This window comes from Hyalella azteca, unplaced genomic scaffold (assembly GCF_000764305.2).
Source record: "Hyalella azteca isolate HAZT.00-mixed unplaced genomic scaffold, Hazt_2.0.2 contig3384, whole genome shotgun sequence".
NCBI lineage: Eukaryota > Metazoa > Arthropoda > Malacostraca > Amphipoda > Hyalellidae > Hyalella > Hyalella azteca.
In genome coordinates this window covers 2,208-64,669 of record NW_025933634.1, presented here as the reverse complement: position 1 = coordinate 64,669, position 62,462 = coordinate 2,208, and the positions used below count along the sequence as shown (strand labels likewise).

Below are 62,462 nucleotides of genomic sequence, written 5' to 3'. Positions count from 1 at the left end.
CTCCGCCCACGCCATGCGAACAATGGCTCTGTATCCGTACAGGGAAATTACTTACATTACGGGATCGTTGTTATTAAATGAGGAATAATTTAGAAGAAATTCTGTTGTAATATTATGTTATAATATTCGTAAATCTCACTGTCTCATATGAAATTTATAATTTTAAAATTGGTATTTTGAAAACTTCCTGTACGCTTTCTTTTTATCGTCTACAAATGACGGCTGAAAACGTCATTCAAGCGTACATATATCAAACTCACTGGGAATCAACCTTTAATTTTTCTACGTGCTCAAACGCTTAAAGGTCTATGCCGAGTTCACTGTTCATGTCTATGTTAACGGGCAAAGCTTTCCGTTGTAATATCATCTTGAAATGCTCCATCATTTTGCAGCGTGATCCTCAATACGCCAGTCCCGTTGTGGTGACCTCAGAAAGGAAATGACAAGTGTAAGCTGTGCTCTCACGACCTCTGCTGCATGAACGCATTGAAGGAATTCATAAATTTGATTGAAACCTCGTCAGGCCTCAACCTGTTGTATTCGCGGCTTCTAGTGCTGTTTTCGATGAAGCTTAAAGTATTCAAGGTTCATTCGGTTCATTAATTATCATTCAACGCAAGGAGTCAGTGTAATCAAAGTGACCTTCAAATCAGCTTTAAAGGTCATGCACCTCCAAATAACCACAAAGAAATTCATCCTCATTCGACGCATGAAGTAAATGTGATCAAAGTGACCTTCAAATCAGCTTATAAGGTCGTGCACCTCCCAATAACCAGCTTTACTGACAACATCCTGTAATGCATAATTTGTGGAGAGTACATAAAAAGATGACGAATTAATGCCATTAACTTGACACGAAAATGATTTTGTTGCCTTTCTTTCTGTGCGAATTTGCCGATTTATTCAAATAAACTACAATTGTTATAGCATCTCATCTAATATTATGCCAGTGAAGAAAGAACAATTTAATTCGAATACTCGTTTTAAAGACACATTTGAACAGAACCGTTTTATTCCTGTGTCCAAATGCTACTTGTGCAGAGTAAACCTTCTTCCATCAATAACCTAAATCAATAGGATGCAAACAAGTTTGAGCACATTTATGTAGCTTGACAGTGCATCATGTCAATAGTGCAATATGAAAAATATCAGAGCGTGCGGCTGTCAACGTCTCGCTTTGAGCGAAAGATTTGAGCTATTACTCCGAAGACATAATAATTATTTAGTAGCAAGCAATAGCAGTTGACTCACATACAATATAGATTTTTCGACGGCTAAATCAGACCTGCCTGTTCCTCCGTGGGTACCAGAGCGATCCTCCGACACGCAGGACGACAACATGTGCGGTTAGCCGGCGTTCCGAGAACGGTGCGACTGCTAGCGCAGCTTCTGGGTCATTGGGCGAGCGACGCTCGAGCGAAGTGGTAGTCGCGCGTGCTGTTGTACAATGTACAAGCTGTCGGTTGTAGACATTTCCTAATTATTGTATAAGTTGTCATTTCTTTGTCATGTAGTCTATTGTTTTCGTTTGCTGATTGAATGAATACGACGATGAGTTCTGTATTGTAATTATTGAATAAGAATCTTCTGTTTATTATTTTAGGATTTAAAGCCTGTCGTTGGTTTTTTCGTGGCCTTGACCTACAAAATAGGGGAATGATGCTCGATCAGGATTTTTCCCATCTATGAGCAGTAGGTGTCTGTGTATAAGGAGGGTATATCCGAAATTTGTCTCCGAACGTTTTACTACCGGACGACAAAGTTTACATGATATGATGTAAACGGAAAGTTATACTCCATCAATTGGACAAAGTCAATGATCAAGATTTAATTAGTTAGAATTTTAGTATTTATATTCGTGGAAATGAATTGCTAATTATCTGAGCTTATTCTCTAAGCTTTATTTCAACATTTTACCAAAATCTTTGGCATGGTGGGCAAACACACCGAGCTCATTCAATCATGGTCTTAGCTGTGCATGCGTTTGTTCATAATTCGAACATAAAAGAAAGAAATCACCGTTCATCATGTTTTTTCTTACGTTCTTCAGAATATAGAATTTAGTAGAGGCTTGGTCTCTTTTATTCATAAGATGGGAATGAACGCCGCTGTCGTCGCGGCACTGCTGAGTCTGGCTGTGATGCGGCCGGCGGCAGCAGAATCTACAGCAGGTAAATGAAGTTATAAACTTTCGACTCACGGTACTTGAAAGTAATGAGTTGTCTTTAAATAAATCCTTCAAAATCCAAACAATCATTGTTCTGTTCTATCTGTTTTGAATTTGATCTGTTGTATATTAAATTATCTTCATTCTAGTCGTATTGTATGTAAAGATATTTTGGTGCTCAAAACTAAAATCATCACCGATCCAAGTTTATATTCATTAAAAAGAAAAGTTTTAACGGAATATTGTTCTTGCGAGCAATACCCCATGCAATCTTCCTTTTAGTCTAACTAACAGATGCATTTCCTTCCGCAGATTTTACGTGTATAAAGATGGCTAGTAATATATGACCCCCGCAACGTGTTTCGAGTCACAATGAATAACATCCGCGCGAATTACATGAGATTCTTTTCAGCGGCAAACTGTTCGAGGTGTTACACATTCTCAGAATTTTAATTTCTGGAGGGCTACTAATTTCAAAATTAACAATACCGCTTTTGACATCGATCTAGTCAGTAGTCAAATTCTCTTTTCATTTACCAATGTAAAGCTAATTACAGATAAAACTTCACAACTGGCTCCGTATACAGTACGACAATACCCTGCCCTAACCCAATCCGTGCACCCGGCTCAACCCGCTCGTAAAAAAGCGTGTAGAAAGCGGTACATATTCATGCCTTCTGCGAAGCCGCATATTCTTACTGCTTATTTTCCTTGTGTGATGCATTGCTCTCTCTTCCTTTACACATCAATCAAGCGGAGCTTGGAAGAACTTGCAGGCAGTCATTATTGATTTCTATTTCGCCGTCACCTATCATTTGATTTCTCCTATGTATATGCGGCGATGGACGTTTCTAGAAAGTTTCCAATGTACAATATTACTGACGTTAGGTGGCTTATTAGTGTTTTTGCCCTGTGTTAAATCCATTTATAACAAAAACCGGGCCACTGAGCGAGCTTTGGTTTCACCAACGCAGGCTGGGCGAACGCGTCGAATTTTGAGCTGCGATGCGTGAACGTTGAACTGTGTTAAATTTATTTTTTAACTTGAATTCCGATGATTTATTGTAAACTAAGTTTTCATGGAAGATCATAATAGCGGCAGCATATAATTTTACTGATATTTCATGAAATGTTCTGGAGACCATATTTCTGAGCCCTTAATATAATAATATTTTAACAATTATTTTAATTTGAGTCAGAAATAACTTTACAATAATTCCTTAATAAGTTCCTGTACAAATATAGCAAGACGAACATATAACTTTTAACAGTATTTCACCGGATCCTTGTGACGACTTTCAGAAATCTTCGGTCGATCAACAGCCTGTGCCTTGCACTGCTCCGCGCCCTCGACTTTCCAATACACGAAAGGTGAGAGAACTTTCACAAGAGAGACAATTGGGTCGCTCGTTGGTGGGAACTGAATCCAGGGCACACTAAAGTTCTTCATTAGTAAGATTTATTAACCTGTCGGTAAACTCGTTTTCCGCCTTTTTTGTTCATTCCCCAACACATTCAAATCACAAACACAAATTGTCTCCATATAGTCGACCAACTTTTGTTCAAGTGTTCATACCCGTATCGATTTTAATTCGTAAATTCGAAGAGATTATTTGAGTTTTGCCAACTTTGTTGCCTTTCCCGTGCGAAGACGAGTTGTTATTTTCTATACATAAGTATTTTAATCCTTTTGCCAATTCATTTATTGGAGAAAAAAAAATTATTCCATCGAAACAGGTATTAAATTTAAAGTTGTACCGTAAAAATTACTGTATTAGATTATGTCGTAACACATAATATTTTTTGCAATGCATAGAATACGCTATAGGATCAAATAGAAAGACATGAGTTTTTTACTTTGACTAGAGTGCGATATAGTATCAAACTAAAATGTTTATTTATACTTTCTTCTATTGCATAGATAATTTACAGCAAACTCGACATTTTTCTATGACCCCCACACAGGCATGGTTCACGTATTCGACTACCACGCGTCTGCCAAGTTCCTGAGCAACGGCCGGGAGCCGCAGCTCGGGGTGTCCGCGCGGGCACACATCACAATAGCCGGACCCTGTGAGATGATTCTCGCGGTCAGACCAATTGCCTGGAACTTTGTTCCAGTGTTGTGTTATGATATCCTTCTGTAACGAATGATCTCTCAAGTCGTGCATTTTCTATTACTGATATTTTCTGTAACTGCATTGGTTGCACAATTCAATTCAAGCTGTTATTGATTCATGTAGATGTCGAGAAGTTACTTTTCATTTCTTAAAGCATGACATAATTTTTATCTCTTTTACTCATAAGGCCCTTCATTCAGTGCTATTTATAGACACACTGGGTTTGATATATTGTACAGATATTACGGCCAATACCTCTAGTCCATTTTGTAGCGACAGTGTTCGATTTTTTAAAGGTACGAACGCATCTTGTGCGACGATTAATTGAAAAATGGGCCATGGCGCTTTACGCATTTGACCAATCGCATAGTTGATTATATCCCCTCTAATTTCTATCGATATCCCCATGATGTTTTTTGCATTTGATCAGACACACAATTCAGTGTACTCCTTTTAAACTTTGTCGACACATTCTTGACGCTTTACGCCCTCAACTAACCGCATAGTTCATTGTATTCTCTCTCAAGTTTACCAACATCCTCATGACGCCATACGTGATCCCTGCAGCTGAGTCACGTGCGACTGACGGACTCGTCGGAGCCGCACCCCGAGTTCGCGGCGGCGCTCACCGACAAGCCCCTGCGCTTCGGCTTCGACGACGGCCGAGTCTCGGCCGTGTGTCCCGCCACCGACGAGCCGCTCTGGGTGCTCAACTTCAAGCGCGCGCTGCTCTCCACCTTCCAGAACTCCATGAAGGACTTCGAAAAAACTAGAGTGAGGGATGAATATTTAGGGAGTGAACCGTGAGAGAGTGGTGAATATTTGAGGAATGAACCCCGAGTTGGTGATGAATATCAAGGGGGTAAACCCTGATAGAGTGCTGAATATTTGAGAAGTGAACCCCGATGAATATTTGAGAAGTTGGTAATGAATATTTTGGGGTAAACCCTGAAAGAGTGATGAATATTTAAGGAATGAACCCCGAGTTGGTGATGAATATTTAAGGGGTAAACCCTGATAGGGTGATGAATATTAGAGGAGTGAACTCTTTGTGAATATAGGTCTAATATTATAGGTGTGAACCATGAGTAGGTGATAAACCGAGCTTGTGGCAACAATCATTCAATTATGTGACACAAAAAGTTTTCGTAGTTTAGTTTACAAAATGACTTTGTGTGACACTAACTTTTGTGTGACACTGAAAAGATTGACCCGGACTGAAATTTCGCTTGCGTGAGAATTTACTAATGAGTTTTCTGTTCGTAGCCCGTGATATCCGAGGAGATTGACGTGAGCGGCAAATGCGTCAGTAACTACACTGCTGTCATCGATTCCAGTGGTAAAATTTCATTCATTTTTACAAAGTAGTTTTAATTTAATCATGGAATTATCAACCAGAGCCAAAATGTTGTTCGGGCCAGTATAATCTTTGAAAAGTCTGATTAGCGCGCAAAACAGGCAATTGGTCCTTTTAAAATTAGAATGCAAACCTCAAGTCCCATTTAAAATGTGCTGTACTTTGGAATAGCAGTCAATGATCTTTCAGGTGGAAAAGTTAGAATAAAGTATTATTGTGATTGAATTATACAAATAAAATTGTCTTTAAGTGAGTTAAAATAAAAGTTCAGCAACTTCAGTTGGAATTGAACTTTCATGTTGTTGCTTGAATTAGATTTATTGGATTAGTATTGGATTGTTTTGATTGGTAGATTTTTTTGGAAAAAAGTACAAATTCTGATTCCGTTTAAACTTCGAGACTAAAGGCTAACGAGGATTCTATTCTGATCATCGCGCACGATCACACTGGATAGCTGTTAGCATACGGAACAAAACCAAAGGAAATTCAACACCCAAAGCAAGGGAAAGAAACTATTTAATTTTCATCGAATGTAGTTCAAATTTTGGCTAATGATTGATTTTTGCTGAGGAAGCTGCGGCGGCAGACGGCATGAAATTATCCGCGCAACCCTCAACCTCCCATGAGCAGGTGTGATCGCGACCTGTGTTAATGCAAACTCTTTTTAGTCTGAAGCTCATTTTCGACCAAACTACCCAAATATTTGACATCATATTTAAACTGGACTAGATCTTACCACGAAAATCTTACTCTAGTTGAATAACATAATTAAAAATCGAGAGATTAATTATGGGGAATTTCTCACGCGCGTGCGCCTGCGAGTCGAAGCTATGGAACGTTTGTAAATTGATTAGAACTTCACACATGTAAATCCTATTTAATAATCGTAGGATTATTCTAAATTTTTATGATTGGAGATTTTTACTGTCATTACATTGGATGAACAATTTTCTTGCAGATAATTTCCAGCGGCTCTCTGAAAGAAGCCATCTGCAGAGAGAACATTAGGTACCCGAGATTCTTTGGGGGAGACGACGACCAACCAATTGCCAGCCTGACGACCAGACTCAAACTATCATACCAGTTCAAGGCAGACTTCGTCGTGGTGCCCAGTCAGTCAACACGTCATATTTGTTTGCATTCTGATGAGCGTAAAATGTGGCAACACAAAATGTATACTCTCTTCTGAGATATAGGGTACCGTATACTATGGAATAATATTTCCCATTTAATTTCCTCGGGATGTATTTACATCGGCCAATTTCAGCGACTTATACAGTTTTCTTGGCTCAGTAACCCCGTAGCCCCTATAGGTGAGCAATGAGCTATAAAATGATTAGGAAAAAGCAGGGATCTTGTTCATTAGTCAAACATTTTGATGTTTAGGTGAAATTTTTCAGATTCTGAAGCACGCAGGTCGACGTTAGCAATGGAATGGGAGAGCGGGGAGCCTGGGGATCCTCCTCCTCAATGGCTGTCGATCGCGAGCGAAATTATCACAAGGCTGAAAAATTACGCTCCTGACCCTGTGGCTTTTTACCGCCTCACCGAACTACTCAAGACTCTTGACTACGACAGGCTACGTGAACTATTCCTTAGCATTGAGCCCGAGACCTGGGAGATGGCGACGGTTGGCTTCATCAACCTCGGCACTGAGGCCTCCATGAAGCTGCTGCAGGATTTCATTGTCAGCGGTGGACTTCCTTGGAACATCCGCGGGGATACCATCTACAATTTGTTGGAGAACTTTGGGTTGACCTCAGAAATGATCAACATTTTGCTGGTAACTAAACCTCAGCTAGTTTATTTTGCGTAGAACTTTTGGTAGAATGGTTTAATGTTTTGTCTTGAGCAGAAGATTTACTGTTTTTTTTTTTAACTTTGGTTGTGAGACATTCTAAATAATACTGGCTTCTGTTCTTTAACTCAAGCCTTGAGTAACACATATATACTTCATTATTTATCAGATACTCTTTACAAAGTTGAGGGGATTTGTTAGCAATATGTGAACTATTACTTTTTCTAATTTTCGTTATCTCACTGCAGAAATTCATTGAATCGTCGTCCCTCGACAAACAATTTGTTTCCAACAAATTGAAGAACTATTGCCTTAAGAATGCAGAATGCGAACAAGATGAACGAATTGGCAAACTTTTCAGCAAGAGCATTGAAGAAAACTCCACTCCTGAATGTAAATTGGACAATGAAACCGACACCAGCGAAGTAGCTTCAGATGGCTATGATAGTTCACAGTCCCCAGGATTCGGGTATTTAAACCAACTTAATGTTGAAAAATTAGAAAATTTCGCCAGCTTGGGTCGATGGAACGAAAGTTCGGACAATGCGCTACTTAATTGTTCTCAAAGTGTTCACCAAAGAGAATGGTACGGCGCCTTAGAAGCTCAAAGAAGTGCAAGATGCGCAGATTTTGATTATAATTCATTACTATCTATCGCTGAAGAGAATAGAGAAGATTCTTTCCGTCAAATCATGATCTACCGCACTCTGGTCCGATGCCCAAGTGTTGAATTCAAGTCGTACATTTTAAAGCGGCTGACGAAAGACGAAGTGAATCAAGTTACTTCGTACATGTGGACCCATCTCACCAACCTGAAAAACGAGGGTTGGGCTACAGAACTGGTCAAAAATGCAGCCCTCGTGTCTAAATTTAGAGAAAAGTCGTTGAAATTCTCTCGAAATGTAAGAAAAAGTTTTTTCGTGAAAAAGAAGACGTATGATTTTGAGTTTAATACAATTTTCTCCGGGTTTTCGCTACGTCCTCAGTACTTATCATTCCAGATTTTCTCTGATGATTTCACTCCCAGTGAAATTTGGGGATTGGAATTAAGAGAAGTAAATCAGACCGTGGAGACAAGGGATTACTATGATGAGGTACGTAAAACTGAAACATCGACTGTATGCGCTATTGACATGAGAATTCTGGGAAACAACGTCTACTCCAAGGAGAAGAGTTTCGAAGATGCATCATTTGGGCTTTCAAGCGATTATCTGGTTGGAACTGTTGTTGAGTACGGGACAAGAATGTTTGATATATTTTCTTTTTCATTCCTCGCACGGCTATTCCAGATTAACAGTTTTGATGTCGAATACTTCAAACATCTTGACATAGATCTGTACTTTCCAACCTCCCTTGGTCTTCCTTTCCACCTAAAATTGAACAAGACCAAAGGATACCACGTGGAGAATCTCGCACCAGCGTATGGGAAGCAGTTCGATGCGGCCATGTATATTGATGCGCACCACACCAATGTTGGCTCCAAGATGATCACGCGCTTTGATCTCCTGCCTGGCTTGAATGTTTCAAAGCACTTTGACCGTTATCAGCTTATAATTAAGTTGCCACACTTGAAAAATTCCATTGCCAATATAGAGATGGGAGTTTATAACATCGAGAACGACAAATTGACGCCAAGATTTTCCAATAATGAATCGCTTCTCGAGACAATTTGCATACCAGGTCTACAAAACATATCAGGGTCGACCGTGTGCATAGAATATTGCCCCAAGACATCATGGTGGCCTATTTATAACTTCAAGTACAATCTAATATACGATAAGCAGGAGAAGGTTCAAGGCTATAACATATCTGGCCGTTTTGATAGCACTTTCGTTGACGTGGCGTACGAAGTCATGGGTTGCCCTGATTCCTCCTGGCGAGTTCAGGTATACGATTTGGCCGAGTTCCTCAACATTAAACTGGAGACGCCTTTCTTTGCTCTCAACGGTTCTGGAATTTACAAGCCAAAAGTTGCAGGATTTGAACATTTCGGTCAAGCTCTTAACATGTCCGGAACATTGAGATGTAACGATGACGAGGCACCGTTCACTCTAATCGGTGCGTATTTAATTTTGGTTACAAACGAATGTTTTTGTGCCAAAAATTTTAAATCTTATGAATTTATTCAAGAGAATAATTTGAAATAGATCAAAAGCCCATTTTTTGTTTAAACTATATTTGGGTCCAATTTGCATCGGTTATCCTTTCTAAGTGAAAAATTCTCAGTTTCAGGAGCAAATAGAATACTGATTATGAACTCATGAGTTTAACTCGTATATTTTTTTTCAGCTGAATCGAAGAAAGGGCAAGACAAAAACATGAATGTAAACCTCTACTTCGACTCGCGTCTATTCGAATCGAAATTATTGTCGTCCGTCGGATTTGGAAACAATGGCTCTGCGGTCGTAACGATTCCTTATAAAATAAAAGGGAAAACCGTCGAGACTATAAACTTCGCTCTCTCTGGTAGTGAGTCAAATAAAGTTGAAGAGTCACGGATAAAACTTCCGTTTTCGGTGCCGTCAAATTTCACAAGGCAAGAAGCCACGGCCTACGTCACATTCTCCCAGTTTCCAGAGTTTGTTATTGACTTCAAAGGCGTCTTTGAAGATGACAAGGGAGACTTGGATTTGGACTATTACTCGTGTAAGTTACTTTGGCTGAATAAATTATCCTAATATACCATTTCTTGTAAATTTTACAAAGTCTATAAATTTACGGTTCTGAGCTTGATGGAGAAATTAATTGGGCACATTTTAGCTTCCTGAATGTGACCAAAAATTACATCAGTAATTAAAGAATATTTTATTTCTATTTAACAGTGCTCTTTACAACGAATATGGATGATAAATATAGGGTAAAATAAATGTCGCATCACTGCAGGTGGTTTTACGAAGTATGTTTCGTGATGGATACTTTGATAAACCTATCACTGTAACTTTCCGCTTTATTCCAGGAAGATTATTATCCTCAGTTGAAGCAAAATTCATTTTCAGGGGATTTCAAGCTTGCTTGTGGTAGCCATTCCCTCACGTCTATCATGTCGACGTTGTGGAGCCGCAAAACTTTCGAAACGAACTCCACGCTTGTCTACAACAAACCTGACAAAGTTTGGAAATGTGAAAAGCACGCGTTCTCTGAAGATGGACAACACCGCGGGTGGACTGTGATCAGTTGCAACGACGACCTGATGCTGCAGGCGCAAGGGGAGTGCGGCGTATCAAAGGAGCGTGGCATGTACAGCAATTCCAGCCTGGTCGTGCCCTCACATCAGCCTGATGCCAAGTATCCTCTCATGACAGTCACGTTTGACCACAACTTCAACGTCCTTGCACAACATTACCATGTTTATGTAAGTTACAGTTCGTAAAGAATTATTATTAGTACATAATCACATAGAATAACAATTATAATTTCATACTTTTATTTATTTACATATTTATTTGATAATAACCTAGTCACTTTGACCCAAAGTTAAATATTATAAATTAAATAGTCAAGTTTTACAGGAGCCGTTTTGAAATGACCGTTGCCTCAATCTTACAAGAATTTCGTTGTTTTAGTTATGGTTTTGCTTGTGCAGTGCAAGAAATCCTTCCGCGACAAGACACTCCAGCTGAACTTCACGTCCGACGTGGTGCTGGATAAAGTTTGGAAATGTGAAAAGCACGCGTTCTCTGAAGATGGACAACACCGCGGGTGGACTGTGATCAGTTGCAACGACGACCTGATGCTGCAGGCGCAAGGGGAGTGCGGCGTATCAAAGGAGCGTGGCATGTACAGCAATTCCAGCCTGGTCGTGCCCTCACATCAGCCTGATGCCAAGTATCCTCTCATGACAGTCACGTTTGACCACAACTTCAACGTCCTTGCACAACATTACCATGTTTATGTAAGTTACAGTTCGTAAAGCATTATTATTAGTATAATAATTGATCATAATCACATAGAATAACAATTATCATTTCATACTTTTATATTTATTTACGTATTTATTTAATAATTACCTAGTCACTTTGATCCAAAGTTAAATATTGTAAATTAAACAGTCAAGTTTTACAGGAGCCGTTTCGAAATGACCGATTCCTCAATCTTACAAGAATTTCGTTGTTTTAGTTATGGTTTTGCTTGTGCAGTGCAAGAAATCCTTCCGCGACAAGACACTCCAGCTGAACTTCACGTCCGACGTGGTGCTGGACGACAGAGGTGTCCCACAAGGCTTCGCAGAGGTCAGTAAAATAACTCGCCAAGTTGAGGAGTTTTGATCGTTAATTTTTAAACACAAATAGTCTCGGTATACCAATGGGCTTGTAATTTACTAATTATATATTTTTCATTTGAAAGCGCTCAAAGAGTTGAGCAACCTTGCACTCCCAGGAAGCCGTTCCGGAAATTTCGCTTTTTATTTTTTTCAGTAGCAGCCGCATTTTTGGCTTAAGAAAGTATTAGTAGACTCGATCACGGGTTTACAGCTTCTATATGCCAAAAGTGACTGCCAGTGAACAAATCGTTATTTTTCATCCTAAGATTACAGATATTAGTTGTCTGTCGGAATTTAGAACAAACAATTACACTCGCATGGTTTGGCGAGCAGCACACACGAGACATGTTATTTCTGAAAAACTGTCGATTGATGTTTCTTGAACTGCGTCTGGAGAGACTTGTTTTCATCGCAGAGCGCCTCTCACACGGGCTTCCTTGAGATCTCAGGCAGCAGCATCGACCCATTCTTGGTGACTACCGACTCCAAACTCTCCAAGTCCCTACAAGACCTCGAACTCACCGCCGTCGTTCAAACACCATTCGATCGGTTAGCATGGATTTTCTTGAGCCTTCATGGCGATCACTCAAAAGATCCCTAAAATTTGTTACACAATTATTCAATTGTGCGCTGATAATTTTCTACAGATTGTATTAACTTCAATGACTAATAAGCCCTCCGTTGATTTTTGTGCAACGTACTGAATTTTTTTATTGCAGATGGGATAAGGAAGCGTTCAAGCTGAAGTTGCAGAAGAGGGGCGATTACCTTCAGTCGACTCTAACAGAGAACCGAAGGCACGAGAGTGACTCCGTATACGAAGTTGAAGGCTCCTTGGATCACGATATCATCTCCAACGTGCTTGACTGGACCTCCTTGAAACGTAAGGCTTGAATGAAGGCTCCTGGGTGTGATGATTGGCTGCCACATAAAGCAGCGGAATTTCGGTCGAACAAGACCGCCATATTTTCATGAAATTGAAAAATTCCGATAATCCATAGGTTGCTGATCTGTACCTCACTTAATCATTTGAAATTACCAATAATAGTATCAACGGTAATTTATAAATAAAATGTTTCCTGTGCTGCTTGAGCTAACTTCATGTGAAATAATTTCCCAAGCTGTAATGACTGAAAATCTATAGAAATATACATTATTATCCAATATTTTGCTTTTGACAATGAACAACGTTTCTCATCAGTAAAAGTTTGGTTACACTTCTTTTATTGTTAACTGTTGTCTTCCTAGTGCAACAAATTGTTCACTAAAAAGTGGATAACATTTACAATAAAAAATCTGCGACTTTCAATTCTTGAAGACTAAATGAATTAATGAATTTCTGCAGAATTTATACTAATCTCATTCAGACGTACTACGGTAATAGCGCCGTACTATGTTCTCTTTAGCATTAGTTTTTTTCGGTATGGGCATGCACCTCCGTTACTTATTACGCAAGATTTATTCTTAAGTGCTCTGTGTCATTTAATAATTTCTCTCTAAATTTCGATCACCCAATTTTTATTTCTCGCACTTATTTCCAAAGTTTACTTTCACTTCTACATTGGCGACTCTTATTTAAGTTATTTGCTTTGAAGTTATATGTTTTCAGAGTAGTATTATGCAACTTTACTGTTATTATTCCGACAGCGATAGTATTTTAGTAGGAAGGGAAATAATACATGTATTAATTCTGATTCCTTATATTTTAATCAGGTTCGGAATATTTGTTCGGGCTGTTCCAGAAAGCCTGTTCCCCATTAACTGTCACTTTTTTGTAATTTATTACATTTGCCAATATTGATAATGATGTTTGATTTCCATGTTTTTCTATGCTAACATACAAAAAAATATTTTTTACGGAGCCGCCGAGCGTTGAATTTGTTACCTTAAAAGTAAATAAGCCTTTTCACATCGGACTGTTATAACTGTAATACAGGAGCATTTTTTAATATTTGTCATGAGAATATCACATGAGTTAGTTTGAAGTTTTATTAAGGCGTATACTAATGGCGACTAGAGCTGCGTTAGCGAGAGGTTTGAGCAAAAGCAAGCATCAAATATACTAATGGAAAACTGCTTGCTTACTCGGTATTGAATGTGGCAACAAAAGGTTGCTATGTTCTATGCACGTTGATAAAGAATTATAAGGCTGCCTAATTGGGTGGCCCAGTGGTTACAGTTCAGAGTACCAAGATTAGAGCAGAGAGGCGCGGGTTCGATCCCAGCTCTGTGCGCCAGTTTCTGGTCAGAATCGGCGAGGAGGCCGGGCGGTTAAGCACAGCAGAATTGTAGCAGTGAGTTGCGAGTTTGAGACCGCATCAAGCTGTGAATGTTCTGCGAGGTTAAGAATCGGCGACAGGCCTGCGGCCTAATAAACGATGAAACCGCTATTATTATTATTATTATTATATTTCAAAGTTCCTACCCGGAGAAAAAGCATCGCATTAAAATGGCTTCAATGATCAACTTAAATATTTATTCAGGACACTTATGTAAGGAGCAAAGAGATGAAATCCAGGTTTATTAACTAAGAGAAAGAAATATTTACTAAATCAGGCAAGTATGGCACTGAGATCTGGTCATTCTTAAATCTGATGTAGATTACAAGCATTAACTAATTACAATTTATACGGTCGAAACAAAGTCTCATCTTTCTACTTGATACAAGCATTTTCAGTGGTTGCAGAAACACCTCAGTCTCGAATTATGAAATTATCTACTTTAATATACCTATACTTTAATCACAGACAAAACTGTAATCTTTTCTGTCTGAAAAATTCATTCCTCCTTGTAATCATTAATTTATTGAGGTGATTTAATAATTTCTTTGATTTATCTGCCCACCAAGTCTTCCACAATTCAGTGCATTATTGAAGTATTAAAATATAAATTTTCATACACCAGATTTCAAATTTATTATACGTTAGTGGTAAAGGGAACTATAATTTGCAGTCTTTTCAAAGGAAGCTACCGCATATGGAGTTTTTTTCTATGATTTCCTCATGATATTTCGTTGGTGAGGAGTTCACTGCCAGGCGGGCTCAGCCGCATCTGCAACAGATAAATACCGTAAACTGAATGAAACTGACAACATAACTGAAGATAGGCATGCCAAAATTAATCTAATGATTGATTTGTCAATAATTTCCACAGGAGCAACAAGACAATCGATTTAAAATCAAAACTTATAACTGCAGTAGAAACTAGAAATGGAATAGTACAATAAATTTTCGCAACAAGACAATCGATTTGCAATTAAAACTTATAACTGCAGTAGAAATAGAATAGTACGATACATGTCATGTATAACTGCGATAGAAATATATATAATAGTACGATAAATGTCATGTAAATCAATGAAATTAATGCACTCACCAATGTGGATCTTGTCAACGTAGAACATGTTCAGGTTTGTTGGAAAAATATCCAACGATGGAAAGAATGAAGGTCAAGAATAAAAGCCGTGTGATGTGTACATTGATATATTAAAATCTTCTATACGAAAGTAACTTTGGTACGCAGTGTGAGATGTACATTAGTGGCCCATCGTTAATAGAAGCTCGAAATACGGAACCATGATTTAATGATTAGTAAGGCACGTGCAATCGTTACGTTGAATATGATACGTGAAATTTCTTGGAAATTTGTATGTTTTTTTGAGGTTATTGTTACCATTATACATTTGAAGGAAATTGCACTGAAAACCTGTTGACCGTGTTCAAGCCAACATGCGGCAATGCTAAAAATATTCGCTAGGATGTTTTTCAATTAGAGTGTACACAATAAACACTACACATGCTCTACTTTAAAATAAATCTATTAAATCCCCATCACTAAAATAAAGTTGCACATGGTCCGCGTGAAAAGAGGAAAATGTTCTCGAAAATCATCTTATCGCTCTTCTATTGCAGAAATAATATCATAATTTAGGCAAGTATAAAAATCTTTTGAAGAAAAATTTTCAAGTAACATATTACTAGCGCTTTGATACTACTTTTTGAAAGAAGAGCTGCCTATTCAAAGTATGAATAGGCAGCTGGTGAAGTACATGTTGAATTTGGTCCAATTTAGAAGTCTTAATAATACGCAGTATTGATACATTGTATCGAATTTCATGGACCGAATCTAAAATATTAAAGCTGGTCGGTAGCAACATTAAATGAATACTAAGTTGTCTAGAGGGCGTTTGCGTGATCGATTTTGACTTGCGCAGCGTAAGATTTCAGAGCCTCTGCTTCTTCGTCGTCCATCCGCATCTGAAATTTTATGGGAACGACAAAACGATCTCGGTTAGCGGGATATTTTTTTACTATTAAAACTAAGTAGCTTGCCATTAGCATGACAACGGTGCAGCAGTTGTTGATTGGTTTTGAAAGCCGTTACTCGTGGAATCAAAAGTCACACACATCAAACTCAGTTGTTGCAATAGTTTCATCGAGTTCAATTCTTCAAAAAATTATCTATCGAGTGAGACTTTCAACAAAATGACCTGTAAAAAAGTAAATAGTGAAAATGATACCGTTAATCAGCGTTGTACAACGAAAGTATCACAGTTGTGGTAGTATAATTTGTTAGACAAGGCCAAAGAAAATGTACATCAAATAAGAGTTCAACCTTAGTAAAATGAGATGAATCCTCATGAGGCATGATTCGATTAACTTGAAAATCCATCAAATTTTTACACGATAAAGAAAATAGAAATATACCATTTGTAACGAATCATGTACAGTTAATATTGTTCACGACAGTTACACCAAATTATATGTTTTCGTGCTTATGTCGGCAGAGGACTTGCTTGAAATATTGGCAAATCTTCAATGATACAAAATATTACTACATTACCGCATCCCCTTGCTTGCAACATCTTACTTTATTGTTACTACATTTATTTATTGTACCCATTGTTCCTTGATTTGCATTAGGCGGCATCAAAGCTAAAATAGAAGCGTGATGAGTGGTCAGTTATGAAGAGTAAAATGATGTCACATGATGCAAACACGTTAAACTCCAGTAAATTTGTTCGAAAGAGTAAGATGAAACCCTGGTTATTCACCAATGAGTTCATGTTCATTACATATTAACGCAATAATTGAATAGTTGCGGCATGAAAAAATGTTCAACTTGGCCTTCCATTCGTCAAGCTGATTAATGCAGAGAACAAATACCTTGGGATGAATGACATATTATACCAGATACGCCAGCAATAATCCCTTGCATGAAAATCAATTGCGGAGTGTTTATTATTAAGTAGATTATTATAAGAGTAAAAAGCGAACTGAAATATTTGCCAAAAAGGCGATCTCAAGATTCTAATCGAGTCAGAATGACAACTAATTATATACCTGCATATATCATCTAGTGGCAGAAAAGACGGCTGTCCGACGGCTGGTATTGAAATCATCTAAAGACCCATGTATTAATATGCTCGTACTAAAACAAATATTCACTTACCATGATGCGTTTCTTTTCTCGACACGCAAAATCGGACTCGTCAACATCGTTGTAGCAGTCGCTCTTGTAGTCATCGGGTAACTGGAATATTGAGTATTCAGTCGTAAGTGCTTTACTTAGAATGTGTGTCGTCAATAGTGCAAAAACTCTAGGTAGATCCTTTTGATTTTTAAGATGATAAAAGAGTATTTATAATGAGTAGAACACAATACTTGCCACTGCAGATTTTGAAATGTTGTCTCCAGTACTAATTCCTGAAAAATTTGCTATGTAGAAGCAAGCAGGGCCTTATTATAGAAATCTGTGTCTCTATACTCATGCGTTGCGAGTGTTGCGACTGTACGATGCCCGCTCTGGTTGGTAAGGAACTATTCCTCTACCTTGATTATTTATCTAGGATATTTACCCATTTTTTAATATTTCTGTTTAAATATTGTGTCTGTATCAAACACTTTTTTTGTGTAGTTTACAATTTGTTAAATTGTATGTTTTAAATAACCGTTTGCGGTATGTTCAATATAATTAAGAAATTTGCAGAAGTACGGTATTTGACATCCTGCGACGAGTTTATTCATCAGTGACGGAAAGTGATACGAAATACGGCGAGTAAATTATTGCAATCGTAGAAGTCGTCGCTAATACTGGATGCACTATAGTCGGGAACTTCTACCAGAAGCCAGCCATTAAGCACATTACGATGTCATAAAAAAATCTTCATACTCTCCAACTGAGATTTCAAAAAATTATTATGACATTAAGGATTAAATGAACAAACTTTATACGAATCGTAAAAAACTGTTTTCTTACCCGTTCACCGTCGAATTCGCATAGTTTCTTGAGAGGCCTCGCCCTGACGTACATTTTGTCGAAAGTCATGAGCTTCTCGACAGGGCAGTAGAAGACGTCAGGAGTCGCCTTGTCGAACACGATGCTTTTCCTTAGCATGTCGCCACCCACCGCAACTGTAACCTGTGACCCCAACAGAATTATTTTCAATTATTACTCCCGCTATGCGACATTCGAGCTATAGGCCCTGAATTATTTAATAAATATAGAATATTCCTATAGCTGATATACCAGTTAATTTTTTATAATGTTCGTTTGACTTGAATAATATTAAAATAATAAATTTGGCTTTACGCAAAAATAATTGAATTTTTTCAATTAAACTTAAAATGAAATGTTTCACATTTATTAGGCACATTAAATTTACTTTTTCGATCCCTGCAGAGGAATAAACTTAAAAAATGATAATGAAGTAGCTCAAAATGCTTCTTCATATTTTCCTATCATTTAATATTTTAAATTTTCAGCGAGATAAGCAAAAACAAGTCAGGGCCACATGACCTTGCCATCCTGAATCTGAACGTGGGTAGTCTTGTTCCAATTTTGAGGTGCAGCTAGGCGTTCGGGGCATAAATAGCTTATTATAACAATAATTGGGTGCGAAAGCAATTTGTTCACTTGATACTTACAAGTAGGATGACCAGCACGCAGTGAAGGAGGTCTGAAATAGTCACAAAATTGTATTACTTCTTTATAAATTATTATAAACAATTAATCTATTAAATACTTGTGAAGAACAACAGATTTCATCAGTATTATTCATTAGGAAAAATTTTGTCTGCAAAATTAGAATAGGCCGTGAGCACGCGACTAAGGATGTCGGCACTATGGCCAATAGCGGAACATCTTCAAAAACAGACTAGACGAAGCTATGCAGGAGCATATGTTCAGTCTTAAAATGCCTAGCAAATTACGGAGCAGGCAATAAGTCCAGCAGCTATCTCAATCAATCGTCAGTTATGGAAAGATCGGGTTCCAAAGGCCGGATCCCTTGTGAATCAAGTCACGAAAAGTTCAAGAATCGGCAACTGGCCATGGGCCTATTTCTTCAACGCCGACACTTCTATTCTATTCTAATAGCGAATATGCGATCATAGCGAGCTGCGGTGAGTCATTGCATATAATTTAGTTTTAAGTAAAATACGAAGCGCAGCTTATATTTTAACGATTGCGCTCCGTCGAGAATAGTCATTCCAATAACAGGTACAATTTCGTTAATGATAGCAATATTTCCAAGATTCGATATTATTTTTTTAATTGCATCAAAGACGTCGTAGTAACAGTTTTTTTTTTCCTTTACAACAGTTGTTTTAACGCACCGATGATCTATTGCTGCTTAGATCTACAACCTCTGATAACTGTACAATTTCGGTATGAATTACACAACGAACAGATGATGTCCGCGATGTTTTGGCCGTACAAAAAAGATCTACGAGTCTCACAAACGCTGGTGCGTGACGGAATTTTCTTTGTATTGGGGGCATTTTCAACACTTCGTTACAAAGGATGAAAATTAGTCGACTATAATGAATAATCTCATTTGATTTGATACGAACTTCTATCAGGATATATTTTACAAAGAGAGCATTAATGCTCCAAATCTTGCACAGAACAAAGTCGGAGAACAAAGAATTTTTGTGGCCTCAATATCCAAATGCACGATCTTTAGCTGTATAATCGATTTAAGAACACGTTTTTGCGACTTCATTTTCAAGGCCGACAACAGCGTCTGCTCAGACTCCTCCAGCTCACCCACGCGCATGCGCAAGTGCGAACAGTGGATGCTGATTTCAACCTTTCTAAAACCTGAATACCTAAATAAAGTTTACGGAAATTTAACGCTTGCTTCAAATCTCTCAAGACAGCAACAATAATTATGGTTACAGAGTAATTCTGACGCCATGTATATTTTAGATTAATTAATTGAATTCGTAATTTTCTCTGTCTGACGAACCAGCTAACGAAATATCATCTAATTAATGATGTTATCAACTCAATTGTCGTGCGTTTGACGGAATTAACGATATATAACAGGGAAACCCTCCTGCGAAAATACTGTAACGTAAATTACAAGTGGATTTCAATTTGCTGTGAATTGTGAAATTAAGTCAATTTCCTTTGAGAATATTTTAAAAGTGCATTAAATAAATGAGACAAAATGTATGGAATATTCGTAAACAGAAATCCAAGCAATGAAAATAATTTAAAAATTTAATGTAGCAATTAATCAATAACATCGATTTAGGTATAACCATAGCAGCAGGGCACGTTAATAGAAAGAGTTGTCACTTGCTTACAAAGGCACAAGTGAAAGTGGCTGCAGCCGTGGCACCTACACGACTAGAACAACTGTTTCCTGCATCCCATTTTTGCACACATAACAATCAGAGAATGTAAACATCACAATGCTGTTTTCATTATTTATTCATGATGAATCATAAAGTCGGCAAACTTGTACATTGAATTTAAACGGCACCTTTGATATAATGGCTCAGTGAGAAAATATGTTTTAAATGAAGAAATACGAAGCTATTAATTAAATTTATCGGCTCATATATGAGCAGAGCAAGTACGTATAGAAAAGCAGAGAGTCGAGAATGAGATAAAGATGTGTACTCATCAAAATTCTTCAAAGATGAGAAAATTACCCGTAAAAATTCGAAACAAAACACATTAGGTGCGCAATTTAAAGCCAAGACTTGTATAGTTTGTAATTGTAAGTAACTTTCAATTTCTTTAACATTCGAATATAAAATAATGAGCATCCCCGCAAATAATAGCAGAGACTCGCGGGCCCGTGGCTCCTCTTCCCACGCAAGTTCAATGTTAAGAGCTAAACTCAGCATGATTCAGACCTCACTGCTGTGGGTTAGGTTAGCTCATCTAGCAGGATCACTATCCGAGGAGCATCGAAGTCGTCACTGAAATAAGTACCATATTTAATAAGCTTAAATCCCGAGTACATACACATCTTGCTGAACGGTGACTGCGAGATGATTGATTCGTCGTTGATGCAACAGAGGCGCTTCGCGCAACACCTCGCACGATGAACTTATCAAGGCAACTGAACTGTGAAGACTGATAAAGTGTTGCCCAGATTAGGCGGCACTCGCTAGTGTTGCCACCTTAACCGAAGTGTTGACACAGTTTCGTGTCAAAATTTGAGTGTACTCGTCTTCGGCAAAACTGAATTTGGGTGCACTCGTCTTGGATAAAATTGAAGGACCAAATTATCATAAAAAAATGCCGAGAGTTACATTTTGCATAAAAAAAGGCCCAAAACGGACAAAAAGGCCAAATGAAATTTTGCAGGCCAATGCATTTCAAAAAAGGCCACATTTGCGAAATTTGGCCTGAAAAAGGCCCATCTGGCAACACTGGACTGCCACTCACTGAATCACTGAAACTCACTGAAGTTGTGAACTGACTTAAATCGAGATGGTTGACTTGATGTAACGGTGTGGCTGTGGCCACTACGACAATTTAAAACTGAGAAAATGCAGTTATATGACAAGATGAGCAACAAACAAACGTTTGCGGCTTTGACTTAATATATCAAAAGAATTGAGCAAAACACCGTGTGCCGAGTTTCTTCCACGGTTGTTATTAATTTGACCTACATCTCTAGGAAGCACACCTAGAGTTTGATTAAGGAAATGCTCGTATCTTGCATGTGATGTAGCCAAAATTGAACCATCACCCTGAATTTTATACCTGCAAACTTATTTTGAGCCGTTCCATCACCGCTCGTAAACTTTAGGGACGAATTTTCATAGCGCGTTTAGCCCGCATTACTTTTTCAACTCAAAATCGTATTTGGCCAAATTAAAAACGAAACTATGTATTCACTTATTCACAATTATCAGCAATTCATCAAGGATTTCATATACACAAGAAATGTAAGCATACTTCCCTCTGACAAACTGCGAACGGATGTGTAGGTCTGTAGGAGAAGTGATCTTGGTCAGAAAAATCCATGCTTTGATCAATTTACGAAAGTTCTACGTGGGGTTCAGTGCTCTTTCTTTGATATGGTTGACGATGAGTACCTACCACAGTCAGCTTTAACAGTGACTTTAAAAGCAGCAGGGGGGCATTTTAGGGACGAAAACATCACAGTGAATCATCAAGTGTGCTGTTATGATTTTCGAATTATTCATTTTGGCCAGCAATAAATCTTCATTTGGGGAAAGCCTGCCGAGGGCTTTGCCCGTGCAGACACCAACTACTTTATACGCGGGAGCTTTCTTTCTTTCATAACCTCCAGCAACGGCTTGAAATATAAAAAACTGTGACTCTAAATACCATTAATGCAACGAGTGTCTGTTGAAAAGGTGAACGTTACAAAATGAGCAGAAAAATTATAGTGTTTTATGTATACCGGTCATAGATATCTCATGTCAAACTATACAAGTGGTTCTAAATTGTGGGTATTTAGACCTACAGTTACTTAAGCTGTCATAAAGCATTGGATTCGTCTTCCAATTGAGAGGCTGAACAACCGAACCAAAATTTTGAGTTATTAACTGCCGCATAAATTTCTGCAACGCTGACACAATAAAAGATAACAGGACGAATAAAAAATTTTTAAGAAAAAAAATGATGTATTTGTACAAGGTATGATACAAAAAATTCATACGGTTAAGCTTACCGAAAAGACACATCGTCTTCAGGATTTTTTGAGCAATTTTATAAGACTTCTGCGACCTGAAGCCACAGTAACTGAAGCTTAAAGTAGTATTGGTCAGTAGAGAAATCAATAGAGTACAGGATGGTTAACTTCTATATTAATAAATACATCAACAAAGAAATACCCAGCTTCAACAACAAATTGAGATACTGGCGGTTCAACGCACAAGCTCTCACTGTACATCAGGTTTCGCTAAAAACTAAAGCTCGTCGCAACGTAAATTACGATGGGACCTCAGATGAATAACGTCAGGCCCCTCGTGATGTAATATAGAAAAGAAAATAGTCGCAGTATTTCAGAAAAACAGGTGAGAAACAAGCTGGCTAAATGGGTGTTAACAAGCCAGGAGGTTCATCGACAATCACTTAGAAGAAAAAAAAGAGGCATTCAACTCCACGATAGTCTTGGTACAGAAAGTTGACTTGAATAATTTGAACGCGTACATGACGAGCAAATGATCGTGATTATTGCGAGCAAAATTTAATCTACAGTACACGACTGCCTAAAAACTGCACGTTATCAGGAAATCGTGATAATAATCCAGAGCGAAGAAAGAGATCACAGAAAAAAATCTTCCTTGAATCAACAGAATTATATATGAAAGCTTTCACAAAAGAAAGACAACTCAACAGTTCCGTAAGAAATATCTGAACGAACAATTACTTTTTCTGCGCTAAGAGCAAGTCAAGGGTTAATTCAGGAAAAAGCTAAATCACAGCGATGAACATTACCGTTTTTATCACGTGTAAAGAATTTATTCAAATACTTTCTATGAGCATAGATTTCCTAAGTGAAAAAAGTTACGGAAAAATATTCCAAAAGACCTTGAAACTATTCGATCAACGTAAACTGACTTTAATACGACATTTCAAGAAGATTGCATTTTGGGAACAAGTTGGGAAGTTTAGAGTGAAAAGAAACAATTACTGAATTTTTGCGCTGTAAATGCTAGGTACCCGTAAAATATCATTTAATAACGGACAACGAAATAAAAGGCATCAAATTAGACAGAAAATCAACCAAAGCCAATTTCTTATTGAGCAAATGAAGGAGAATTTTGTACCAGTCGCCCCAGAAGTTAAAATAAAAAAAGGCATTTTTTTGGTCACCACGCTAAACCGTCCAATCAAGAGGCCCCAGAGAAGCGCGAGCATTGCGTGTCATCCCTGAATCCGTACATCATAAATTAATCTAAACGATACGAGACACAAGAGGAGAATAAATAATAACCCAAGATAAAAGCTAGTCCGATAAAAAGTAAACTGTCGAATAACGTACACTTTAAATCATGAAAAAAAAATTAGCTAAGCTCACTTGCGTGAAATAGACACCCTTCATATACGATAATTAAGTAACAGCGAGGTGAGGGACGATAATATGCATGATCAAGAGCAAATATTTAATTCACAAAAACTTACATCAAAATTGTAATTGCAACGTCAAGACAGCAGGTCCGAAGTCGGTAAATAACGTACTATAACACTGCATTTCGAAGACTGAACAATACGATAGTGTCCACTCTAGTATTCCTCGTTCCATCAATCACTCAGGACCGAGAACATATAGACGGAGTGATGATACAACTAAAAAAAACGTATAGTAAACAAATGTGGACAACATCTAGCATGATACGTTATTGAGATTAACGACGTTAATCCCTACATTTGTTCAGTACTCCCGACGACAACCCATTAAGATTCCCTGACGAATATCAAAAAACATGGTCATGCTGCCATACCTCCATATAATACCAAAAAGATAGTGTGCACACATCCGCTCCTCTCCTTCACCAAGCGGTCGCTAGAGAAACCACTTACTGAGCTACTCGTACTACATCACTGGCATTTGTTATCATCGAGTTTCGGGGAATCTCGTGAGAAGATGAAAAAAGGTAGCAAGTGATGATGGAGATGATGCAAGCGTTACTACAGAACACCACACACGCAACACACAGTTATAAAGATCAGCCCATAAACCAGTACGTAGATAGAGGTTCCGCCACCTACTCCGGCCAAACACTGAAGGCTCTACGGAAGGTAGAGGAAGCAATGCACTCCTTTTCCGGTCGTGAAAACGAGGCGATTTTCAAAGGTCTAAATTTTTTGATCACGCGGACTCCGGATTTGTAGTTGCCGACGCACAAGGCAGGGCATCGGCTCATGTACTAGCTATGTTCTTAGGAATGTGTTCATGTTTCTTTGCGTGTGCTTGCACGTAAATCCGGTGATTTTCGTGGAGTAATGTTGAGTGCAAGATCGTTATCATCAGCAACAGAAATGAAACAATGTTTCATATACACGCACATGAAATGGTTCATTGCGAAGTATTCTGCTATCGGCTACGTTCATTGAATCTTTTCTTCAAATAAAAAATTCAACATCGGTAGTTCTGGCTCCTAGGTTTCTCTTCCGTGCATCTGAAGATGGACATCAGAAGAATCTGGCCAGCTCAGCCGATTTTTACTCGATGATGAATATTTCTTCACGACCGCCTAAAGCTGACAACAGTACCCAGTACACAAGGAGAGGCAAGAAAAAAACCACAGCAAATTAAATGCGGTGGTTGGAAGGCTATCATCATAAATTATTTTTCTTCGGCGATCATTTTCATTACCGCCGCACGCGAAGTCGACATTTCCGTGGAACCTTAGACGCACGAGCCATCGATCTTCAAAATGACGACGGATGATTGTGATGAAGTAGACACAATGGATGAGCATCTTCTACAGTCCCCATCTAGAAGAATCCAGCACCTGCAAAAGCATTCAAACCCAAGCTTTAAAAAAAGCTGTCGCACAATGGCGACTACAACACTACATGCATGCATCTCGCTAGTTTCAATTTCAGGGAAAAATTTATATGGCGCTCATCAATTTATTTTTTCGATAATGGTGAAACGTATCACAAGTTTAAATGTCTAAAAAAAATTCAGCTGCCATAAATTCTCCTCAGAAAATGAAACCAGGAGGATAGGGATTATATAGGGGAATTCGCACTCTGATGCCATTACCAAAGTCAAAAATGCATTGAAAAACGGTACTTTCATTTGAATGCTTCAGGAAAAGTGCAAAAAGGAATTGTACAGGTAACAAATCTGCACGAGAATATACACGCTTATGATGGTAGGAGGGAAACATGGCAAATAAAGAGATAGCACCGACTATAAAAGTGTGCCAAATACCCATGAAAGAAGATACGATGAGGATACGCATATACATAACGCAGAAAAAACTAACACAGAGACGGAAGAAAGTTGCTGAAATGAAGACCAGAACAATACTTCAGAGCACATGTACCTGCTACATTTTTAAACCGTGGAATTTGTATCCACGCAAGTTTTCAATATTAATTATATTGCACATATCGGTAAAGGACAAATCTAGCAACATTGTTCTGCTCTGTATGAAGTAGATGATAAAGCTTATAATCGATAGGCTTCAACTTGTGAACATACGTAGAATAGAATCTGACTTGCCATGGGCAATTTATCAACACATTGGTTACCATGAATATCATAAATTTTCTCACGTGCCACGTGGAGCTACACAAAATATTCGTATGAAGGATATACATAACATTATTATTACCTGAAAAATGATAGATAAGAAAGAAACTCGAAAACTCTTATCACTTTAATATATAGAATTACAAAGAAAAGTTAATGAAGAACATGCACCAAATAATACGTCAGTTGTATACTCACTATCAGTCAGCAGTACAGTTCGTGTCAGTCGAAGTTGCTGTCAACTAACTCGATCAAGAAGTATACACATCGCATCAGTCGAAGTTGCTGTCAATTCACTCGACAGTTATCAACCATTATAATATGGGTAAGTCCAAGCTGATTTTTGACGTCTTCAGACCAGACAGTTATGTAGCATAACAATACGGGTCAGACCAAGATGTCTTCAGACCTGAGTTATGAAACATAACACGGGTCAGACCAAGATGTCTTCAGACCTGAGTTATGAAACATAACACGGGTCAGACCAAGATGTCTTCAGACCAGAGTTATGAAACATAACACGGGTCAGACCAAGATGTCTTCAGACCTGAGTTATGAAACATAACACGGGTCAGACCAAGATGTCTTCAGACCAGAGTTATGAAACATAACACGGGTCAGACCAAGATGTCTTCAGACCAGAGTTATGAAACATAACACGGGTCAGACCAAGATGTCTTCAGACCTGACAGTAATCAAGCCGTTAGATTAACTGAAATAAGCGCAACGCGCGTCCGACTAACGGAGCCAAGCGAGCTACACGCGTCACTGGTCCCGAGAGTCTGTCCCAGGCAGAGGCCAAATCTTGCGCACGAACGTCGACTACAGGCACGATGTCTTTATAACTTGTGTTGGAATCTTAATAAACGCTAGTTCATGACAAATAAATGATGTACTTGTATGATGCCAACGAGAAGCAAGGACTTGAGCGAAAATTTGTCATTGAAATAGTAATTTATTTTATTAACGTTATTTGAATAAATACAGGAACAGGGAGAATTCAGGTAAATCAAGTCTCAGATCAATTCCGCCAGCTCAAATCTGAATGATGTGATCTTTGTTCAATGATGTGAACAGTTAACATTACATAAACGCAAAAGTATTAAACTAATTTACGTTTATAACTTATCGAATTAAAAATCTTATTTCCTAACGTCATCAGTTCCCTGGTCGTGACGCAGAAGTCAGACAGTAATTGTGCGTCAGTGTCTTGCAGCAAATGTAAAGGGCAGTCAAGTAATGTCGTAACAGTGGTCGTTTATTTGGATCTGTAAAATATATTCAATATTGATCGTCGCAGAGTTAAGCAAGCTAATTAATCATGACACAAGATACAGAGTATCTACCACAGCGCATGCATATCAACAGATGATGCGTGATTCTACATCATTAAGAGTATTCATTTTTCCCGTTTACAGAGCAGCTATACTAAAGAAAAACTATATATAACTAAACTATTAACACCAAAGTAAAGACTAGTCATTCGATATCTCCAAAATAAGGACAGTTCAAGTCATCGGATACGAAATCCTAATAAAGCATATTGCGAACACAAAGTAACTCAAGACAATCAAAAGACACGCGGAGAATAAACTTATAATTAAAGATATGTGGTGCAGAACGACTGTGACTTAATTACTGTTCCTCGTGAAGGAGAGGCAGTCGTATCGGGTCCTTTGATGGATATTTTTTTTCGGCTCAAAAGGTATTATAATAGTTTTAGAGGATTTTACTGTCGAGTTAACACATCCATAAAATTTATCGTAATTATACGAAAATTCAATCATTTATACAAATGACAGAAACTAAAGACTAAACGGCTCAGTAAGAACACGACGCAACAGTACAAAAACACGCAGTAAGTTTAAACAAAATACTTCACAAAAACACAACTTTAGGACAGCACAACGGTTATTTTCAGCAGATTGCTAACTGACATAAATTTACGTATTGATTATAAGCTCTTCCTAAATCATAACGAGAAGTTGGAAGCAATTGGCCAGCAATAGAGTTTAAACTCAATTACAACGATAAAAAACCTGCGAGATGGACTGTTAGTTCCGTTCAAATATCTCAAGGCTTGCCGGAATAATTGAAACGGTTTGAAGACCAAAAATCCTCCTTGGAACGATGAGGGGAAAACACTCAATGTAATACAGATTGGAATTCTTGATGTTCACCATTCAACCAGAAGACGACATTAAGAAAACAGTGAGAGGGTAATGTGCCGGTCTTAGTTTAGAGATTTTGATGAAATAAATAGAGAGATCTCACGATTTAAGCGTTAATGGTTAGAGCGAATCAAAGTTTTAAGCGATGCTATTCTTAGTTCTAGACCTTCTCTATAAACCGTAGAAAATGAATGATCTTAACAAACTTAGTTGGAATTATTCAAAAGGGTTTAATGGGAAATTATTGGATAGTTTATCACGTGGTATATTTGGAATTTCGAGTTTCTGTTCCTTTTCTGATATTAGCAAGTCAGAATTCGGCTTACAACCAAACGGAATATATCTGGCTTAATCCCATACATGCTAGCAGTAAAGGAGAAAAAGGGCAAAACAAAAAACGATGTTTTGGTCTTGCAATGACTGAAGGGACCGTCCTCGTAATATTCTATAGTTCATTCAGGTGCGTACTGGGTTAGTGCTCATGTAAAATAAAAGGTTGCGAAGGAAGGCTCAATCACTTATTCTACTGTATTCGATCGAGATCGAAGCAGACCATTGCATGAATTGAAACAAGTGCGGGAGTTCAAAGAGGAGTTGATACAAACAAGCAACATAAAATTAAGCGTGTATTCACTTATAATATAGAACAGCATCTGTAACAAATTCCAGAGGCAGATCAAGTCGGGATTGGGTGGCAAGAAATCGAATTATTGATCAAGGGTGAGATGTTCAAGAGAAAGCGAACGTGCATTCGATGAAAATGGGAAATGTATGCAAGTTCATGCTCGAGGTAAATATCATAGCTTATCACAAAAGGTCATAAATGTCAATTCGTTAATTATCATCATTAATATTAATCATTAATCAGGCAAATATTCAACCAACTAAGAGGGTAACACGAAAACACAATTAACAATGAACTAACACAATTCAACACATTATAAATTTTAATTTAAAATAAGCGATGTCAGTGAATTCGTGACAATCTTGCTTCCAATTAAGACTTGTATAACAAACTAATTTGATTGCGAACACACATCACTTGAAGGGATCGTACTATAAGGATCAGTAAATTGAATAGCGGAATCAAACAATACATCTGGATAGTATGATGAATTTTACACAAAATCCATTCAATGAAAGCTGACACAGAACATTTTTATCGGAGCATCGGCGATGGTAAAGAGTAGGTGGGCGCTGTGGTTCTTGATGCGACCAAGCCTCGTTACTTAAACTTTGTAAACAAGAAGAGTTTATAGTTTCTTGTTTCCGAGATTACTTACAAACTATGAAGCTACCACAGTCATAAAAAACATCAACAGCAACAACCTTACACGCGAACGAATAATGCACACGGAATGAATATTATTTCTAAAAATGACAGGTGAAACAAGTACCAAGATGTTGAAGTGAGCTAATACGAGTGGTGTTAGCGAGCGTAAGAACAGGCACGACGCTTCGAAATGAAGAAGTCGCAGCACATCAAGTCATGGAACTGCATTGTATTCTAAATTGGTAAGGCAACGTGAAGGAGAATTTATCCGGTCTCGAGGTAAGGGATGAAGAAGGATCTATTAGAATATTTAAATTATAACTGTAATTTGTGTAGTACTGATAGGTCAATATGGGTAATGAATGAACGTGGTAAGTTGGAAGATAAATACACTAAATTTTATTCAGCTGGAGGAAGCGGAGGGGGAGAAGGAGGTGGGGAGGAGGGTGGTGGAGGTGGAGGGGAGGGTGGAGGAGGGGGATCAGAGGGCAGGGGAGGGTTAGGCGCGGGTAAGCTTTTAGGTGGAGGCGGTGTGTTCTGGTGGAACAGAAGAGATTCCATCACAGGGTCGGGGGGAGGCGGGAAGTGGTAGCCGGGAGGGTAAGCAAACTGGGGAGGCATGCCGTAATAATTGGGGAAATGGGGAGCAGGAGCCGCCATGTAAGGGTAAGGGACGAATGAGGGAGGGGCTTGGCGTGGGGCGGGGAGATGAGGGGTGTATGGGGGACGGCCACGACGTCCTCGTCCCCCACGCTGGTAACTGGGATGACGGAGGTTGGAGTAGGGGATGTTTTGTGGGGCAGTGGGAGTCTTGGGGGCAAGATTTGCTGCAGGGAAACTAAGAGCCGAGGTGTTGCTGCTGGCAACTGTGGTCTTGACGGCGTCCACAGCTCGCCCCACTGAGGACGTAGTGCTTGGGGGACTCGGGGGGAGTACGGGGAATGATGTGTTCTGGGTTAAATGTTTGTTAAGCACTGTTGTTTTAGGAGGCTGCTTTTCAGAGGAAAGAGGGAGAGCGGATTTTTTAATCTGACTGGTTGTTTTCTTCAAGGAAGACACAGAATTTTTAATAGAGGAAGTTGGTTTGTTACAGGAATTCTTAGACTTATCTACTGCACTGCGACCGTTAGGGATAGGAGCAATTTGATCAGCTATAGAATGAGGTGGCGTATAACTAGGCCCCTCTACGACACTAGAGTCGTATGAAGAGATTTTCTCAATCTTTTTAGGCGCAGGTCGTGTCTTGGTTATAACAGCGTTATTAAGGTGTGCGGTAGAGTCATTAATACTAGCACGAACCTGCGGTGCCGGGCGATGCACGCTCAGCCGAGCCTGCTTGGCAGAGTGCCCCGCTTCCACAGGACTGGAATCCCGGTCACGCTTCCTGAATTCCTTCTGAGGATCTTTGGATCCTCTTGACTTGCGAGAGCTTGATTCCCCTGAACTTTCACCTCCGCTGGTCTGCTGAATAAGCGCTTTCGAGATCCTGAGTTTGAGGCCTCCGCTGCCGGGAGTGGAGATCGGCGTGGAAGGATCGGCGATGGACACCACTGGAGTTGGCGGGATGGGGGCCAATGGTTCCTGAACGTTCTTCATCACTTCAGGAGTAGCATTTATTTTGTCCATGGAAATTTTAATTTTCAGAGAAGGCGTAGCAAGTTCGGGCACAGGCAGCGGTTCTCGTTTCTTTTCACGATCTCGGTCCTTGTCCTTGCTTTTCTTACTCTTCTTCTCTTTCTTGTGCTCTTTTCCTTCGCGATCTTTGTGCTTATCTTTCTCCTTGTGCTTATGTTTCTTCTTCTCTTTCCGTTTATGGTGATCACTCTTGTGTTTTTTATGAGAAATTACCTGAGGTGAAAGAGGTCCCGTGCCTAATAAGTTGGAAGAGCTTGCCATAGAAACGGAGGGGTCGCCCATTAATTGATCGTGCCGATGAGATTTGAAAGCCTTTGAAGGATCGCTACCAGGCTTTACTAATGAATCACTACCGAGGCCTCCTAGCGAAGGATGCAAAGGTTCTGTTTTGTTAACTAAAGGATAAGGAGGTGGCGGACTTTCCGTGTTGAATAAACTTGAGCTGGATGATCTTTGTGAACTGGATTTGTGGGAGGACGGGGCACTGACTCGTGGATGACATGCTGCGTGTGGCGGCTGCGTGGGAGGCATGGATGACGAAGATTGAGACAGACTAAGACTAGTATGAGATGACGGTCTGTGGTCTCTTCGAGAGTCACGACTGCTTAAAAATTCCAAATCCATGGGGGTTTCTTCACTCAGAGCTAAAGCATCTCTGGCTTGATAAGGAGGAGGCTGAAGCATCATAGAACTTTTGCTTCTTGGACTACTGGGTCGGGTAGAAGCAGCTTTAGTTAACTCCGGTAAAAGATCCTTCGCCGCCGTAGATCCCACTGGTAGTGGATGGTGTTCAGGCCGATATGGTTTGGTACCTGGACTTAAAATTCCTGCACCAATGCCTGCAGCAGTAGAGGCAACCGGGGAGTTTGTCATACTGCTGATGTGATGATCACGTATTTTCTTTCTATAGCTGCTACTTGATTTATGTTCTCGACTATTGTTGCCATTAGAATGCGATTGGCTCGCCAATTCTTGTTGCTGTTGCAACAAAAGCATTTGCTGTTGTTGCTGCTGCTGTTGCCGCCGCATAGCTTCCATCTCCCGTCTTGCATTCTCTTCTTCCTTCCTTTTCATTTCTTGCTGCTCCTTTAAGATCTTTTGTTCTTGCTGGAGCTGCAGCTGTTGTTGCTTTTTAAGCTCTTGTTCTTTCATGAGCTCGAGTTGCTTCCTTTGATGCTCGAGTTGTCTCTGTTCTTCCTCCTGTTGGCGCTGTTGCAGAATTTGCTGTTGTTTTTTAGCTTCCTGTTGTCGAATCAACTCCTGCTTACGAGCATCTTCTTGCTGTTGACGCAACAACTCTTGCTTTTGCTCTTCCTCAATTTTGAGACGCTCTTTCCTTCGTGCCTCCTGCTGCTGTTGTTGTTGCAGTTCTTGCTTCTGGATCTCCTGCAGTCTCAGTTTCTCTTGTTTTTGCGCCTCTTGTTGACGCAACATCTCTTTCTTTTGAGCTTCTTGTCTCGCTAACTCCTGTTGCTGCTGTTGGTTTCTATGGACAATAGAGGGGTTCGGTTCAGAGCTCCGCTGCTGCTTTTGCGATGAAGATAACTGGCTTGCAGGCATCGAGGGTGGTGGAGGGGACAGACCTCTGTGGTGGGTGGCAGGAGCGAGGCTCGAGTTGGGATCTGTGGGGCACTGAGTATCAAAAATATTCTCGGGCGGCGCGTCACCAAACGTCAAAAAGTCGCTCAGGCTGAAGTCGGTGCTGTCATTGTTGTTGAATATGAAGTTATCAGTGGGGTCATCCTTCAATTCAGTTTTGGGTTCAACTTTCAATAAGGACTTGTGATCTTTGCCCTCATATTTCTCCACCTTCATCAAATGTTTCTGACTAGATTCTTTCTTGATCTCAGTTAATGCAATTTTTTCAGGCTTCACTTCAACAACTGGCATTTTCTCCTGTTTGATCTCAGTTGTAAACTCGACTTGCGGGTCAACTCTGTACTCTTGTTGTTTCAGAGCACTTTGCTGTAGCCGGAGTTCTGCGGAAAGCTTTCGCTGGCTAGTACTATCAGGAATATTAGCACTTCTTCTAAGCGCCTGTTGATGCTGCTGGTGCTGCAGCTGCTGCTGCTGTTGTTCTTGCAAGAACTGCTGCTGGTGTAGCTGGTGTTGTTGCTCGTTATATTTGTTGCGGTCTTGCATCCACCGTAAGTTATCTGGATTTTGGTGTTGCTGCTCATGTCCGTGCCTATGTCGGACTTGTTGATGATTCTGGGAGTTTCTGCTATAAGAATGTTTACTTCCTGCACCCACAGCACTCATAGCTGTTGGCACAGGGCCTGCTGATGACACATTGTGGTGGTGATGGTTCGAACCACCACCACCACTACCGCTGTTGTTGTTATTGCCAGCCAACGTCTGGGAAACAAGTAGCTGTTGTTGTTGCTGCTGCTGCTGGAATTGTTGTTGCTGCTGTAATTGTTGCTGTTGTATGGAAGCATGAGGTAACATAGCATTCGTAGAAGGAGGACGCGAAGAAGATGTAGGGCAAGTAGAAGATGCATGACGCATTTGTTGCGGCTGTGTTCTTTCTCTACTTCTGTCGCGTTTTTCATAATCCTTGATGCTGATGCGGTTGGGTGGCTGTGTTGCTGTGGTTGCTGGTGGAGCTTTCCCAACCGGGTTCGAAGCAGCTGCACAAGAAATGCCAGCTTCAACAATAAAACAAGATATAAAGGATCCTCCGAAAATGAAAGATATTAAGAATGGACTGATTAATTGAAGAGCCAACCCAAGTGATAAAATGCTCATCAGTTAATAGGTAGTAAATTTATGAATTCTTATATCATGACTAATTTTGTCCGAATTGACTACTTCAGCATGAATAGAGATGAAGATGCTGTAAACTGAGTGTCAAATTTATTAAGTGTATTTGTGAATACCTTTTTTAGCAACGCAGTGCAGTCGGTTCCTGAGCACAATACATTTGAAGATGCATAAAACTAAAAGGGTATAGATAATGACTTATTTTACAGTTGTAAAGTGAACGAAAGCAACGAAACTCACAAGGCACTTTGTGAGATGGAGGGGGCTGAATTGCCGGCCTGGGTAGGTTGCTCACTCGTGGAGGGAAGCTGCTGGTCGAGCGGATCACTTTCCTCACTTTGTCTGGACACTTGTCAACGACGTTGTGGAACTCCTTGCACATGCTGTCCAGCAGGGAGATCGTCACAGACTTGTCTACGTAGTAGAACCAGTCCATACCTTCAGTTGTTTGTCGCTGAATCTGTGAAAGTTTCACTGTTACATGTTGCAAATGGTGTTTAGAAATGAGACTTTATCTGGTAGAAGGATATGAGTTTTACAAGCTACAGTGTAAGACTGAAGTTGACAACGTTTGAGTGGCAAAGACAAAATTTCATAGGCTTGAAGTTATAATTATTCATAACAAAGATTAGGGCAATGAGGAATAATAGAAATAAATAACGCTGTCTTCAAAAAAGTGTTGAAAATCACACAGGTGGGAAATATTTAATAGATATCACTTATGATTAAGTTAAATTCCCAAGCTCAAGTGGTGGTTATAACTGGATCCAGTGAAGCGGGTAATTTGTAGTAAATAGAGGAATTAGAAGCTTACTTCATAGTTGTTCTCCTTGCAGACGTAGAAGATGCAAAGGCAAGCAACAACCGTAGGTCGGTACTGGAGACACATTGTCGTCAAGTGTAAACTGAAAGATATCAATGAATTAGCATCATAATTCCTTTATTATTACTAACCTCTTTCTCTAACTTAACCTACATGGAAAAATACATACACATGGAACTGGTCAATTTGTTATGGTGATATTCTTTAATAGCGAGTGATTCTTTGACATAAATAAATGACTATGATCGACCTTTTACTTAGTGGATCTTACAGAATCATAAACATTATAGTCAAGTAACAATGCAAAACATTACGTTGGATTTCAAATTAAACTTCTTCGCATAACCAGCCATGATGCAAGGAAAACTACCACAAACAAAAAAATTATAATACTATTTTCTAAGGGTGCATCTGTGAAGAAATACTATTTGCAGTGGTCGAATGAGCTACAATTATTGATGATAAGGCACTGTAGAAAGTTCCATACCTGCTGGTAGCCATGAAGTAGGACCGTTGGGCCAGGTCCTTGGTGGCTGTAATCAAAAAATGCCTCAGATACCTTCTGTTAATCATATCAATGAACAACATGAAGGAAAGGGCAATGCATATGATTAAAAATTGTGATTGCTGAACTGGCAAAACCAATGCAATAAAATGATTTCAAAAACGAGAGAAACTATAATATTGCATCAAGTATCACTGGTATTAATGAAATAAAAATCATTTTCTTTATATGTGAATGTTATTTTTAATAGAAAAGAACCAACAATGGAGTAACAAGAAAGGATTTCAAAACTTATGAATTTTATCGGTTATAATAAAGTTATATTTATAATTGAATATAAATCTAGTACTGTAGTTCAGTATCATAATCTCACAATTCTTCTAAGTGCATTTTAGGTGAGCTGAGCAACAATGATTCACATTTCAACCCAGAAAATAGTTGAAGATTTTTCTTATTATCAAGTTATACAACATACATATATGATGATTGTGCTGGTCTCTTATTTATACGATAGATTAAGAAAATGTTAGAATGACGTTTTAAATCACTTGCAAGAACATGAAGCTATTAGAATGTAGATAAATTACCAAACGAGGAAGCTCACCTCTAACAAGTTGGCAACACTTGACAACATGTGTGTGTGGATGATCAATGGCTACATCAAAGCCAAGTGTCTGCAGGAGAATGTTCTCGTTGACCACAACTTCTTGGGCTTTGTCGTGATATGCCTGCACACACGTATTATAATAAGTAAATAGACTGCAATAACAGGTCAGTCAGTTCTTATACCCATATATTATAATAATTAAATAGACTGCAATAACAGGTCAGTCAGTTCCTATACCCATATATTATAATAAGTAAATAGACTGCAATAACAGGTCAGTCAGTTCTTATACCCATATATTATAATAAGTAAATAGACTGCAATAACAGGTCAGTCTGTTCTTATACCCATATATTATAATAAGTAAATAGACTGCTATAACAGGTCAGTCTGTTATTATACCCATATATTATAATAAGTGAATAGACTGCTATAACAGGTCAGTCTGTTCTTATACCCATATATTAAAATAAGTAAAAAGACTGCTATATCAGGTAAGATTATCAGTTATTATACTCATATACTATAATAAGTAAATAGACTGCTATATCAAGTCAGTCTGTCATTATACCATATATTATAAAAGTAAATAGACTGCTATAACAGGTCAGTTTGTCAGTTATTATACCATATATTATAATAAGTAAATAGACAGCTATAACAGGTCAGTCAATCAGTTCTTATACCCACATACAATGTATAGTTTTACAGACCCACATGGTATAAATAAATTTAACCAAATGCCACCCAGTGCACTGCCATTAAGAACTGGCAAACACCAGAACTAAATAGCATGAAAAATCAACAATAGCACAAAGAAGATGAAGTCAACTCGAAAAAACTGACAACCAACAACCGGCGCATCTAAGATAAAGCATCAAACCCTGAAAAAAAATTGACTATAATAATAAAATTGTGTTGAATGAAAATTCAACCAAATGTTGTGACATTGTGTTGAATGTTCATTCAACACAATAAACAATATAATGTCAGAATAAACCTCACAATATCGTACAATGAACCATACAGCATCACAAAATAATGCACACAATGAACCATACAGCAACACAAAATAATGCACACAGTGAACCATACAGCATCACAAAATAATGCACACAATGAACCATACAGCTTCACAAAGTAATGCACACAATATCTCATTGACCTAAACAATGTCAAGATATACTGAATGAGCTTGACACTTACCACAATCTTTGGGTTATCTTGAAAAAACTTATAAATGAAAGGTTCTGCATGTTCTACAGTGAGATCGAACCCAAAGGTTGAGAGCATGATATTCTCAGCCTCCAATATAATCTGAAAGCAGAAGCAAATGCAATTTCAAACCAAGATTTCACATCATAATAGAATGAGCAGGGTTTCCTCTATAAAAATGCAGTGGACATGCAAGCAGGAAATGACATGCTGCACATGCAAGAGGAAAAAATTCGTCAACAAAAGCAAGGGGAAAAAATGTGCAGAAAAACATTTGTTGGGAGGTTCTTCACACTGGACAAATTAAGCTTATTATATTTCCTGCACATGGCAGTAAAAGCAAGCATACGAGTTTCATAATTTTAGTTTGAGTTAAACCAACCTAAGTTCATACTTAGTGAACAATTTAAACACTAGTGCAGCAAAAAGCATTGATTAAATTCAACGTTTTGATGTTGAATTTACCATCAAAACAAACATCACCATTAGAAACATGCATTGGTTATAAAAAATAAGGCACAACTCAGCTGATAGTTTCAATCAGTAATATGCAAGTATGTGCAAAGCTATAAGGCATAACAATTATACCAAAACAGCACAGATTCACAAGCACTAATTAGAGAAAAAATTGCAAGGTCAAATTTTTACTTACCTTGGAATGTTTAACTTGGGGAAACTATCAACAAATGCACAAGTCTTTGACTACCTACATGGTGTACAACATGAAGAGCTTAATAAAATTTATTTCCTCAAAGTAGATAGGTTAAGCAAATTTATTTCCCAGCAAAGGCAAGCCAACCCCAAGTGTTGAGCAAATAAACAAGATTGCAGTAAACTAAATGAATTTCATGCACAATTTTTGACCAACTAGAAACTGCAGATAATGCTTGACATTTTCAAGTCAACTGATTCATTGCTAAGTCAAATAACAAATATGTTTTAACCATAATGGCCACAGCATTGACATTTTTGACTTGGATGTTCAGAATGTAAACAATTTTATAACAAATATCACAAGTTTAACTGCTCTTTTGTGCATAAAAAATATCAATTCCAATATCTAATGATGCCAGGTGATGGTTAAGGTTATTTTTATAAATAATAACATGCTTCTGTAAATGTAAGTTGCAGATAGAGGAATATATTCTATCAGGAAAATGCATTGCTTGACAATTTTGATATTTAATACTAATTTAGTAATCAGTAGTTAAGGAATCAGCTCTGGTAGTCTGCTAGCATATGTATAAAATTATGAATTTATTATTAATTTCTAATTTGAGTTGTACTGAAATAAAAACTTTTCAATAGTTTAGATGATGGCACTGCACTGGCATAGCAATGATTTCTTGATAGAAACATTTCTGATAGAAACGTTTGAAATCAATCAAGCTTAACCCACAAGCAAACAGGTATTAGTAAAACTGTGCTTCTATCAAAGTAAATAAAAAGTAAACTTGTCAACTAAAATACCTCAGAAGTGACATCTGGGGCAGGAACATCTTTGTGGATGCAGAGATGTGCAAATCTAATCAAGTGCTCCAGTTTACGAGGCTGCTCTTCCACCTTGGCTGCTAGAAATATAGCAGCTGGCGCAATGACATTGCGATGAAACCTGCATAAAATGCAACTAATATTATGCATATCAATTATTATCATTTCATTGAATTGATTTTGTGAAAAATTTATTGTCCAGATATTGTTTGATTCTGATGTTTAGTGTTACCGGTGTGTTATAAACCACTTTGCAAGAAGATAGAATACTGAGCAAACTCATCCACAGACTCGTGACTGAGGTTAACCTTGTGAAGGAGTGCATCATGTAGAAGCGATGCATGTAGACTATGGCTGTGTTGATGACCAGCTGACCTCTGCAATATAAATCAATGCTCATCAACTTTGATGTCTATGTAATGAATATTGTAATATTGCTGAAGTAATTACCTAATTGCTAAAACAGAATGCTACATGCATTAAAAAAAACTTTTATGTGTATTTATCTTTTATCAAAAAGTGACAAAAAACTATGCTTAGGATGCAAAAATTTTCCATTGGCTAATCTCAATCAATATATTATACCACAAGCTGGTAAACATCTAACTAACTCATGAAGGTTTCAAGAGTATAACCTATAATGTATCAAATAAATGAACTTAAACATAACTATGCTATAAAAATATAAGTCATCAAAAACTTATTTTGATCAATTGTTAGAGCTACTGTAAGAGGTTTTTTAATTTTAGAAACAGTATGAAAACCATTATTGAATAGTTAACAGCAGTTTATACAGGATTTGCTCAGATTGACTGACAAGCGGACAAATTGCTAAACACAAACAGGACAGCTTTGCATAGCTAAAAATATATACCTAGGATGTTCAAATTATAACACACAGCTGATTTTGGTGAAAAATTGAAAAAGATCTCTTCTTCCAATTTTCATTATAACACACAGCTCAAATTATAACACAATTAATGACTCACTACACAACCTTTATTCATCTATGTTTGACTGTGAATACAATACAATACAGTAAAATTTTATTGATGAAAAATACATTAAAATATTAATGATGAACAATACAATAAAATATTATGATAACAATAAAAAGAGAATGACTTACACTTGCAGCCGTTGACCAATTTCTTGGATCAAGGTGGCAGCCTGATGTCGATAATAAATTTCTTTCTCTGGTTCCATGCCGCATTTGCGGCTTGGAGATTGTTCTATTTCTCTCTTTGTAAAATACCATCTTTCATCACTTTTAGCCATCAAGCATTGAAATATATGAACCAGGGGAAAATGTTACAACCTGAAACAATTTAACACTGATTCAAACCAAGAAAATAATTTGTGATTAAGAAATACAATTATTCTTATAACTTACTTTAGAATGATGGTAAACTTTCTAAAATGAAAAAAAGAATTTGCAATAAACAATGAAAACAAATCCACCACCCTGAAGTGTAGTGGTGCAGAGCCCATCCCTCCACCACTATACTCCTCACCAACCCCATAACACACACAGGGTGATTCATGGAAACTTCCGGATTTCAAAGTTCAATAAAAAAAACTATTAAACATATCATTACAATATAAATTGCAAGAAGAAGCATCTTCACATGCTGAACAGTGTGGAGAATGCAGAAACGTCCCTCTTACTTGCTACATTTTCAGGTGATGTGGCAGTCCACTTGTTGAGTACTACTACCGATAATGGAATCGCCATTCAATAACTATGCCTAGACAGCAAACGCACACTGCACACTTTTCCAACATATAGCAGCAACTTATTAGGTGGGACACAAAATTTCATGACCTTGCCTTTCATATGAAATAATCCCACACTTTTCCTACCACATCTGGCTGCTTGGCATGAAATACAAAACAGCATGTTTAATGAATCACTTTGTACATTACTGTGTTCACTAAGCATCCTGTGCACCACACACTCTTGATTACAATAGGCATTAGCATGACATTCAGCACCATCCCACACCTCCTACTTATAATAGATAAATTTAAAACACTATGCTACATAAAAGCACTGGATGCTGTTTGCAGTTGGCAAACTAACAAGCAGACAAGAGTTTGCGTACTCGAGGATTGGACGTGTAATTGTTTGAAATGTGGTTGTGAGTAGTTCTTTCTGTTTTCCTCATTGTGTGGCTGTAAGTGATTTGATTATTTTGATGGTGTTATTGGCTTTGTTGTGTGTATTACTAATGTGTGTGCTGAAGGTGAGCTTTGGGTCAAAGGTAAGTCCAAGCATTTTAGGATTGCGTACTGTTGGAATGAGTGTATTATTGATATCAAGGTTGAGTTGTATGCTATATTTGGCCGGGTCAGGTGTGAAGAGAGTGGCAGTGCTTTTTGTTGTGTTGAGTTATAGTTGGTTTTCTGTGGTCCATGTGTGTATGGTTTGTAGGTATGGAAGAAGGTGTTGTGCAGCAGTGTTATAGTCTTTGTGGGAGGATAAGATTGTTATGTCTTCTGCATAAGTAATTATTTTAATATTGGATGGAGGTGAGGGTATATCTGGAATGTATATGTTGAACAGTGTGGGTGATAGGACTCCACCTTGTCGTATGCCTGTTTTGAATTGGTATGGACTTATGTGAAGCCTTTTCTGCCTTTGATGTAGTTTGCTATGTATTTAAGTGTAGTGTGTTCTATTGTGGTTGTGGAAAGTTTGTTGATGAGTGTGTGCAGGTTAACCGTATCAAATGCTCTGCTCATGTCTAATGCTATTGCTCAAAGTGGTGGGCGTTTTTGATTAAAACCTGTGGCAATGTGTTCTGTGATGCGTTGGAGTGCTGTGGTGGTGGAATGGTGTTGTTTAAAGCCATGTTGGTGTTCAATGTTAGGGAGATGAGGTGAGTTTGTGTCAAGGATAATTTTTTCCAGTGTTTTGGCTAATGGACTTAGAAGAGAAATTGGTCTATAAGAGGACCCTATGTTAGTGTCTTTGCCAGGCTTAGGTATTGGAATTATTGTGGCTAACATCCAGGTGTGGGGTATTGTATTGGAGTTTATTGTGATATTGTATATTTGAGATGTATGTAATTGCTGTGGGGCCCAGGTGTTTGAGATGGAGTATGTTGACATGGTCTGGTCCAGTTACTTCATTATTTTTACTGTTATTATGGCAAGTGTGGTCATGGCTGTTGTTATATTTATTGGGTTGCCCTTCAGTGATTTAATTCTTCTGTTATCCTGTTATTGTGTGAGGTTTGGTGTTTATGAACTGCTTGTTGAATTGTGTTGCCATCTCTTTGTTGGTGTATGCTGTTGTGTTTGTGAATTGTATAGTTTTGCTTGGTTCTTGGCATGGTGTTTTATTTGAAAGTGATGAGATTGTCTTCCAGAGAATGTGTGTATTGTGTTTGTTATTCCAGTTTCAATCGAGGTGCTCTTTCCATAGGTTGCGTTTGTGCATGTTTATTTCAAGGTCTATGTCTCTGTTAAGTTGTTGAATAGCCAAGTCATGTCCGTTTTGTTTCCTGATGTGGTTGCGTTCTTGTATTTTGTCTCTGATGGCTTGGGGTAGAGGTGTCTGTTTTGTTTCTATTTTTCCTTTGGGTATATGGTGTTTGTCTGCTTGTAGAATGAGTCCAGTGAGTATTTTATTGGCAATGTGAGCGTTGGTGGGTGCTGGAGTGTCACGGAGCTCTTGGTCTATTTCCTGCAAGTAAGCTGCCTAGTCTGCTTTGTGGTAATTTGAGAAAGATCTGTGTAAGTACACACTGCGCACAACTATATTGATAAACTAGGGAGGATTGCCAAAGTACAGGGAATGTATCATTATTCTAGAACTTTTTTTTTTATTTTTTTTATTTTTCCTGTGGGTTTTTTTTATAATATTGTTGTGTTTTTGTGTGCCCCGTGTATATTTTGATATCTCTTTTTAGTTTTTTGGCTTAATAGATAGGTGAAAAGAGGGAGAGAGCACTTGTGGAGGGTGAAAGCATGGGAAAATTGTATACTACTTTTTACCATTAATTTCATTGGCACCTTACTGAGTCTGGTATAGAGAATCATGTTCTAAAGATGGACTTGTTGACTGATAATTAATGAATCCACAGCTTCAAAATCCAATGGTGGCTTGGAGAGTAGATGTTTTCAACACTAACTTCTGATGGAATTCAGTGAGGGGTTAAATTAACCAAAAAACAAACTATTGGCAAAGCCATCACACAACCAATTACCATCTACCTGTGTAATTTTGAAGTGTGCCAGCCCAAATTGGAGCATATGCCCTGGACAATCAGATGAGAGCGCCTCAGCACCAGACTCATGGTCCTTGGTTAGCCATTCCCAAGTCATGCTTCCTGCCGACAACTGACACTACCCCCTCCATGCTCAACTTGAGCATGGAGGGGGTTTGACGGTTTGAAGGCTCATTTGATGGTTTGAGGGCTCTAGAGTCCAGCGGCTGGACTCTAAAGCCCTCAAACCATCCTGGTGGATCTAAATGATCAATCACTTCCTACAATTCCAATATGTCCCTCAAGCATGAAGTGCTCTGGTGCTTGACATAGTGGCAAGGTAGTGATTTTTTAGAATCAGTGCATTTTTCATTTTCTCATTTACTCAAGATTTAAACCAATATCCTATGTACAATGATGCTAGTATCCATGATACTTTGCTGATCTACTATGGGCAAGGTGGGAAAAGTCCTATTTTTTTCTGAAATATTGCAGCTCTAACATCATGAATTTTTGTTTAAAACTGTGTTGTATGCAGAAAGTCTGAGTTGTAGCTTAGAAGCCCATTGCATAACTACACCTTGTGATAGGTTTAGGGTTTTTTATTTATTGATGGTATAGATGCTACATGCTTGTTAGTGATTTCGGTCCTGTCTTACCCCATCTGACTATATCCTATGTACAATAATGCTGGCATCCATTATACTTTGCTGATCTACTATGGGCAAGGTGGGAAAAATTCTTTTTTTTTTCTGAAATATTGCAGCTCTAACATCATGAATTTTTGTTTGATTGAAAAAATTGCATTTGCACTTTGCAAGCTGCACCTGCAAGCATGTCATTAAGGCCTACATAAAATTTTCAACTTCAATCAGCAGTACTTCAATGCTTCAGCCAAAATATCCTGCCGAACGTAATAATAACAAGTCAAAACCAGAAAATTTAGTTGAAGATCGCATAGTTGTGGTATGTCAGAGCGGTCAAACTGCATTATCACATGTTCAGTTGCAACTTAAGAAAGTTGAGTAAAAACAAATTATTATTGTTGCTGTAAGCTGTTTGTTTTTAGGGTAAAATAGAGATTTGGGGCAACACATGCACAGGACTTGGTAAATAAGTTTGCAGCTTGTTAATGGCTCTTCAAGGCCAAGATATGGAATTCACGGCTTAAAAAACTGCTTGGGGTCAAGCTCTGTGACTCTCCACACCCTCAAATTCCATTGCAGGTACAAGTTCCAATCCATTTTGTTATATTAACATGAGAATATCATATTGTGTATTACCTGTTTAGAATTCAACACTGGTACCAAGCACTGTGGAATTCCAGAGGGGTAATATATTAACTGGTACACATAACAATTAAGAAAGCATGACCTAAAAATCTGGAAAGCCCAGCATACCTACACTTTCAGTCCATAATCATCACTGAAAAGTCTCTCCAAGCTGCCATAGCTGTTTCATTGGAAAAAAAACAGAGCTTACATCATCACAGTAACAAAGATCCAATCAACGCTTGAACGCGTGCAACGTCACAGTCAGATGAATCCGATCATCGCTAGAATGCGTGCAAAGTCACAGCCACTGGAATCCAATCAGCGTTAGAGAGCTAGAATGGACCGCCCCCAAATGCACACAATTTTAACGCACTGATGCTAATTTAATGCGTAATGCTACACTTATTTCAAGTATGTAATACAATAATGTAGTTATGTCACTATTGATGGAAATTGCAAAGAATAACATCTTCACTATGTACATTCATTCACAAATACATGAAAAACTACCTATGATTCAATCCACATATACAAAACTGACCACCAATGCAATAAGCTGAGACATGGAAACTCCTTCTGTTATGATCAGGATTACCAACTTTACAAAAAACAAACAAAGAAGGTAGCAGGCCGCAGGGACACCAACCAAAACCATCAATATACTCGTGCGAAAAAAATGATAGATACAAATTCTTCTATATTACAAATTTATCAGTAGCTGACATTCAACAGAATGGTTTAATAACCTTCATAAATCTTAAATGTTATACATACAGAATCAATTGTGTGCAACAGCCAAAGCGGCGGGAATGATGGTTAGTGTTTACTGTTTACTTGTTAGTTCTCATTAGGCATTTGGTGTGTGAGGTAACTGCATTAACTGCAGATTATGCTCCCAAACTTGGAGACGATAATTGAGTGAAAACTTTACGTGATATATTGTGAGCCTTCTAAAGTTAATAAATTAGTAGTGAAGAAATCACAAGGTTCATAGAATCCAAAGGTTTGATTGCTAAATTGTTGAGTACGGTACTCCATTCTAATCAGTCAACTGAGTCAAGCATCATGTTGTGCATTGCCTTTTCTTCGAGAAGTTTCTCCGATTGCCTATGACTATGAGTTTATCCTCAATTTGAAAGCTGATGTACAGAATAGGTGCAATAAATGTTTTTTTTTATATTTAATTTGAAACCATTATGTTAAACCTAACCAGCAAGGCAGGGTTGGCGATTTTTTTGATTTTTTTAAAAAAATAAAAAAAATAAAAAATCAATGATTTTTTTGATTTTTTCATGATTTTTTTTTATTTATTTGATTTTTTTTTATTTTTTCAGCTTTTTTGTCTTTTTTAAGGTGTCATTTTTATGTTGCAATTAGCCTACAAACAATAACAGTATATGGATCATAATGGATGGCTAAAAAGGGCACTTATTGCCTCAAATAATGGCCAACAGGCCAAGGTGGTGTTTACCACTTAGGGATTTTCGGGTAAACAATTATTGATAAGTCTATTCATTAGCTTTGTAAAGTTTGTATGAAGCAAGGTAATGAGCTAAATATTGACCATTTAACTGGCTTCAATATACAAAAACACTTCAGGAATGCAGATCTCCTAAACATTGAAGAGTCACATAACAGATAGGTAGCTGATTGCACAGTGCACAGCACTATCAATAGATCTACTATAGTTTTATGTCCTATAAATCTACCAGACTCTACCTTCAATACACACCAACTATCAGTGACTGAGTGACTGACTGCACTGTTCCCATTTAATTCAGACCAATAAACCAATACCAAACATAAACTGAACGATAACCAAACAAACCTCGTACGACTTGAAACGAGACTTAAGTTATGAGAAAAGCTAACACTGTTTGAAATAAACATGTGCACAATTCAAATATTTTATATCCATTCACTGCATTTAATTATTTAATATATAGTTAGTTGCAACTTAAGAAAGTTGAGTAAAAACAAATTAGTATTATTTTTGCTGTAAGCTGTTTGTTTTTAGGGTAAAATAGAGATTTGGGGCAACACGTGCACAGGACTTGGAAAATAAGTTTGCAGCTTGTTAATGGCTCTTCAAGGCCAAGATATGGAATTCATGGCTTAAAAAACTGCTTGGGGGCAAGCTCTGTGACTCTCCACACCCTCAAATTCCATCATAGGTACAAGTTCCAATCCATTTTGTTTTATTAACATGAGAATATCATATTGCGTATTACCTGTTTAGAATTCAACACTGGTACCAAGCACTGTGGAATTCCAGAGGGGTAATATATTAACTGGTAAACATAACAATTCAGAAAGCATGACCTAAAAATCTGGAAAGCCCAGCATACCTACACTTTGTCCATCATCATCACTGACAAGTCTCTGCAAGCTGCCACAGCTGTTTCATTGGAAAAAAAGAGCTTATATCATCACAGTCACATGAATCCAATCATCTCTAGAATGCGTGCAACGTCACAGTCACAAGAATCCAATTAGCATCAGAACGTGTGCGATGTCACAACCACTGGAATCCAATCAGCGTTAGAAAGCTAGAATGGACTGCTCAAAATGCACACAATGTTAATGTACTGATGCTAATTTGATGCGTAATGCTACACTTCTTATTTCAAGTGTGTAATGCAATAATGTAGTTATGTCACTATTGATGGAAAATGGAAATTGCAAAGAATAACATCTTCATTCTGTACATTCATTCACAAATACATGAAAAACTACCTATGATTCAATCCACAAATACAAAACTGACCACCAATGCAATAAGCCGAGACATGGAAACTCATTCCGTTATGATCAGGATTACCAACTTGACAAAAAACATAAACAAAGAAGGTAGCAGGCTGCAGGGACACCAACCATCAATATACTCATGCGAAAAAAATGATAGATACAAATTCTTCTATATTACAAATTTATCAGTAACTGACATTCAACAGAATGGTATAATAACCTTTGTAAATATTAAATGTTATACATACAGAATCAATTGTGCGCAACAGCCAAAGTGGCGGGAATGATGGTTAGTGTTAACTGTTTACTTGTTAGTTCACACCTTGCAGAAATCACAAGGTTCACAGAATATAAAGGTTGATTGCTAAATTGTTGAGTACGGTACTCCATTCTAATCAGTCAACTGAGTCAAGTGTCATGTTGTCCATTATGTTAAACCTAACCTGCAAGGACTCTCGATTGTCTCTCCTGTTACGCCTACGGTGAGCACCAGTTTACCTAGGCATCCCGGTAGACAGGATGTTAGGCAGACCAAGAACCTGGTAGCATGGATGTTAGGCAATACGGCAAAAGTACAGTAAAATTGGAAGTACTTTGAACGGCAATAGTAAATAGTATTTCCTTCTGTAGATCCCTCTTGCTTATCTGCAAGTGACGCACAGAATTAACAATCTTGGGACCTTCACTGTGGAGCCTGACGTAACATAATGCTCATGCATATTTCCAAGGCTGATTTCAGAGTTTCAGACAGCCTGTAAACCTGTTTCTAGTGCCTGGAAGTTAAAACGTTTTTTTTAAAGGCAGAATGCTTTTTTCAAGTGAACCACCAATTTCAGAATTCCACTCTGGACTACCAAATACAAACCATTCAGTCTGGACTCTGGAGAGTGGAGGAATCTCACAGATGACATCTTAACCAATCACAGCTGGAAACAGGATGGAATTCTAATTTTGAAGGTTCATATATTATTTCGATCCACCAAGACCACTTTTTCTACCCAACATCGTTATTTGAGGCAAAAAATGAACTTCTTAAAGGCTTAAAATACGTACACTTCCTTGCTCAGTTTCTATAAAGTACCTAACCACTTGGAAGTTTTATGCTTGCACCTTTCACTCAACAATGAAGCGCTGACGCAATACGACTCACCACGTGGCGAATATTGCCACACAAAGTGACAGAATATAGGGATTTGGTAGGTTTCCATTCTAAAGGCTTTTTAATAAATATGGCAACATTTTGTGACGTTTCATTGTTGCTGACGCGTAGTGAAGTGTTTTGAGAGTCATGTGAACATAGTGGCAAAGCAGAGAGTTTTTTAGACTCTCCCTCAAATTCGCTTTTTGAGTCCTATAAGTAGACCTGCAAAGTATCATGGATACCAGCATTATCATACATAAGAAATTGGTATAAATCTTGAGTAAATGAGGAAATTAAAAATGAACTGATTCTAAAAAATCTCTGGTTTGTCACTATGCATGTGAAGGCAACAGAACTTACATAATGCATACGGTTTTTTTTATAGTTTTTCATTTCTCGATGCTTCCTTAATGTGTCAGAATATACCGCATTTTTCCTATTACCTATACAGAATTCCACACTGGCCTGGAAAGTGGAAAGGCACATATATCTACCCAAAAGTTACATAAACTTTATCATTATGCAATATCCTGTAATTCCAGCAAGCAGCCTCACTTCAGTTTCTCAGTCTTTATTCTATATCAATTCCTAAGTACTAGCTATGAAACTGAGCAGTCTGAGCACTAATTCAAGGCTCAGTTCAATTCACTAATTCAATGTCTCTTTCAAGTTTCAACATTTCAAGATTGTAGGTAAAAATTCAAAATTCACTATCGCAGGTATCAACTATATATATATATATATATATATATTCTTAATGTCAATATGCCTATATCATATAGGTATGTATCAATCAATTAGGGAATTATGGTTTATGCCATGAAAATGATTGACTTACAGTTACGGTGGTTGTGACAGTGTGACTTGTGAGTAGGCTACCCTACCTAGGTTCTCTAAACTTTACCATGTAAATCATAAAAAGCTAAAATAAAAGCTTCAAATAGTTCTGGCACGATTTTAGACGTTTTAAATAAAAGAAATCAAGCAATAAAATTATTCCGAAAATGTAATCTAAAACTTTCGAGTAGAAACCAGTACCGAATTGAGTGAGAATTCAGTTCTCCAATTTCGAATTTGTCCATATCTAATATGATCATATATTCTAAAGCATCAATCACTACAAATCACATCAAATAGCTTTTCAGAAAATTAATTAACACAAAATAACTGCATAAGCAATCATTTCTATAAATAAGACTCGCTAAAATATTGCAAAACACGGAAATTCCACAGCAGCAGCAGCAGAACTGCTACATACGAGTAAATTATTGGAACCCATTCATTCACCACCGAATACATATCAAATAAAAATAAATAAAATTCCTTTATTAACTATAGTAAGTCTACAACGATGAATATAAATATTGAATATAATAATAACAACTTATTATCAAATAAAATAACGACTTTTGAATATTTTTAGAAGAACTTGAGAGTATTTGTTGTTGACTTTCTATTCTCCAAGAAAGTGCTGGACTACGATTTAACGGAGATGCTTCTAGTTCAAACGAAAAACAGACGGTCAAGACCGACAGTCGTGTTACTCGCTATAATAATCATATATGTAATGGCTAAAAAAACGTGTTTCGGATATTTACACTCAATAGTTTTATGAATTATTAGCGATAAAACAGAATTGAACCGCGCGAGTACAAAAAAATCACGAACTTGCGTCTAAAATAGAAATGGTTTTAATGAATATATACACGGCTACAACAGAGCTAAAAACTGTTTTCATATGGAATTAGACGAGGGTTACAATAATAATCTCCGTTAATATAAATATGAGATAGCGTTAGTGTGGTTAAGGTATTTTTCAGTGAAACCGTTACGCGTGCTATCACAAATGAATAAAAATTTGTACGATTGAACTTGGGACTTAAAGATCATCACAAGACTTCAAAAACACTACAAAGAAGTGAAATTTGAATGCATAAATAGCGCTCCTAAACGAGCTGAATAAAACAGGGATCAAACGAAAAAAATAAGGAATTTTAGTCACTAGAAAACTTTATTGATTGCTGGTTACTCATCGTCAAATCATTTGCTCTGCGCATTGATTGATCACACAAGTGAAAATAATTAAAATGTAGGGCATTGAAATTCCGCCAAGTCCAAAAACTGGAAGAGCCTTTTACTCGAGCTGAACCAGCATTTTATCTGTACAGAACTCTCGACCTTCCACTAAATCGTTTTATTAGTGAAAAAATCGAAAAATAAAGTTCGCGTGATAATTCAAACATGAGTATTATAGTGGAACTTCGATTTTTAAATGCACTACTAGGTCAAGGGCGGAACCAAATCTAAAAAAGGAGAGTTCTACGTGGCATGACAGGATGTACTCTTGATATTTATGTAAGAGTTACGAATAACTACTAAGGAATGAAAAAATAACACGTAGCGCACCATAATTACCGAGTAGAACAACGAGCATGATGAAAATTTCGAATTCCGCCAAACACAGTTATGGTATGGTAAGTATCACACAACATCGAAAAGAACGGAAATGCGCCACATGAAAGCCATAGATACGTATTAATAGCAACGCCATAATCTAGGCTTTGCATAATCAGCAATGATAAGAATGAATAATTTATCACGGCTGATCAATTCAATTAATTAATGACCGTCGGCGTGATGAATACAAGTAACACTGTACTCACGAGTAAAAAAAAATAGGCTCCCAGCAAGAACACGTGTTGTGGTCAAAGACATGATACACATCTAAGAACCGTTTATTGTAAGCGGTTATGAACAAAGCTAAAGAGAAATACAGTCTTCAGTTCCTGCCTTTCTTGTTCTTAGGAATAAGCTCCAGACCTTTAATATACTTCTTGGGGATGTTGTAGGTTTCTGCAAGAGAGAAAAGAATCACTTACAGATCAGCCGTCGAGGCACGAGCAGAGCGCAGCTCCGGAAGCTACACGAGGAAAGCTACACAAGAAAGCAAGCTACACGAGGAAGGACCTCCAGCTACACCCCCTACCCAGACTATCCCACCCAATCCTGTTCTTATTCTTAACACCTAACTTCAGAAATAGTGTTGGCATTGTAAAAAAAATTAAAATAACACACTTAAATTTACAAAAATAAGATCAATGCCTCACTGGCTTGCAAGCAGACTTTAAAATCACAATATGAACTACGGTATTATATACAATAAGCAAAAAAATTAAACACAGAGATATACCTATAAATAAAAGGTTTGATAAATTCTCCAAAAAGTTTCGCTTAGACCGAACGAGATACGAGGTTTGTTAGCATCCTACAGGTAAAAAAATCACTATACAAATATTTTAAGATTACCAAATTGAGCATTGAACCAGCAATTAACTTTAAATGTAATTTTTATTGCCCATGCAATATTTTGAGACGTTGATAACAACTTAAAACCGCCACAAACTAACTCTTTCCATTTTGGAATCTTTTAAATAATTATCCAGTCATGTTCGTATAGTTCTGTGTGTCTATTTATATATTTCTTTTATGCCGTTACATAGGTCAATGTTGATCTAAATGCCAGGTAAATTCATGTGTGTGTTGTTGAGATCACTGAAGTTCGTCCAGGATTTGAATCAAATCTACAGCTGTCGCGAGATTCAAGTGTTGATTGATGAAACTTGGCTAAGAGAAATTCTGAATAGTGAGAGTTTATAGATGAATTGTGAATACTATCAGTAGTATTGTGAACGGCCAGAGTATTGAAAAAATATAACTCAGTACTCACTGCAGTTAGTGACAGAGAGCGAATTTTCTCGTTGACGAAAACGTGAAGTCACGGACGGACAGACAAACGAACGGACGGACATGGCGAGCACAATAGTACATTTTTTCCATAAATGGGAGNATTTTCTCGTCGACGAAAACGTGAAGTCACGGACGGACAGACGGACATGGCGAGCACAATAGTGCATTTTTTCCATAAATGAGAAAATGCACTAAAAAACGACAGCAAGATTACCGGACAAGTGGATGATCCTGAATCGCCACTAGCGCGTTATAAATTTATGATGATTAGTATGAATATCACTCCTCAGATCAGGTGTTTAAACGAAATTGTCATCACTGGATGTAAGTGTTTAGTGTAGATCAGGCAAGTGTTTAGTGCAGGTACGGTAGGTGTTAAGTAAAAAACTACGCCACAGTAAGGATTGTCGAAGAAAAACTCAATCAAACGAAGGAAGAAAATAGCATCGACATAGTAAGACAGCGTTGGATGAACAACAACCACACAGTAAGATAGCGTTGAATGAAGAGCATCTAACAATCGCCCACTTCAAGAACTTGAAGCGAAACTGAAACGGAAGCAAATGAGGTAAATCATCTCGAGACGTCTTGACCAAGCTCGAAACACATGAGCATGGCAAGCACATGACTGACTCATGAGGAGCTTGGCAAGCACATGACTGACTCATGAGGAGCTTGGCAAGCACATGACTGACCCATAAGGAGCTTGGCAAGCACATGACTGACCCATGAGGAGCTTGGCGACCTCGCCCGTAGCGTTGCCCTGCACCAGGATCTGCACGGTGCCCTGGGGCTTGTGTTCCGCAGGCCCGACGCTCGTGCTTGCCGCCGCCAGCACTTGCACCTGACGCGCGAACTCGTGCTCATCCACGCCGAAATTGGATACGTGATACACAAGCGTCACCTGTTACGTACAACGGACTATGCATAATGCTAATAAATGATTTTCTCTTACTGAAAGGACAGAATGTTTCGTTGGTTGAGAAAATCACCATACTGAAGGACAGAAGGTTTCGTTGGTTGAACTTATGCCCGAACCAACAAGAGAAAATTCAGGCAAGTTCTCTTTAATTCCAATGTTCATGAGGAAAATCTTTCAAGACAATAAATAAAGACTTGGGAACACTGGAAATTACAATGCAAAATATTAGGACTACATTGTGTCCTTTGATAATGAACAAAAAAAAATTACAGACCTTTTTATTTCCAGCGCGCTTTGCGACCACCATCTCGATGCACTCAATTTTTCCCTTCTTAATGATATCGGCTTGGCCAGGTCTTCGAATGCGCACAGCAGGTGACATACGACCAAGCAGCCGAGAAAATATCTGCACATTCAGTGACAGGTAAAACAAACTCTACCAAATCCTAATAAATAACAAGAATTTTAGCATTTAAAAATATATTGATAAGAAATTATGGAGCAAGTTATTCTGGAGGGTTCTAATAAAGATATTTACATGTAGGCAAAGATAGCGAAGTGACACTCAGTGCAACGTCTCAAATTATAGCAAGCGTTCTAATAACTTCAGCAGTAAAACTCTAACAAATAAATTCAATACTCAAAATTACAATTATACTAATTGTCATCGATGAATCAATGACAAATTGGGACACCCATTCTCCAAGGGATTTAAAATTTCTGGCAGCAAATTGTTTAGCATATGTTGAACGTATTTGAACGTATTACATTAATTAGAATAAGATAAACCAATAAATGCTTGCTACCTTTACAAGAAATTATTTCGGTACTGTAAATATTGCTTTCTCAGAATTCAGTCTATGAAATAAAATGCTCCCAAGTTTATTAGTAAGACAGAATTCATGAATATTTCCAGGCTAAGCCACAGACCTGATCCCACTTCATGAGCCGCACGAGTCCTTCTTTAGGAGCAATGATGGCCTCGTGGAGAACTGGCTCCAGGTTCACCATTCTGAGGGAGAGTAATAAAATTATATCAACTCCTTACCAAGACTCCTCCTTACCATGACAGCAAATAACACGCAGAAGTGGCGCAAACGAAAGTGAAAATGTCATCTGATATGCTCGCAATTTTCCGGTGCTGTATCGATACTTTTAACGTTCAAAGATCGAGTTAACAAGCGCCAGGTTCATCCAACTATTCTACTTTCCTTTGGTATAATTTCTAAGCCAAGTCGTGACGAGAATGAACAGCGTACCTATTCAGCCTTCTATTGTTCTACATGTTCCATTCCCATAACGAGACTCAGCCACATGTTCACCGATCAAATCAGATTTTACTTATACCTGAGCCAAGGGTAAATAATTTACAGACCATGTTCGGTAAAATCATCATAATTCTGGGAAAAGGTACCAAATATTTGTGAGAGCTAATCAGGTGCCACAGAATATTAAAAAATCTAACTCAGTACTCACTGCAGTGAGTGACAGAGAGCGCATTTTCTCGTCGACGAAAACGTGAAGTCACGGACAGACGGACATGACGAGCACAATAGCGACTCGTTTCCATAAATGAGAAAATGTGCTAAAAAAAAACAAACGTGGCTAGATTGACAGTCAAACCAAAATAACCAAGATTCAGACCACAGATGAAGAAGAAACCAGTGAAGCTGTAAATGATTTCCCTACATTGACAAGTCAAACCTCGTGAATCAATGCAGACAAAAAATAATCAGGAGAATAAAAAATATTCACAGATACTTTTTATATTTACAGAGAAAATGGAAAAAATCATCATACTTGTTTCTCACATAGTCAGGAAAAATATCCACCTTATATTTGAAACCATCCACAAGAAATACCCCAAATGTTGCCCATATCAAGAGTCGCCACTGATGGTAATTTCAGGCAGCAACAAAACATCAAACTTAACAAGCAAAGTCTGGTCGCGGGCACGGCATCACTCACCCTGTTTGCGGATCAGCCAAGTTCTTGCGTTTAACATAACTGGTAACGATGTCTCGGACGTCTTGTTTCGAGAGGACGTCGCCCTTACTTTAAAGGGCGAATAAGAAAACATTAATGCAAGAATACTCGGGATACACAAATATAAACTCACATATGAACGTTATCAAATCCACAACAATCACATTACAACGAAAATGAAATTTTAAGAAATTAAAATAGGGTACTCAATGCAATGAAACTGTTCAGTCATTACACTAGATAATGAATAATATGCCTTGATGTGCCAGATTTGATAAAGGGATCCTAATGATTCAAGACTATCTTTTACATGATAATAATACAAGCGGCACTCTACTGCCGCCTACTCTGTCCACCTACCACTGACGGACTATCAAGTTAGACGCACAAATCACAGTCGAGAAATTTAGTACAAGCTCAGCTTTGGATATCACGATGAGTTTGTTGGTACCCACCACTTGCCGCAGCTCCTGAAGAACTCAACGGTGTTGCCTGACACTTGATGCACTTCTTCTAGAGTAGGTGGGACAAACCCCCCACTCTCCCCCGACACTTGTGCCACTGTAGTTTCTGACTAAAAATAATACAAATTAAATGCATAAAATACTGGTTACTCACTGGCTCATCACACTCGTGCTTCTGATTAAAACCACACCACAGATTAGTCATTAAAATTATCATTTCTTTATTATGCAAGTAGGGTGCTAATGATTTTCTGTGAAACCCAAGGCCGATAATTTAGGCATTTACCTTACTATATCTGAAGTTTGTAACGTCAGGATGTTCGTAGTCAACGCTGGAGATGTTCTCAACGCCTTTCTTGGGCTCGGAGATCTTAAGGATGCCTCGTTCCTCCATGGCGCTGAGGAACTGAGCCGCTCATCAGACACGCAGGGAGAATTTCTCCCATTACAATATTAGCGGCACAACAAAAACTACTTAATAATTTTAATAAAACTAATATACCTATAATACCTTAATTATGCTATTGTTTTATAGATAAACATGCATTACCAGCAGCACTAAATTCATCCTAAAACTTCTAAGCCTTTTCAATAGAATATTGTCTCCAATACCTAAACTATGCAGGTATTTTATAAGTAATCATGTGTTATTTAGCAGCACTGAGTGAACTCACGAACAAGGTCGTATTATCAATAAATAACATTTCGATTCTCTACATAAATTCAGTTCATTTAAAGGGTTAGTCAGTCGAGATGGTCATTTCTTGTGATAATTTCAGAACGGGATTTAAATCATTCAATCAAAGATCAATAACAAATGAAGTTCTTTGGGTGCAATAATTCAAATTCTGAGTTGATAGAAGAAATGTAAATTTTGGCAATTTTAAACAAAAATCGGCCATGGGTAACTTAGACTGGCACTTCCAATAGTCATACAGGTTCTAACAAAAATTCAGGTCGAGATTATTATGCCCACCGTTATTAGAGCATACTTTTTATATTTTAAAACAAAGTTATAGAGTAATCATGGACAGAGAGAATTTTTTACAAGGCTTTCTTGATTTCAAGAGCAGCAATGACTTAGAACCATAGAGCTAACCTTATAGAGTTTTTTGTTGATGTCAAGAGCAACATTGACATAGAACCATAGAGCTCACCTTAGAGAGTTTTTTGTAAGAGGTTTTCTTGATGTCAAGAGCAGAGTTGTCGGGACAGGCGGGCAAGACGTGTAGCCTGTAGAAGGAGCTTGTGAGGAGCGGCAGGGGCAGCTTGCCGTTGCTTTGCTGCACCGCCTTCAGGAAACAGTGCAGCAGGAGAGCGTCCATAGCTTCACACGAGTCTGAAGAAACAGTTTATATAATAGGGGCAAAATTGACCATTTTGCAAGTAGATTTCTTAATGCTGGATAACCAAAAGCCTGATGACCAACCAAAAATTTTTCTGGATACAAAATTATTGTACAAATTAATACAGCACTGAGCATTCCCTATCGTGAATCCCATGGAGAAGATCAAATAAGAAATAAATGTACATTTCAAGTGATAAAAAAAATGAAAATTCGAAAAGTTTTTACTACTTAGCCTATGAAATTCATAAAGAAAGATCAAAAACCTCCCTTTGCCTACAATAAGTCATATTATCATTTATATAAATAAATATGCAAAAAATTCCATTGCTTCCACATCATAGTCTATAAATAAAATCAATATTAAATACTATACTGTACTTCAAAAGCAAGATAAATACAGCATGATGTAAAAGAAGCAAGGTGCAATTGACAGCTTAAAGCATGAGACATAAACCGACATCAAAGCTGAATTTTGTCCAGCAGCCCCAAATGAAAGAACATGTACTGAAGTGAATATGGTTATGGCTATTAATTACAGGTAGTCAATGGGGAATAGCATACAAGTAAAAGGAAGGTGATAGCTATTGTTCAACAGTTACGTTATGGAAAAGGAGTGAAACTAATAGCAGCCACAAGGAAAATAAAAGCTACGCTATGGAATAGGTGGCACATTGATAGTGGTTCTAAACTACCTGCCGATTAAGCCATGCAGCATTAGGCACCATGATAGCAGGTGTAAACTTACTGCCAGATACCTGGGCCGGAGGAGTTGCAGATGTCTGATCATCGACCACCTGCAGCTCGTCCATCTGCTCCTGCAGCTGCTGCTCTTCAGAGACTGTGCAGCTGCTGCAGCTGCCATAGTCACATGTAGCACTGCCGCTCTCTGGCGTCTCAGGAACAGGCGTCGACGATGGTGCTGATGGAACTGAAAGTTTCATACATCAGCCAAGGCACCACAAGAGTCAAAGAGCTACATCAATCAATGCGCCACAAGAGGAGCTAAATCAGCCAACGAACCTTAAGACTCAAATAGCAAAATCAGCCAATACACCACAAGAGTCAAAGAGCTATGCCAGTCAAGGCACCACAAGAGTCAAAGAGCTACATCAGTTAAGGCACCACAAGAGTTAAAGAGCTACATCAATCAATGCACCACAAGAGTCAAAGGGCCAAGTCAGCCAAGGCACCACAGAGTCAAAGAGCTGCGTCAGTCAACACAACATCAGTCAAAGCAGTACCATATAAATTTGGAACTATTTTGACCCCTTTAAGAAAAAATTGTTTTGGACTAAAGATACGAATTTTGATATACATTGGTTCATGCCTAGGACATTAATTTTGATGCAATCTCACTCTGTTCGGTGAAATTAGGCATGGCTTTGGTGCCGGCGGCCCAGAGATGATCACCCAAAACATGAGCTGTAATGACTGCCTTGCCATGGCCACCCGCCATGTACAGGTCAGTGGAGGAAAGAGCCGTTGTCCCGACCGCCACGACAGCGCCACGACACACAACTACTGCTGGGCTCCCAGCCTCAAAGTTGCCAAATGTTGTAGGGGAAAGCTGCACATTATAGATCAGTTAATTTCAGATATGACATATCACTTACTGGTTGAAATTAAGTTCAAAATTAGAAACCAACAACATATGATCCTATGAGAAAACATTTCTCAGATCATCAAATTGCAAGAAAATTTTAAAATGAGCTCAAGTTGAGTTATTCACACCAAGGAATTTTATTCATTTAGTAAGAAAATGAAGCCATAGCCAGTTATTTGTAAACTAAAAAATTCTAGCAATGAAGTTATAAGAATATTTATGTCCACCTTAATATTTCTATACATATTATATTAGAATATGAATGAATACAAAATATATATACCTATGTTAGTGAATGTAGGTAACACATTAAAACATTATCAGTACACTTTTCCCATAGATGGTTTTGTTGAATCCTGGAAATATTGAAGAATAGAATGGTGATTTGTATTATAGAGATAATCATCAATTGATTTAATCAATAATTATTTAAGCCCTATAATTAATTGACTAATTAGAGAGAGAAACTGACCTGACCAGAGATGATGACACCAGGCATCATGAGGTCAGCCCCTTGCTGTAGCCGCTCCAGCACGTCAGGGTGCGTGTGGAACACTGTAGCAACAGTGTCAGCTGGGTACAGCCAGCACATGTATACTGAAGGCAGCAGCACACTGCCCAAGTGGCTGTTCACGGTGAAGGCCAAAGGGCATCCTGAACACTGATGTAAACAACCAGAGTGGTTAGTGACTTAGTGGCCACTGAGACAATGGACTTACAACTAAAAAAATCCATTAAGACGAGGCATAATACATTAAAAAATTATTCATCATGACATATAATCAATGATAAGTTGAGTACCATTATCAAATAGAACATTAAATTTACACAAATCTGTGCTGAAAATCCACTTGAAGGCTCAACCCATTATCTTAGTGGCCAATGAGATGATGAGATTACAATAATCCCAAAAATTCCCAGAGACACTCCATAAATCATTACAAAATTATTAATCATTTCATAATTGATAATGGATTGTTATTGCTATCAATAGAACACTACATATATAAAAAAAATCTGATGAAAATCCACTTGAAGACTTGATTTATCAATAAATATTTCTGTTTCCAATAAATTTATAAATTATAGAAACTGATGTAAAGAAACATTCTTCTCAGCTCACCCAAAGGAGTAGTTTGAAATGTTAATATTACAAGAAAGTTTCTAAAATATTCATAGATATAATGCTAAAATATTAATTTTTACAGAACTCTTCTAAAAAGAATTTTATGGCTTTTGTATGGACGATTATTATTTAAATATATCACAATATTATACATGCCAAAAACACCCACCAAATATACTACAGTGGGATCTCCTTTATTACAGTAAAGCTTCATTGCTGCCACATCTTCCTTCAGAGGCACCAGCTGGTGAATGTCTTCCTCTGACAACTTTAAGAATTGTTGACTCATTTGAACACGCAGCTTCTTCCTGTTAGGAAAAAAATCTTTTCATTCACTTCCATTAACAGCAAAAAATTTTTTACAAGAAATTATCAGTTAACTTCTTACAAAATTTTTAATTTCTCTAATGATACCACATCTTCCTTCAGAGGCACCAACTGGTGAATGTCTTCCTCTGACAGCTTTAAGAATTGTTGACTCATTTGAACACGCAGCTTCTTCCTGTTAGGAAAAAAATCTTTTCATTCACTTCCATTAACAGCAAAAAATTTTTTACAAGAAATTATCAGTTAACTTCTTACAAAATTTTTAATTTCTCTAATGATACCATAAAACAGGGTAACTTGGACCTTTATGACATTTAAGAATTGCAACCCCTATACTTAAAAAGTTCTTTCAATAGAAAAAATTGTGTTGATGTCTTGTAAAATACCATGAGATACCCTACATATGCAAAAAATATATATTTTATACATTTACCAAGTAACTACTTGTATCACAAAATGGTTATTTGGTAAGCTCTAAAAAAAGGCCCAAGTCACCCTGTTACCACGTTTTCTTGATTTCGTTTCCTGTGTGTCTGTCATCAAAAATTCAAACCTTAATTTAGAGTACGGTACTTCTAAACATCCTAGTAAGTTGAAATTTGGCATGCATGTGTATGCTGCCTAACAATTCAAGATTTGGTCATCAGAAATAATAATTAAAAAAATTTTTTTTTGGAAAAAAATTAAAAAGTAAAAAAAACACTAAAAATTCATGGTTTGTAATTAAGTTTTTTCTTGAACATCCACACTTGCCAACCCTGGAAATTGATTTGAATTGCTAAAATTGCTAACTAAAAAGTAGAAAATAAATATATATAAAAAATATTTTAAAAAACCATGTTTTTCTGGTTTTTACAAATTTAAAAATAGTGAAATAAAACAAACAAAAAAAACTTTAAAAAATCACGTTTTCTTAACGGACAAAAAAGAAAAACATTTACTCTTACATAACATTACATAACATTTTACATAACTTAAATGTTATATAAGAGTAAATGTTTTTCTTTTTTGTCCGATTAGAAAACGCGTTTTTTTAAGTTTTTTTATTTGTTTTATTTTATTGTACCCTTCTTTGCCAGTTGTTGACTTCACATATTTGACAAAAAAACTCACAATAACTTATCCATCAAACATAAAATGGGCTTTCAGCTCCAATTGGTTGTTGTTTACACATAAATTGGCCCAGTAGTAGGTAATTGTTTTCATGAGGAAATAACAAGGTTGAAACACAATAGTATTTTTTCAAGCCATAAGTACTTTTTCACTATACAGGGAGTTTTGTTGCATAACAAATGTAGCAGATGATGCCAAAGACACTAGACTAAAGGCTAAAACTACTATAATTGGATCACAAAAATTTGAATTATACGGTATGCTATAGGCTGATTACATGTTTCAATGCAAAAAGTTGACCATTATTTATATACCTATTCGTTATACCTAACACCAGGAAAGATTCACTCAGCACAAAATAATTTTTTCATTTAAGGATATCATTATTATCTCTCAAGTTATTTATGACCTAGAATCGAACCAAATTTTTGGGAAACAAACTTGTTTGAAAGTGTAAAACCTATATTCCATACAGACTTTGTAGATTATAGATTAGTTTAACAAATGACTTACTTGTCAGAAGTTTTCAGTTGGGTATTTGATTTAACCTTGAAAGGCTTCAAAAACATGATGATGATGATAATATTTAAATTAATATTTTTTCAACCTGAAAAGAAAAATTTGTCAATACATTCATGACTGTAAATACAAGTTTTAAAATGCTTATAGTAATGACACAAATGCTTTCACTGCAGTCCACCATGAAGAATTTAGTGACTTTTGGTAGAGGTGAACAATGGTCAATTCATGGTGCAATTTTATAGTTAATATAAAAGAACATATTATTTTGAAATTTTCAACTCTTCCACAGCACACTATCACCATTCACCACCCCTCACATGACACAACTGTAATAAGTAAACAAAAGACAGCATTGGCAAATGGTCAAAAAAAACAACAGTTCTACTGACAAGGAATTGAATCATTTCAAAATAAAAGTATGTATTGGGATAAAAGTATGTATTGGGGATGCATGGTGTTAGGGGCTGCATTTAGGCAAATGAATTATTTATTGTGTTTTCAATTAATTCTCTCTTTTGTGTCCCCAGTGCTTTAAAACTAATAAAGTGACTGCAAATTAAAGTTAAATTAATGCATGTGAATAAGCATTGTTGAAGTGAGTCAATTTTCTGGGTTCCTGCTTATCTGGTGCTTATACTGACTTGCCAACCACTCGTACTGCCTACTGTACATGAGCCTGCTTTCTGGCAATGAAGACTTCCTTGCTGTCCTGTCACTGACCTACTAAGATTATCCTGGCTCTTAAATGGGTAAGCCAAGGGAACACACTCGCCACGCATCTCAGTCCTAAATTTTAATTATTGAATGTTATCAGTAAATGTTTTTACATATAATCAATCATCCCTTAAAATTGTTTTACAGTTTTGCATTAGGTTCTTATGTGTTCCTAGTGTACTTATGTGTTTCAACTTTCAAGTGTTATTGTTGGATAGGTTTTATGTGTTCTTGTTCCTGCACTTTTGCAGAGCGGCCAACGTGGGGCATATTCTGGGCCAATTTGGGGCACCTTCCGGCAAGTTCTGAGCTAGTTTGATGCCAGTTCTGGACGAGTGACAGGCAAGCTTTGGGCTCACTGAGCCACATTGCAGACAAGTCTTGGGCTGCTCTTGAGCTACTCAAGCTGATGCTAGAGGCCAGCGTGGATGCCTCTTTAAGTCCTGTCCAGCAACTCATGTCAGAGCTGCCCTAACGTGCCAGTTGAGTCTACCCCACTGCTACTCACAAGTAAGACCACCGCCGTCTTGTTT

At 37.7% G+C, this 62,462-nt stretch overlaps 4 protein-coding genes across 5 annotated transcripts; 1 reads left to right on the top strand and 3 right to left on the bottom strand.

Annotated features, from left to right (window-relative positions):
• Positions 1-2,045: 2,045 nt before the first annotated feature.
• On the top strand, positions 2,046-13,507 carry LOC108673521. The gene is made up of 15 exons (XM_018161366.2): positions 2,046-2,171; positions 3,470-3,538; positions 4,133-4,257; positions 4,855-5,061; positions 5,554-5,626; positions 5,834-5,841; positions 6,603-6,756; positions 7,045-7,427; positions 7,691-9,500; positions 9,732-10,088; positions 10,439-10,585; positions 11,126-11,334; positions 11,579-11,671; positions 12,119-12,252; positions 12,423-13,507. Exons 1-15 carry the CDS (start codon positions 2,093-2,095, stop codon positions 12,595-12,597), a joined length of 4,023 nt encoding a protein of 1,340 aa, XP_018016855.2. The 5' UTR covers positions 2,046-2,092; the 3' UTR covers positions 12,598-13,507.
• A 700-nt stretch (positions 13,508-14,207) lies between these two features.
• Positions 14,208-21,064, bottom strand: LOC108673527. Of its 2 annotated transcripts, none has more exons than XM_018161375.2 (5): positions 20,968-21,064; positions 18,630-18,661; positions 17,962-18,123; positions 17,155-17,235; positions 14,208-14,754 (listed from the first exon to the last, which is right to left on the bottom strand). In XM_018161375.2, exons 1-5 carry the CDS (start codon positions 20,969-20,971, stop codon positions 14,704-14,706), a joined length of 330 nt encoding a protein of 109 aa, XP_018016864.1. In that variant the 5' UTR covers positions 20,972-21,064; the 3' UTR covers positions 14,208-14,703. The 2 variants fall into 2 exon arrangements, with proteins under 2 accessions (XP_018016864.1, XP_018016863.1); XM_018161374.1 differs by lacking the exon at positions 14,208-14,754 and adding an exon at positions 15,170-15,959.
• A 1,759-nt stretch (positions 21,065-22,823) lies between these two features.
• Positions 22,824-40,032, bottom strand: LOC108673499 (cyclin-T). The gene is made up of 9 exons (XM_018161341.2): positions 39,810-40,032; positions 38,989-39,057; positions 38,660-38,801; positions 35,972-36,095; positions 35,350-35,395; positions 34,854-34,944; positions 34,280-34,499; positions 30,938-33,906; positions 22,824-25,442 (listed from the first exon to the last, which is right to left on the bottom strand). Exons 1-9 carry the CDS (start codon positions 39,956-39,958, stop codon positions 25,413-25,415), a joined length of 3,840 nt encoding a protein of 1,279 aa, XP_018016830.2. The 5' UTR covers positions 39,959-40,032; the 3' UTR covers positions 22,824-25,412.
• A 10,720-nt stretch (positions 40,033-50,752) lies between these two features.
• LOC108673497 (eukaryotic translation initiation factor 2D) lies at positions 50,753-61,301 on the bottom strand. Its single transcript, XM_018161339.2, has 13 exons — positions 61,207-61,301; positions 59,423-59,561; positions 58,600-58,788; positions 57,881-58,091; positions 57,270-57,452; positions 56,334-56,515; positions 55,463-55,582; positions 55,168-55,286; positions 54,695-54,781; positions 53,657-53,738; positions 53,001-53,132; positions 52,531-52,708; positions 50,753-50,910 (listed from the first exon to the last, which is right to left on the bottom strand). The coding sequence occupies exons 1-13, from the start codon at positions 61,260-61,262 to the stop codon at positions 50,837-50,839; spliced, it is 1,752 nt and encodes a 583-aa protein (XP_018016828.1). The 5' UTR covers positions 61,263-61,301; the 3' UTR covers positions 50,753-50,836.
• Positions 61,302-62,462: the final 1,161 nt, after the last annotated feature.

Bases quoted from the DNA above. Each gene is read 5' to 3' on its own strand.
- LOC108673521 (XM_018161366.2), top strand. From the start codon at position 2,093: ATGGGAATGAACGCCGCTGTCGTCGCGGCACTGCTGAGTCTGGCTGTG. The intron at 3,539-4,132 runs GTGAGAGAACTT...ACCCCCACACAG, and splicing joins GACTTTCCAATACACGAAAG to GCATGGTTCACGTATTCGAC. The intron at 11,335-11,578 runs GTAAGTTACAGT...TTGCTTGTGCAG, and splicing joins CACAACATTACCATGTTTAT to TGCAAGAAATCCTTCCGCGA.
- LOC108673527 (XM_018161374.1), bottom strand. The intron at 18,124-18,629 runs GTAAGTATCAAG...TTGGGGTCACAG, and splicing joins GCGTGCTGGTCATCCTACTT to GTTACAGTTGCGGTGGGTGG. The intron at 15,960-17,154 runs GTAAGTGAATAT...ATAAAATTTCAG, and splicing joins GAGAAAAGAAACGCATCATG to ATGCGGATGGACGACGAAGA.
- LOC108673499 (XM_018161341.2), bottom strand. From the start codon at position 39,958: ATGGCTAAAAGTGATGAAAGATGGTATTTTACAAAGAGAGAAATAGAA. The intron at 39,058-39,809 runs GTAAGTCATTCT...TTTATATTGCAG, and splicing joins ATTGGTCAACGGCTGCAAGT to AGGTCAGCTGGTCATCAACA. The intron at 34,945-35,349 runs GTATGGAACTTT...GATATCTTTCAG, and splicing joins TACTTCATGGCTACCAGCAG to TTTACACTTGACGACAATGT.
- LOC108673497 (XM_018161339.2), bottom strand. From the start codon at position 61,262: ATGTTTTTGAAGCCTTTCAAGGTTAAATCAAATACCCAACTGAAAACT. The intron at 58,092-58,599 runs GTCAGTTTCTCT...TATAATGTGCAG, and splicing joins GTGTCATCATCTCTGGTCAG to CTTTCCCCTACAACATTTGG. The intron at 56,516-57,269 runs GTAAGTTTACAC...CTGTTTCTTCAG, and splicing joins TCCGGCCCAGGTATCTGGCA to ACTCGTGTGAAGCTATGGAC.